General features: G+C 38.9%; 1 long non-coding RNA gene across 2 annotated transcripts; it reads right to left on the bottom strand.

The window, feature by feature from the left end:
* Positions 1-27,003: 27,003 nt before the first annotated feature.
* LOC129151694 (uncharacterized) lies at positions 27,004-46,786 on the bottom strand. 2 transcript variants are annotated; one of them, XR_008558361.1, is made up of 3 exons: positions 46,737-46,786; positions 42,551-42,629; positions 27,004-27,500 (listed from the first exon to the last, which is right to left on the bottom strand). It is a non-coding gene; the product is annotated as an uncharacterized LOC129151694 (long non-coding RNA). The 2 variants fall into 2 exon arrangements; XR_008558360.1 differs by lacking the exon at positions 27,004-27,500 and adding an exon at positions 37,801-37,882.
* Positions 46,787-72,089: the final 25,303 nt, after the last annotated feature.

The raw sequence follows: 72,089 nt of genomic DNA, 5'->3' as shown, positions 1-72,089 counted from the left end.
TGTCATGCCTCCCGCGTCTTTTTAAAACCCTGCTTCTGTGAGAGACATACGATCCGATCCTGTTGTCAGTTCATTAGCGAGCCTAACACAGGGTTCATAGTCTTCTGTCACACCTCACATCCTAACATCCTCCCATGCGACTCCCACACCTGCATGGATATCTCCCTTGACACCCCGGGCTCCTCCTCCGCAGACCTTTGTCTGGACTTCACTTCAGCCATCTGTTCCCTTAGATACACACCGTGCTGTGTCATCATCAAGAACTGCTTTCCTACCAAGTGTAAATTCACATGCTGACCCCCCACCAATTCTTACCTTTCAGCCCTCTTAATGAGTCACTCTTTAGATTTGATGACCCTGCTGAGACTCACAGTACCTTGCACCCCTCCACCAGTCTCACCCAGACTTCAGTTTTTCTTGTCCAGGTGAGACTGCCTGGTTTACGTCTCTGAACTCACTCTTTGCCTGTGATTATTTTAACACTCCAGCCTGACAAAACCCTCACTCAGTCATCCATCTCTCCATTTCCTCTGAATCTACACTGGGCAGTGGAGTCCTGCTGGTCAGCATCACAGAACTATGGGAAATGGTGCCTCTAAAAGGTCGCTATCTCTAGCCTTAACTGGCCCCTCAGTGTTCTTGGCAATCCTATTATATTTTCTAAGGTGCTCTCTCTCACTGGTTCTTTCTAGCAGCTGTTTCAAATTTGCTTTACTTTTCTCAAACCTTCTATCTCCCTCACACAACCTTCCCTGCTGGGATTTTCCCACCTCATATTTCTTTATCACTCTTAGGATGTGTGTACCACTGTTTCCTGCCACACACACACACACACACACACACACACACACACACACACACACACACACAAAACCATTGGATGAGACTTCTCTCAGATTTTTGCCATGGAAATCATAGATTTTTCCCTTCTGCTCCTCCTCTTCCTCCTCCTCCTTTTCCTTTCTTTCCTTCTTCTCCTCCTCTTCTTCCTCTTCTTTTTCATTTTCATTTTTTGATACAGTGGAAAATCGGTCATGTATTTGTTGCATCAGTCTCTCCCTGTCTCCTTCTGGCTGCTTTGGTCATTCTGGGAAGCCTGGTCTGTTCTCTGCCTTCATGCACACTGCAGTGTGAATTAGGTGTCCTGCTCATGTTCTCCCATGGCACCTCCTCGCCTTGCATGAGGACACTGTAACATGGTAGTCACCCACCAGTCCCTAGCCATAAGCGTAAGGGACAAAAGAGATAATAGTTCTGACTAGCTTATAGTTGTAAGTTCATAGTTGTAAGCTCAGTAGGTATTTAAAAAGTATTTGTTGAATAAGTAAATGAAAAAATGAATTGGCTTTGTATACTTTCCCATGCTCCTTAGAGATGACCATCTTTGTTTTTAAGCATTAGATTTCAATAAGACCTGTTAAATATACAGAGATTGTGAGTACCACAGATATGCTTTTTTTAAATGACCCTGAAAGAAATACTAAATTAATCAACTTAGTAAGAAAATGGCCAATTATTGGAAACGGAGCCTCCTTATTTGATGAATTTGAAAGGTTACTTCAATCAGAATGAAGAGATCCTAGGCTCAATTGGTGTTAGACCTCAGGAGGAATTACAGTGTTTCAGCAATGAAATAAGACATTGAATGAAGAAGAAAAGCAACTATTGATAAGCATCAATATTTCATCAGTCCTTTCTCATTGGATTTTTCCTATCAGCCAGGACAAATGAAAATTGATACTAAGGATGTGGGTGCTTTGTTATTCCTTAAGACACAGGTATTTCAAAATATACAATTCATTTCTTTTTAAAAAATATATATATTTTATTGATTTTTTACAGAGAGGAAGGGAGAGGGATAGAGAGTTAGAAACATCGATCAGCTGCCTCCTGCACACCTCCCACTGGGGATGTGCCTGCAACCAAGGTACATGCCCTTGACTGGGAATTGAACCTGGGACCTTTCAGTCCGCAGGCCAATGCTCTATCCACTGAGCCAAACCCGTTAGGGCTCAATTAATTTCTTGACTATCATCTTTTTCATTCTTTGGAAGACATCTCACTAAACAATCCCAATATGTCTACAATTTCTACTTTAAAATTTCAGCAAAAGAATATGGGTTCTTCTACCTTAGGGAGACTATGAATAAAATTTTAGTAATAAGGCATTCAGAGAAATCAGCACATTTTATAATTTTTTTCTCCCATTGAACAAATGCATACATAATTTCACTGAGCAATTTCCATTCCAAATCATCAGTTACAGCCCAATCCAGAAGTTCATTTGGTTGGGTACCCTATGATTTCATTAGCAGTTATAAATCTTACAGTTGATGGTAACTTATGATACCTGAAACATATTATAACGGCCCCCAAATTGCAAAGAGCAAAAGGATCTGGATAAAAGTAAAACACATCAGTATCTAAGACTAAATAAAGAGTCAAAATACATTTAATTACTACAGGGTAATTTTGATATTTGCCTCAATGGGTCTTCCATATGATCAATATGGCATCATTCTTTCTGTGACCCCATAAATCCCTGCCATTAGCTTCTCACTAATTAATACTAATGGTGAGGAAGTGTGTAAAATTCCAGAGAGATAAAGAACTTCAAAGTATTTGATAAAATTACTTAAAAATACTTTTATTTTTATTTACTTATCCATTAAACTATGGATTTTTCCTTTGTTCCTCCTATACTCACCTTCTCTAGCTTCCCATTTTCTATCTACCCCCTTCTAGTTTGGAATAAATAGGAACAAAATCCCATAGTAAGCTCACTTGAAAGACCCACTCAATGAAACCAGGCTGCACTGGGAAAAATACTCAAATGGGAATAAAGTAAGAGCTGATGATATTTCTTGATTTTCTTTAATTTAACCCCATATTGAGAGGTTAAAAAACTTGGCAAATTATACTTATAATAGAGATTTTTTTAAAAGAGAGCAAACATAGATAAAGAAGGCAGAACAGCATGTATCTAACACTTGGGATAAGAAATTTAGCACTGAATTTAGTTCTGAGCTCCCCAGAAACTAGTGCTATAAGCAAACCCAGTGTGTCATATATTTCTAAATATTTGAATTTAAATTTAAAGATGTTTAGGAATTATGGCTACATGACAGTAAATTCTGAAAGAAACATGTCAGGAATCATGAAATGTTACAGAAGGGACATTAACGACAGTGGAAAATGCCTACTCAAAACAATTGAATACCATAATATTCTTTCATTTGTTTATTGGAACTTTTTCTTTCCATTTTGAAGATTTTTAAAAACTGGGCTCGTGCAGAATGAGAAGGAGAAGAAGCATACAGACTTCATACTTAATTCCCCTTTGCTGGACTTTTCTTTCTGCTGCATGGTGGTCCAAAGCAATATAGACATAGCTCTTAATGGAGGTATTGGGGATGCTATTTATCACTTCAACACACTGCTTTAGTCCATAAAATTCCTAGAGACAGAGCTATCTTTATGAGCCATCACACAGCTTTAGTAGGACATTAGAGGTTGGACTAAGTCCATGTTTGGCTGCTTATATTAAATTGTCATTCCAAACTTGGGTGCGTTTCAACAGGGCTGGCATGGAACACACTCATTCTTGCTATCACCAAGCCAATGGACCCAGAGCTGTCTCTGCATTTCCATGTCATACCCACCCCATCGTTCACCCATGGTTAATGGCACTAGAGCTGGCTGGCTCAGTGAAAAAAAAAATGAGTACTTCAAGAGTGTAGTCATGTATTCTAAATTCAAACGTTTTATAAATCAGTGCATATAAATAAGGAAAATCTTTATTCCCCACAGAATACTTTGGATTGGTTTTATCTTTTTTTTTTTTTTTTTGGCTCTGTAGTTTAGGCTGAAATAAGGGTAGAAGTTTCCAGGATATGATGTGAAAGGCCAGGATAAGGATGCTATGATAGCAACCAGAAAATATGTGAAACCTCAAGAGAGAAGCTTTTTCAGCCATATCTCCCCTGATTGTTCAAAGGCTGACATGAGCCAGTCTTAACTCAAGTGACTGATGAAACAATAAATTCTGCTTTATTAAGCATATGACTAGTGGTTGCTCATGACCAGTCAGCCACTAAGCTCTGGCCTGCCACCTCTTTGCAACAGGTCTCTTTTTAAATCCATGTCACACCTCCAGATGGGTTTGCAATTCACAAACTTCCATAGCTGTCCATCTAATTATGCTCAAGTCCAGCAGAGGCCAAAGTCTACCATAGCCATCATGCTCTCCTTTGAGTGAAATGAGTCAGCATCTTCAAAGAGGAGGTAACAGAAACAATTTCATGTAAATATCAGTTGTAACTCCTGCTGATAAGCAACAATGCCTCCCCTACTCACTTTCATTTATCAGCTTATGTATGACTCCAAAATCTAGAATTCCATCTGTTATCCTCTTTCAGCTAAATAGTAGAGAATTTTCCTTCAATGTTCTGCTCTCAGCTTCATATTAACACAACAAAATGCAAACTCATTATTCCTCCTGGAAACCAGCTCTATCTCCTTTCTTTATTTCTTTCAAGACCAAAATCAGATCTGACTGAATCCCCTTTCCAGCCTGCTCTCTGTAAGCAGGAATGTGCATGATCCTACTTCTACCTGCAATTCTAGGGTAAGATGGCCCCTAAATATCACAAAAGGAAACATCTCAGCAACTTCCTGGTTGGAGCAAAGGTTTTCTTGGTATTCTACAGAACCAGATACATACAGGTAGCCTCTCTGACAATGTCATGTTCTGTTTCCCATATAATTAAAAATAAAAACAGTACTGTTTGTAAGGAATCCTACAGTGTTCTGTTTTTTCCTATGATGTTTCCATATATTTTTAAAATTTTAATTTCCACACTTGTTTCTTCCTCTTATTTTTTCACCCTTATTGCTCCTCTAGATCCACAGCTGTTCATCCACACCTAACTATGATCTCTTGCCTGAATCCTTGTCTTCTCTGCTCACCAGGCTCTCCTTGTTTGCTGCTGCGTAGGCTGCTGGTCTGGGTTATGATCTTAGAGTCCATTCTGAATTTCCTGCCCTTGACCATTGGTCTGGGCAGGCTGTACCTTTCCCTTTAGTGACTGAGCTTTCCTGGCCCCTAAATGGGATGCTTTTTTCAAGACACAGATTTACTTATACTTGAAGTGCTCAAGTTCACTTCAGGTCCAGGTTATTCATCTGGACCCTGGCTCATTCCTGACTATGCGCTCCTCGGTCTTCCCAGAATTCTCTGGTCCTGGACCACTGCTTTTCTTCCCAGTGTCTCCTTGATTCTCCTGGATTCAACAGTGGTTCTCATCTCTGACAACCTCCGCTGCTTGTCGTCTGCTGGCATCCTTGCTTTACACCTAGGAGTCACATTTGATATTGTTCCTTCCCTATCCAGAATAATTTGCACAATATTTGGGCTTCTCATATTATTGCTAGAGATCACTGTTCCCATCTGAGGCTCTTGTTTTAATTAATTTTGGCTTAGTCCAGGCCTGTGTTAGTCTCTACTGTTTTCTGTACACTTGGGACACAATTACCAGATTAATCTTTTAGAAAATACCAGTTTAATTGTAAGACTTTACAATTCAAATGCATGTCTTCATTCCTTTTGTTGACAAAATAAATTCCAAACTCCAAACAGGATTTTATAAATAGCCCACACCTGTCTTTTAAACCAATATATTACCTGTCCTATTTACCTTACTCAGTTGGTCAACATGCCACCCCCAAAATACACCTCATACATCTGTACTACTCAGCTTGCTCATACTGCTCTCCTTTCCAAAATAAAATGCCTTTGAGTAAACTAGATAACCCAGTAAGAGCTATAGAGTATTCACTGTAAAATGAGGTTATGAGATAAGATGAACGCTAAAATCCTTTCCAGCTTAGAATTCCATGATTCTGAGGTATCATTCTATCATTCTATTTCTCATTCACATCCTCCAAGTCCTCCAAGTTGTCACTAGGGCCATTTGTGTCTGCTTCAAACCCACAGTGAGCACCTGACTCTATTTTCCCCTTTCTCCCACTATCCATTTGGCCCATAAACACATACATCCTTGTATGACTGTCTAACTTGTCATGTGTCTCTTTTCTCTTTAAATCTTGAATCATGGGATCCAGGGATCTCACCATCACCTTGTAGTTGTGACTGTACAATCATTATCCATTGATAGATGTTGAGTGAATCAAATCATTAGTGAAAGTTGCTGGAAAATAAATTAGAAACATAGGTATCACAAGGGGCCTCGTTAAATGTACTCACACTGGTCTAATTGCATTTAATTAAGTCCCTTGGGAAATAATTGCCCTTAGGCCGTGTCATCCAAGGTCAATGTGACTCATTTTAATCAGAACATCTCCTAGGGGTTATGAAGCAATTGCATAGCATTTGGACTTATATTCATGATTCGGTTGTGGCATTTATTTTAATTTTGTGTCTGAAACATCTGAATTTTAAAGTGTAGGAAGAAGACTTTGTTAACTAGGCCAAAAGTCATTCATTAAGACCTGTTTACACAGTCATCCCAGATTTGCTCGAAGCCTCCATGCAGTGGCTTTCTTGTCAGAGGCCTGGGACTCATGTCAGATGACATAAGGACTCTGGGAAAACTAGTTGTGAGAGGTAACTGAAAGTTGAAGTGATGTAGTGTTTTTAATAAGTATGATTTTGCTTTTTTATATGGAAATGTTAAAGTAAAATAAATTATTGTGTGCTAGCTTTGAGTAACCTTTTATTATATAGGATAGATGTGGGAGAAGATGTGGCATTAGCCTCTGGACATGTTAACCAAGAAGCTAATAAATATAATAGATGAATAGTTAGGTTTTACTTTTTTGGAAACATTTTTTTTAATCATTGCAATTATGGGCTATGTCTTGAATCTATAGACAACTGCTCTTTACTCCCAAGTGGAGTTCATGATCAAAGAAAATGGTTGCAGGCCTGTGGAATAAGTCTTGTCCATTTTGTCCTTCAAGTCTTGGAGAAATGTTTAGGCTGATTTATAGATTTTTCAAAACTATGTGTCATTTACTCAAAAAAAATTTTTTATGTAGAAGTGAACTTTGTTGTAATTGTCTAGAGTTATTGTAAAGAGGCACTAGGCTGGCTACTCATCAATCAACAACATAAAAAAATTCTAAACAATACTGGAAACCAGGGATATTATTTCTTTTTTATTTAGAACTAGAGGCTCAATGCACGACATTCATGTACTTGGTGGGTAGTGGGGGTCCCTCAGCCCGGCCTGTGCCCTCTTGAATCCAGGAGCCCTCAGGGGTTGTCTGACTGACAGCCAGGGAGCTGGCCTAAGCCTGCAATTGCACATCCTTAGTGCTGCCATGGAGGCGGGAGAGACTCGCAACACTGCTGCTGCTCTTGCCAGCTGTGAGCCTGGCTTCTGGCTGTGCTCCTGTGGAAGCACACTGACCACCACAGGGCAGCTCCTGCACTGAGTGTCTGCCCCCTGGTGGTCAGTGCGCATCATAGTGACCAGTAGTTCCACTGTTTGGTCAATTTGCATATTAGCCTTTTATTATATAAGATAACCTTAAACTCATCATTTGATGTCTTTGTACTTTAATTTCTCCAACTATAATATGGTAATAATAACTGTTCTACTTACTTTTATTGAGTTCTTAAAATGATTGAGATAATTTTTAAAATACAAAAAATTACATAGCTATACATGTTGAACCTATTAACAGTACCTTTTTTCCTAGGAGCATTGGGAACTGTCCTTTGAACCATTTGGAAACAGCTTATCTCAACCTCATTTTTATCCACCCAGAATCAAAATCTAGTCTTTTGGCATAAAAGGATAATGATAAGTAGGAGTTCTAACGGCAGTGTGGAATCACCGGCTGGAGATCCCATTATGCTTACTATCAAATAAATATTAAGTTTCTAATATATTCACAACAATTTCAGGGCCTGACATTTCTTCTACTCAAAATGTATCTCTTCAATTTAACAAATTCCGACTTTTGGTATGGTATAAAAATCTTTGTCAAATCCCCTTCTTAAGATAAGAATGATTTCTATTGATTACATTGCTCACATTTGTCTCTTATATTTCACATTAATTTCATATTACTATTTTTAACTCCCATGAGAAAGAAAATTAAAGGTGGCAAAAGAAAACACTCTTCATGTATGTGCATCCAAATCAGAAGTCTGTAATTTCTCATCTTTTTCACTTAAATACTCTAAACATTTTTCCAATCAGCAGTTAAAAGGTTGTCTCTGGCCCAGCCAGCATGGTGATTGAGCATCGACCTATGAACCAGGAGGTCACAGCTCGATTCCTGGTCAGGGCACATGCCCCGGTTGTGGGCTCGATCCCCAGTAAGGGGCGTGCAGGGGCAGCTGATCAATGATTTTCTCTCATGGATTTTCTATCTCTCTCTTCCTCTCTGAAATCAATAAAAGTATATTTAAAAAAAAAGATTGTCTGTGAGCCTGACCAACTTTTTGAATACATTTTTGCATTTTGTTTATGTTTCTGCTATTTTTCCAATTTCTAAAAAATATAACTTGGAGTTCTTAAAGAGTCATTGCATTTGTTTTTTCAAGTCTGAATATCTTTTACACATTTGTTGATTAGAAACATGTTCCATAGACTAGCTCCTTGCTGCATGCATTTTATTTATTTTTATTTAAAAAAAATTTTATTTTACTTTTTTATCACCATTTATCCCCTCTTTGACCTCTTCCACCTCCACCACAAACACACCCTTGCCATCCTCACACTGTTGTCCATGTCCATGATTCTCTCTCTCTCTCTCTCTCTCTCTTTCTCTCTCTCTTTTTCTCAATCTCTCCACTCTCCCCAACTCAACACTCCCACCCCCATACGCACACACCAGAGCTATCTGCCTGCTCTCTATCTATGTGTCCATCTCTATTTTGCTGCATGCATTTTAAACTGTGTTTCTCTACCACTAGGGAAGGATAAGGCATATCAATAGTGCTTCTGGCCTATACATTTATGTTTCCATGACAATTGGTAAGGCATAGTGGGCAGTGGACTATTCCAAGAAACCATTTCTAGGCTCAGACAGTAGCACTAATTTAATCATACCTGGAGTTGACTGCATCTCACATAAATATATTGACTAAATCCAATAAATGTCTCCCAGATTGAAATTTCACTTACCTAGAATCTAAAAATTCTTGTGGCCACTCCAAACCCATCCAACAAAGGGGAAAACCAGAATAGAATGAGACAATAGTCTTAACCAATTACAGTTAAAATATCTTTCCTCTCCAATGTTAAAAAATATATATATAAGCATGTGAACATATTGCTAAGAATTTTTCTAGGGATGGCGCCCATGCAAGTGAGGGGTCTTGACACTTCAGTGTTATAAGCATGAGCTCAAGTGGGTGGCAGACTATGTCCATTGAGAGATTTTATCTATAAAATAGACAGTCTTTACCCTTAGTTCTCAAGCAGTTAAAATATTTTTAGTATAAGTTGACTATATGTGCACCACAGTCTCTATGCCAAATATTTTCAAGTACAGCTTACTATCTCCATGTAATTTCCACCTTTAATACATGATGAACCACGTTTTTTTATTTTAAAGCATTTACTTTTTTGTTTGTTTTTCAGTTACTATTCATTTTCAATATTATTTTGTATTAGTTTCAGGTGTACAACACAGCTGTTAGACAATCATATACTTTACACAGCGTTCCCCTTGATATTTCTAGTACCCACCAGGCACCATACATAGTTATTACAATATTACTAACTATATTCCCTATGCCATACTTTACATCGCTATGACTATTTTATAACTGCCAATTTGTATTTCTTAATCCCTTCACCTTTTTCACTCACTCCCCAACCCCTCTCCCTTATGACAACCACTTGTCCACTCTCTGTCTCTATGAGCCTATTTCAATTTTGTTTATTCACTTATATTATTCTTTAGATTCTACATATAAGTGAGATCATACACTATTTGTCTTTCACCTACTGATGTATTTTACAGAGCATAATACCCGCTAGGTCAATCCATGCTGTTGAAATGGTAAGATTTTGCTCTTTTTATGGGTGAGTAATATTCCATTGTATATAAGTACCACATCTTCTTTATCAAATAATCTATTTTTTAAAATATATTTTTATTTGATTTCAGAGAGGAAGGGAGAGGGAGAGAGAGACTGAAACATCAGTGATGAGAAAGAATAATTGATGAGCTATATCCTGCACGCCCCACACTGGGGATCGAGCCTGCAACCTGACCGGGAATCAAACCGTGACCTCCTGGTTCATAGGTTGATGCTCAAATCGACTATTAATGGGCACTTGGGTTGCTTCCACATCTTGACTATTGTCAACAACACTGCAATGAACATAGGGGTGTATATATTATTTTGGGTTTCTTTGGATATATACCTAGAAGAGGGATCACTTGGTCATAAGGCAGTTCCATTTGTAATTTTTTTGAGGTAACTCCATAATATTCTCCACAGTGGCTATACCAGTCTGCATTCCACCAACAGTGCACAAGGGTTCCCTTTCCTCCACATCCATGCCAACACTTGCCATTTGTGGATTTATTGATGGTAGCCATTCTGACAGGTGTGAGGTAATACCTCATTGTGGTTTTAATTTGCATTTCTCTGATGATTAGTGATGTTGAGCATCTTTTCAGCAGTCACTTTAAAATTTGGATTCTCTAATACATCTTTGGAGTCTCATTCATCAAATGTCTATAACATCAGTCATAGTTGACACAAAGGGTTACAGCTTTATAAAATTATTCCCACAATTTAACTGCTATTACTTACCAAAAACTCATTATTGTGCAACAATGTGAAAATGCTTCCCCTTGGCCAGGTTAATTTAAAATAGTGTTGTGGTTTGGGGGAAAACAAAAAGTTTCCATGAGATTTTCCTTATCTCTGTTTCCCATCTGGCTTGCTGTTATAAACATTTAATCCAGTGTTTGCTGCCAATGTTTCCCAGAAAGCCTTATAATTGCTTGGAATTTGTATGAACAGTTCCAGTCTGGTGCACAATTAGGGATGCACTATAAAATTTTCATTGCTCGATTTACTTGAAATTATAGCATGGATGGGGACTATAAAAATGACTACTAGAAATTTGCAAATAATAATAACAATAGAGAAATTTTTTATTTGTAGTTATAAGGCCCAAATGAAGATATTTCAATCCAAGCATAGACCTAGAATATTTAATGAGACACTTTATATATTTAAAAAAGTAACTTGAAGCTTGAAAATTCACAGGGTTCAGGAGGAAAAAAAGAAAAGAAGGACTCACCACTCTGTGCTTTCTCAAATAAAAAGGCTTTAATACAAATACTCATTGACTCTGATAAGAAGCAATACTTTTTTGTTGTTGTTGTTGTTTGTTTTTTGTCCTCCATACCTAAGGAAACAGAGAGGTAAGTAAATAGTGACAAAAAGCAATTGGTATCAATGACCTGCCAAGATCTGGCAAATTAGTCCAATTGGCTTTTTTCATTTCTGCAATAAGCTAATTGTGCAAAACCTTTCTGAAGGACTTCTTGTCATGCTGTGGACTGTAATTTCCACTGCTGCTACATTTCTTGAGGCTCCAAAATTGCCCCACCATTGGCCATGCCATTAGAGTATACCCATTAAGCTCAGTGAATGGTAGTTGGTCTGTGCCAGTTAGTGTCTGGGAGTGTTTGTATGTGCCAACATCTAATTGAAAAGTATTCAGTCCCACGCTTGCACTTCAAATGTTTCAGCTCCGTGGGCATATAAAATTAAAAGAATAACACTGCTGGGCTCTTGGACTAAAAATGCATTTGAATGGAGAAGCCAGGTGAAATGTAGATAATTCAAATAGTGGTAAATTAGGACTTTTGCAACCTTTTTGCTATGGAAGGCTTGCTGTGAGAGGACCAATACAGAGTGAGAAAATGCATCCATTGGTCAGAGTCTATTAGAGCAATAAAAACAATATTACAGCAACTCAATATCAGATCCAGAAGTAGTGTGATCTATCTATCTATCTATCTATCTATCTATCTATCTATCACCTAGCTACCTATTTACCTGACCTACCTATCTATCTACCCACAGTTTTAATATATAGGAAAGTATTTAATGGCTCTACATCTACCAGCCCATCTCCAGTGAGAGGACACAGGGGAGAAAAACTGACCTGTCAAGGAAATGGAGAGTTCCAGCGTGAGGTGACTCTAAAACTGTAATGGAACCTGGAGGAATTTAGTAGTCACATTTCGACTCAAGAAGTCATCCAAACTCTGAATTTCCAAAACCTTAAGGATTGATAATGCAGCAAATGTTTTCTGAATTCTGTGCAAAGTTTTTTTTAAAAAAATCTTTATTGTTGAAAGTATTACATATGTCCCCCTTTTTTACCCATTGACCTATTCTAGCCCACCCTCACCCCCCACCCCAGGCCTTTATCGCCCTATTGTCTGTGTCCATGGGTTATGCATATAAACATTCAAGTTCTTTGGTTGATCTCAAATGCTACTATTTACAGATTTTGATACTTCTGACTCATCAAGTGTGATTCCATTGCTTGGTTTTCCATGGATATTTGTGCACCTTCCAGACCCACCACCTGTGCACATCAACATGGAAAGTTCGTACCATCTTTCTGTTGGAGTACTAGGGTACAATCAAGAACAATTCTGCCCTAATTTTAGGAACTATGTCCCAAATGGCATGATTTTCTCTTAGTGAATTTAAATAATTAAGAAAGGCAGGTTCCCACAGTTCTGACTCTGCTATCGAGCATACGGTTAATATTAAACAATTCACAGGCAACAGTTTGCAATCTTGTGAGCCTCACAGTCCTCATAAAAAATTTGGGCCTAATAGCTCTTGGTATGTATTCTTGACTTTGTATTCAAGAATACAAATTTGGGCCTAATAGCTCTTGGTATGTATTCTTGACTTTGAATCCATATCATATAGATTATGCTGACAGTGAAATTAGATAATGCTTTTTTTCCTAGTCCTTTTCTCTCTCCAAATGAGTTGTACAAAGCCATATATAAATAGTAACTTGCATCTTTTGTTTTTGTTTGTTTTAAATTTGACCATGTGCTTTGATGTCAGATAATTCTGTCAGCAATGTATAACTGTGAGACATTGAATATCTTAGAATCTCCTTTTCCTCATAAGTAAAACAAGAATAATAGTAATTATATTGAAGGGTTGTTAGAATCATTAAATAAGGTTTTCTCTGTATACCTGTATGCTTTACATATATACATATATATACATACATATATACTTTATACAGTTAGGCAGTATGTGCTTAATAAATAGTAACTATTGCTATTTAGTTATATGAATAATACTAGCGTTCCCGTTGCAGGAAAAATCCTGCAATAGGATTTCCTGCTGCACTCTACCCCGCCTCCCCTCTGCCCTTGTCACCCGCCCCGCCTTCTCCTCCAGCCCGCCTGCTTTTCCCTTCGCCCCCGGCCCCGCCTCTGCTCCGCCCTTGTCACCCGCCCCGCCTTCTCCGCCAGCCCGCCTGCTTTTCCCTTCACCCCGGCCCTGACTTCGCTCCTCCCTTCTCCTCGCCCCCCCTCCCGGCTTGCTTGCTTCTTCAAAGCTTTACTCCCTTCTGCAGCTCTTGGCTTCTTTCGATGCTGTCTTGATATGCAAATTAGCCGCCATCTTTGTCGGGGGTAATTTGCATACTCGTCCTGATTGGCTGGTGGGCATGGCTTAGGTGTAGCGAAGGTGCGGTCAATTTGCATATTTGTCTATTATTAGATTAGATTATAAACATTCAAGGTAGCAATGTGTTTAAAGAAAATATATGTTCTTTAATGGTTCAGGAAATAAAATATTTATCTTTGGAAAGAAGGTTATGACTTACCATATATTATTCAGAAAACTTGTAGCTATAAGGATACATCAAAAAGTAGAACTCTTAGCCCAGCTGGCATAGCTCAATGGTTGAACATCGACCTATGAACCAAGAGGTCATGGTTCGATTTCCAGTCAGGCACATGGCCAGATTGCAGGCTTACACCAGTGTGGGGCATGCAGGAGCCAACCAATGATGATTCTTTCTCATCATTGATGTTTTTATCTCTGTCTCCCTCTCCCTTCCTCTCTGAAATCAATAAAAATATATATATTTTTAAAAAGTTAACACTCTTAGAAAATAGTGTCACCTACATGCAAGCAATTGGATCAGAAATCTGGAGATAATTTTAGTCATCTTTCCATCCTGGAAAACAGATTCAAAAAGCCTCAAGTTCTACTCCTGGTGAGGCAAGCGTGGTCCCCATCAGAAATATGAGCCTCCCCTATGAGAGTAACTGCACACTTCCAATTTTCCTTTCCATTTCCTCCCCTCCTTGTGAACCCATTGGACTGCCAGTTAGTAAGAAAGCTCAAGTATAAGAATCCACAAAAAATGGCTCAAATCCCTTCACATAAAGCTCTCGAGATTTACTTGGAGATGAAGATAACCACAGAATGAGGACAACATTTTCAAGTTTCTCAAGCCAAAACTGTCCACAGAAAGGACTGATTGTGAAGGTATTCTAAACGTCCCCTCTCAAGTTTCCTCTTTGAAGGAAAAGAAACTATATCTAGGCTGTGGCTTCAGAAAGCCCAAGAGTTTTCTTGCATTGCAAAACCTTCTCCAAGAAGCACGTCTGAGCCGTGGCTGTCTGTATGGCAAGGTGGTGCCTCTGACTTTAAATGCGGAGTGTATCCAGTGTTGGATGAATTTCATCATTAATTCTGCCCCTTTGAAATGTAGGAGAAGTCTAAAGTAACAGCATCGTATATGTCCCCTAGAGAAAGAACCCTGCCTGTACAATTGCCTCATAGAAGCTTTCTATTGGCACTTGCGCATTTGCTGCCCTGGGGAATAACACAGAGAAATCACTGAAAGGATTTTGTAGTGAGACTGCCTAAGTATCCTGGGAATTACTGCTGGGTCCCCTCCATTCTGCACTTGATCTCTATTACCAATTTCTGACCTTGAGCAAGCCACTTAACCTTTCTGTAATTCAGCTTTCTCAACTGTAGAAAAGGCCTCGTAATATTTGTAACTTAACTCCCCCAATGGAATGTTGTAGAGACGAATGAAGCAATGTTTCCGAGCTGCTTGGAGGTCTGGGGTGAAAGCGTGCTGAAGCATGGAGCACAAAGCTAAGACCTGATCTGCCTTGTGCATAACTGAGCATGGATACTTGCTTTGTGATGTGGACCCACTGCAGACAGCATTGGAACAACAGCGTATTCCAGCCTCTAAAGACTGTGTGTAGGCTCACCAAGCAGTTCCAATGCACTGGGTTACTGCAACTCGCTACTTGAGTCTGCGCTCTTCCTTCCTAGCCTAAGTTGGCTCAGACTACTCTTACCATCCCTGCATCCCTCTGCCAGACATTGTCCCTCACTTTTAAAATACCAAACACCCTTCTCCTTTCATTCTTTGCTTTTGACACCATTTTATTATACAGATGTCCCCTGATATTAAAAACAAAAGATTAAGTGCTGTTAAGTATATGCACCTTTAAATGTCATTTAAAAATGTAAACTAAGAAGCAAGAATGAGGGAAATCAATGGGATTAAATAGTATTAAAGGTCAATGCTATTTAACCCACATTATGTTAGTTTGATCCTCAGAAAAAATGTTGATGACAATCACTAGATCAAGTTAGGAAGTTATTTTAATGCTAATGCCTGTTTATAGGCTTTTAGGATAAAGGTATTAGTATACTTGTTGGCTTCCTGTCTTAGTAACTTCCTGGGATAGTCGTATTTGAAATCTTGTTAATCAACAGTAACCATAGTATCTAGCTCTCTTTCTTTAGCACACACCGTATCCTGCTTGTGCCCCAACATAAGCACACAGACATGCTCATGGAAATAGTTATTATCCAAGGTCAGGTTATTGAAATTGAACATATAGTGGTACATGTCAAGATGTAGATGCCAGGCCCTGGCCAACATGCACAGTGGAGCATCGGCCTATGCACTGAAGGGTCACAGGTCACAGATTCAATCCCCAGCCTTGGTTGGGCACATGCGAGAGGCAACCAATTGATGTGTCTCTCTCACCTCTCTCTCTCTCTCTCTCTCTCTCTCTCTCTGTCTGTCCCTCCCTCCCTCCTTCCATCCATCTCTCCCTCCCTTCCACTCTCTCTAAAAATCAATGGGAAAAAATATCCTCAGGTGAGGATTAACAAAAGAAAAAAAAAATGTAGATGCCAAGAAGTATCATTGCTGGTAGGCCCTCCCTTACTGGCTTTCTCGCTGTCCCTAAAATTCCCAGATAACTCATTTCCTTAGGTAAGAACTTGAAGATTGTCAAGATGCAAATATTTATAAATTTGTCTATATGTGTAAATATTTCAGACGTCAAAGGAAGCAAAATGATACAGGCCAGCTTTGATAAAGGGAAGCAGGAGACATGTGCCTGTTGATTGGGATGACACTAAGCTGGGGATGTCAGAGGGTGCATATGTGTAGAAGAGGGGCTCTGGACAATAACAAGACAGCACTGGGTATACAAAAAGGATGATGGAAGCCCAAAGGCACGCTGGGGAGTTCTAACACCATGGTGATAGGGTTCAATATTATGTCACATGTGCAGGTTAAGGAAATAAAAATGTTCTATATGTTAAAGAGATGACTCAGAGGATCTTAATAACTTATTTCAAACTAGAGGCCGAGGGACATCACTGGTGCAGGCCAGGGAGGGACTGCAGGAGGGCACCAGGGCGTGTCCGGCCCATCTCGCTCAGTCCCGATCAGCCAGACCCCGGCAGCAAGCTAACCTACCAGTCGGAGTGTCTGCCCCCTGGTGGTCAGTTGAGGGACCTTAGCATATCATTAACATATTATGCTTTGATTGGTTGAATGGACGACTGGATGACCGGACATTTAGTATATTAGGCTTTTATTATATATGATAGCTGGAGGAATTCTTTGGATGGGGTATTAGCATTATTCCATGAGATCACAGGAAGCAGAGCCAGGATCAATAGTTGAGCCTTATGATCATCAATTTCTTCCCACATCAGAATTTTTTAATTTAAAAATTGCCTTTTTATTTAAGCAGATATTTGTTAATTAAATTTGGTTTGTCTTTATAAGCTTATTCTAAGTGCAGTTTTTGCTAAATAAATCAATGCAAGTATCTGTTAGGACTTAAGTTTGTTAACAGCACAGGTTTCAAAGTAGATTCATGTTTGTTCCATGTCAGACTTTCAAAACTTTGGCTATTCAAATACCACCTTCATGATTTTTGTCCTATACCAAAAAAAAAAAAAAAAAAAAAATCACTTACTGAAAGTAAAAAGTTGCCCTGGCCAGTGTCTCAGTGGTTAGATCATCAGCCCACTGAATGAAGGCTCATGGTTTTAATTCTTGGTCAAGGGCAAGTACCTTGGTTGCAGGTTCAATCCCCCGGTCCTGGTCAGGGCATGTGGGAGGCAACCAATCTCTCTCTCTCTCTCTCTCTCTCCTCCTCCTCCTCGTCCTCCTCCTCCTCCTCCTTCTTACTTCTCCCCCGATCCTTCCCTTCCATTCTCTCAAAAAAAAAAAAAAAAGGAAAAAATATCCTCACTCCTTGGGTGAGGATTAAAAAAAATTAACCACACATATAATTGTAATAAAAATAAACCAAATATATGTTTTGTGTGCTAGAATTTTGAACATTAGACTGCTCTCTTTTTGTTAAAATGGGCAATTAGCAGATATTAGAGAATTAATAAAGACCTCATTATCCTGTCTGGGTGCCAACTTAAATGACCTCAGTAATACCAGTGTTTTAAAAATGTCATTTGAGAGCATTTAACTTTGCTTTCTAAATTGGTTCCTGTCATGGTTGTGTGTCGATACCCTAGGCTGCCTCAACTTTATCTTAGAGTGCATGGTTTTTATTCAGCAATTACCCTGACTAATATGCAAGGTTCCCACTACGTTCAGTTTCTAGTTCTGTGTGTGTCATCTGCTATAAAGTAACTCAAATCTGGTTCTTTTTCTTCTGATGAAACTTCTAAAATAAATTCAAACTATGAAAAATATCACCTTATTTATGAGAAATCACTATATTCTTTCCATTGGCAGCTATTGTCATTGTTTTAGCCAAGCGGGCTTGCCCATACAGCCTCGAAGGAAAAGCCTCGAAGGCTTTAGTAGTCTAGGGGTCACTAGGAACAAGTCCTGCTTATCTACTCTAGCTCCTTGTTATTCCAAGTGTGGTCCAGGGGCTGGCAGCATCACCCAGGACCTTGTTAGAAACTGCAGATGCTCAGTCACCACCTCAGTCATACTGAGTCAGAATATGCATTTTAACAAGACACACCCAGGTGATGCTCGCATTTGTTGAAGCTTGAGCAGCACCCGTCAGTATGCTCTCTTCCTCTCTTCATCTTGGTTTCTCATCTACCCCCATCCCCAGAGTCTTCCTCACCCTTGGACTCCTCCACCTCTTAACCCAATGGTTCTCAGCCCTGCATGCACACTAGAATCATCTTGGGAGTTTTATTTATTCTGTATTTGTGATTTCTAGTCCCAGCCCCAAAGGTTTTTGGGTTTATTTTCTAATTTATTGGGAGTAGTATCCGAGAATCTGTTTTAATTGACCCAGGTGATTCTAATGTGCAGCTAATGTTGAAAACCCCTGAAACACTTTCAGTGGATGATTGGTTTGGCTTTGGCCTTCCAGCTTCACAAAATCATTCTAGTGGTAAGGTGTGTCCTATCCAATAAAACACAGTAGGTTCAGTTGAGCCTCCTTGTCCTGTATATCAGTTGTCCTGCATCAAGGGAATGTAGCTGATCAGTTTTCCCCTCCAAACAACCTAAGGAAGAAAACCCACATAATGGATGCAGCATCAGCAGCAACATGACACCTTTTGTTCAATACCATCAAAATCAACCATATGTAACATTATGAATATATCAGTTTGTATTAACAGATTTAAAATTTATCTAGAGCTACTGGCCCATTTTCTATTTTTAAAATAATTTTAGAGACATAAGCTTTCATAAAAAACTGTAACTCAATCCACAAAGAGAAAGTTTTGTCATTGTGGAATTTCAGACATAACCATAATGGGGGGGGGGGGGGGGCGGGAAACACAACTGCTTGGGAACAAATAAAGTTCATTTTGGAAAGATTTGCCTCATGTAAATCTCATGTCAATAACTGCCTACTATCCCATTTACATATTTGTCCCCACCAGATGGAGTGGATCTGCCTATGCTCTCAGTTGACTTTGGTTTTCATTGGAAGTCTATATAAAATGTGTCCCCAAGGGCAGTTGGGTCACCACCAAGTGTCATACTCACTGCTCCTGCCTCCCTGTACTCCCTCCCCCAGAGTCTGTTACTCATGCCTCCAGCTAAATCCCAACATCTAGTTTTGGCCTTGTGGTCTTCATCAGTTCCTGCCTCGTCCTTCTTCTGGATTCCTGAGCCTTTGTTCCACAGACTCATAGGCTGGGTCCCTAGAGTAACAAAGATCTCTACTTGCTAGATGCTGCTAAGAAAACACCAAATATCCAAACATCATCCCATCTTTTTTTCATAATAGCCTTATCCTGATGTTACAGATGAGGAACCTGAGACATAGAGGTTTATGTAACTTGTTCTATTAGTCAGTTTTGGCCTGGTTATGCGGTGGTGACAAATTTGAGTAGCTAACAGCACAGATTCATGATAAATATCAGCTGAGGTCTGTGATTTGGCTCTGGCTTTTCCTACAAGTCTTCTTCATTCTGGAATCCAGGCTGAAGGAACAGACCCCATCTACAAAACACCTCCTCATGGCAGAGTAAAAAGAAGAATTTTTAAAAATGTAATGGATCTTAAATCCTCCATTTGGACGTGATTTTCATTATGTCTGCTTATATTTTATTATCCAAGTGAGTCACATAGTCAACCTTGATATCAATTTAGGGGGGATTCCTTCCACAGGAAGGGCTCTGAAGGGAGGACCCAGTTGAGAGGGGCAGCTAATATTTTAAGCAAATAATATAACCACAGTTGTCCGAAGTCACAGAGGCAGAAAAAGGCAGAGCTGGGGTCTGAATCCTGCTGTGTTTGACTCTCAGCCATTGAGCAATCACTCTTCCATTTTCCTTTCTCTTTTTGCTGTTTTCAAGTATTTCATCTCTAGCTTGTCTGGCTCCACAGTTCTTGCCTGCCCCTCCCTGAGTTTGCTGTTCTCTCCGGATATAATTTCTGGTCTAAGTAAAATAGGTCTTCAATTTAGCTGAACTACAGGTCCCTGCCCTCTAATCAGCTTGGTTCTCCTGCTGCCCAAGATCAGAACACATTTGAGTCTGTTTCCCTAGCTTTTAACTCCACAGACCAAATACAGGCACTCCCATCCTCGGTATGGTGGATATAGACATCTTCCTTTCTGCTGTAAGAAAATTCACAAGGACCAAACTTTAGTAGCATCATGGCCTTAAAGCCTGAAGAACTATAATAAACTTGAAGAAGAAACTTTTTAGGATGATTTCCTGTCAGAAAAAATATCCATTCTCATGGTGGTTAAACATGCTCCATGGGAAGTCTTGTTTATTGCCGGTGTCAGGGCAGTGAGTTAATGAAATTCTGTCAACGCACTCAGATCTTTTTGAGGTAGTCCCTCCATAACCTATCCACTCATGTCATCTTTCACCACTCATAAAGCGAGGCCATGGAGTTAGCCTCTCTTTTGTCAATGTGAATACAGTGGAAACTTACATGCTTTATTTCCAAACAGAAAAAATATATTTGCCATTACAAGATCCAGTGTCAATCATGTTTCACCCATCATTTAATTAACCAAAAATGAGGGCTGAATTCCTCTTTTGTGGGTACCAATTTGGGCCTGCTTTTTTTTTTAATTTTTAATATATTTTATTGATTTTTTACAGAGGGGAAGGGAGAGGGATAGAGAGCCAGAAACATTGATGAGAGAGAAACATCGACCAGCTGCCTCCTGCACACCTCCTACTGGGGATGTGCCTGCAACCAGGGTACATGCCCTTGACTGGAATCGAACCCGGGACCCTTCAGTCTACAGGCCGATGCTCTATCCACTGAGCCAAACCGGTTAGGGCTGGGCCTGCTTTTTATATCAGTATTTGAGAAAATCATCTTCTAACTTAAAAATTGAGTTCATTTTTTTAAAGGATGCTATTGAAAAAGAAAATAAAACAGTAGGCTAAAACTGTCTTTGTCATCATCTCTCTTCAGAATATGACCTCACTTCAGTATTCTTTAAGGAACTGTGTTTACTTTCTCTATTATACAGATCCAACTGTTCCCTAAGGGGTCATCTCTATAGTTATCAATACACTAAACCTCACATCCTTTAGAGGCAATGAGAGTAAGACAGAATTATGTTCTTAAAGCATCATTTTCAGAGTTTCAAACTCAAAACAAAGCTTCTTTCCTGAGGAGCAGTTATTTCCATATTAACTTGCCTCCCAATGAGCTCTTATTCACATGTTAGGACTGGATATCTTAGAAACTATCTCCTCAACACATTTTTTTTAATTTGATGGTTGTTATATATGAAATCATAATGAAGCATAAAAATATCATATTTAATGTTTTTCAATGGCCTTTTTAAAACTCTTGCCTTTTAAAAAAAATGATATATCAGAGGCCCCAAAACTAAAATAAAACTTTTCTTTAAATGCATGAATCATAATTAGATGTTCTCTGTATGTGACTTCTATGATTTTCATTATGTACATTTATGTAAATAAATGAGAGGAAATGAAGATTAGGAAATGGGGTTATGACCAAAGAATGGTTCTCTTTCTTCAATTTCCTCCAAATTTAAGGATGTGGTAGTCATCCTTACCCAACACATAACAAAGAAGCAGTGCCCATTTAGGCTTGACATTAGACCTGGCAATTCTGGTACACTCCTGCTGCAGCTTTATAATTTTCTGTATAAGTGGCCATCATTGCAGTAGTTTTGATTAAATGATTACCCATAGGCCTGCTCTTGAATGAAATGACAAATGTTCTCTTGAAAAATTCAAGTAGACATTGTAAACTTGAAAACTTTCTAGGACATGAGTATGCTCCAAATAGCATTATGTATTAGCAACAGCAATGATCTATGACTCAAACATAATAATCCACTTCCTATAGAGAGGAGAAACTAGCTTCACTGACTAAAAATTATGGAGAAAAAAAGGAAAAAAATGTTTTTAAATATATAGAAAGAGTGAAGTTCAAAACTTTCTTGTGGAAAGTATGGTGGGTATGTAGGCTAATATGGTTTACCTGTGCCAGAAAGGAACACCTGGGAAGGTGATTTAAAAGGCCGGGGAACTTTGTCTTGTTCCTTTTCAGCCCCTACTACCCATTATATGTATTTGCTGTATAAACAAGAACTTGTTTTCTTTGAAAGAGGAAAAACGGCTTAGAAATTCAGATAAGGAAAAATTCACAAATCTTATTTTTAATTATTATGATCTAATTGCTTCACCAACTGCATAATACTCTGTGTTTTAACTATATTGTCCTCATTTCAGTTTTTCATCTTTATAAGAGAAGACACCAGCAGAGCTGAAAGATTCAAAGCATAAAGAAGTTACAGCCTATTTCCAAGAATATCCACAATGTAAAATTTTTAAAAATTAACTCTTGCAATTACTAGGTTTTAAAGTCATAATCAATGTTGTGCTGGGAAAATAAAATAATCAAATACCTAAGTATTAGGTTGTTCTAGTGACTTTTGATCTTAGCAAATCCTAAAATGGTACAGATTGTAGGTTATGAGATCAAAGGCACATAGTGAAGGGACATTAAATTGTACCACTGATATTGCAACAAATTATTTGCCTGTTAAATTTGGGGGCTTTTATAAATACAAAGATAAAATATATGGGTTGTTACTTTATTTGTGTACCATGGGATAAACATTTTTGGTTAGATGTAAAAATATATCTTTCTTCATTTAACCATAATCACACTGGAAATTTACATGATGATTTTCTACTAAAAAAATCTAACCAATTAACTAACTAACCAACTAAGTAAGTAAACAAACACATAAGCCCAACAGGTTTTATGAAAAAAGCACTTGGGGACCAGGTTTTTATTCTGGCTTTACCATTAACTAGCTTTGTGATTAGTTTGTTGATTTCATGTAAACTAACCTATGTGTTTTAGTTTTCTTTCCCATTATAATGGAAAGGGGGGGGGGCTTAAAATTAGGACTTCCCATTGTTCATCCTAGCTCTAATTTGAATTTTGTCACTCTAAGCCTTCTGTAGGAATATTGCATTGTTAGTGTTTGAACAGAGGCCTAAAATCTCCATGAAAATAGAAAGTGTTAGATTGGTTAAGTAAAAATAAATGTAAAATTTTAAGTAAATTTGCCCTTAATAGCAACAAGGAAGGCAAGATCAACAGCATCCTATATAATAAAAGGCTAATATGCAAATAGACCAAATGGTGGAATGACCGGTTGCTATGACGAGCACTGACGACCAGGGGGCAGACGCTCAATGCAGGAGCACTGCTCAGCCAGAAGCTGGGCTCATGGTTGGCGAATGTAGCTGCAGTGGTGGGAGCCCTACCTCCACAGCAGCGCTAAGGATGTCAGACTGACAGCTTAGGCCCGCTCCCTGCCATCAGTCGGACATCCCCCAAGGGCTCCCGGACTATGAGAGGGCACAGGCCAGACTGAGGAGACTCCCTTCCCCCCGAGTGCCTGAATTCTGTGCACTGGGCCTCTTAGTAGGAGATAAGAGTAGGATTAGCAAGGATCTGACCAAGAGTGGAGTTAAAAGAGGAAACCATTTCCCAATGATTCTTAAAGGAATATCAGAAGAAAGACTCCTTGAAGTCAATGGCCTTTCTTTCCTAACATTGGTGATGACTATTGCCTCTTGAGAGTGGACAGTCTGAATGTGTGTGAGATCCAGCAGAGGAAAATGAGAGATAGAATTTTATAACTCTGCTACTTCTTACTGACATAACCCTTGCAGTCTACAAAGCATGTCCCCCATATCAGCCTCCTGTTTCTTCCCAATAACCATACGGCATGGAAAGAATACAGTGGTTAAGCATATAGGCTTTAGAGTCAGACAGTCCTGGCTTCCACCCTTGTTGAATGAGTTGACTTTGGACAGTTCATTGTTTTAACAAATATGTGTGGAATCTGTTATGCTGGGAATTGAGAATATAGGAGACAAGCAATAAAATAAATGATTATTTTAGATTGTGGTAGCATTCTGAGAAAAATAAAACAGGGTACTGAAATAGACAGCAGTGGGTCTGAAGCTAAATGGGATTGAGTTTTAGGAAAAAGTACTCCAAGGAAGTGGCATTTGAGCAAAGACTTGAATTGAAGGAGGCAGCTATGTAAAGATCCAGAGGAAGGGTGCTCCCAACAGAAGAAACAGCAGATGCAAAGTCCCTGTGGTGGATAGAGCTCACCTATTCTAAGGCAAGCAATTTAATCAGTGTCCCTGATTGTTCTTAAAGAGGGAAAAAGCCGTGCATGATGACATACATCAACATTAAAGAGGTAATTAGATGCCCGATTGCATGTGAGGCTGACAAGACATAAGAGGATATTGAGGTTTATTTTCTAAATGCAGTTAACCCTTTGCACTCGCTTGCTTTTTTCTCGATTCCTGCTACCGATGCTAACCGTGTCGAGTCACACTCAACATCCGAGTGCAAAAGGTTAAGCTACTGGATGGCTGTTAGTTTGTTTGCTTGCTTGTTTGTTTGTTTTTGCAAAGGGTATACCATTATTTGAAGATCAACCTTAATACTCTAACAAAGAGGATTGAAGAGCATTGAGAGTGAAAACAGGGATTCTAGTTATGAAATTATTTAGTTGTCTAGTCTCAGATTCTTATTTGTAAAATGGGACTAATACAGGTGCCTTACAGAGTAATTTTAAGAACTAAGTGAGAAAACTCCAACAGTGAGCATTCAATACATAGGGATTGCCATTGTCCTCCATTTGCACACTAAAAAACTGTCTCTTTTAGAGGTTAAATGACTTGGTCATGGTCAGACTACCAATATCCATGGCTGGCCTGAGCTTAAATGCAAGTTTTAGAATTCCCAAATCAGTGTAAGTCTATATCCACATGATCAGAAAAAAGACAACTTGAACTTACATTTCAATTCAATAAATATTTCTAAGACATATCATGTGCCAGGTACTGTGCTAGGACTTGAGAAAAGCAATGCCCCTTCCAAGAAGCTTAAAGCTTAGTAGGAGTGACAGAGAAAAACATAGACAATTTTGAACTAAAATGACATTTACAACATCAAATATGTGTCACTCACAGAGCAGGTGTATAATATACCTGAGCTGGGTTTTGAGGTACAGTGAATTATCACCAGACAGATGGAAAGCAGCAAGAACAGCATCTGAGGGTCACAGAATGAGACGCAGCTTATCATGCGTGGTATACTGAGTGATTTCAAATTATTGGGTAAACAATATGTGGGAAAGAAAGAGGAATTGAGGTTGGTCAAAAATGGGCCAGGGATGCAATGACAATAGGATTGTAAGTGGAAACCACCACTTCCATACATTTGAAGTGAGCAGTATATATGGACTCCCAGGAAGGATGGGGCAATGATGACATTAATAGCAATACATGACACTTAAATGTATTGCTTGCCCTATCCTGCCTCCTATGAGCCTTATAGCACTGTGAGTATTCAGAGCACAGAGTGCACATATGTAGAGATGGAAGCTCAGCTGGGTTAAGTGCCTTGCCAAAGGTTACTCAGATGGCAAAATGAAGAATTAGGAGGAGAACCTAGATTGCTTACCTTTGGTTCAAGTTTCATCTATCAACTACATTACTTGTCTATGTGGTCCATGTAATAGTGAAGGCTGTTGAGAAAGAACCAGAGGCAAAGCATAGCAGAAGAGTTGGATGATAAAGACATGGAGAGCATGAGGGAAGATTTAAAGAGAAGGTGGGGCAGAGAAATTAACATCTACCTGGATCTAAATATAGGTTAACTTTTGGGGAATCCAGAGAAAATGACATAGTGTCTGGAGGAAAGCAGGGACTCAAAGACTTTTGAGAGTAAGAAAAGAAGGGAGGGAGGAAAGGTGGCAGAGAAATAAGAAAAGAGAAAGAGGGAGCAGGAGAGGGAAAGAAGAGGAAGCCAGAAGGAGAAGGAAAGATAAGATGGCAAACAGGCTGTGGGGAAATTGTGGCTAGAGTATGCAGATGACTGTGCCAGGGGAACATGTTCCTGTGAATGAAAGAACGTGGTTTGGAGCTAGAAAAGATTGGAGGAAATTGTCCCTCCCCATTGTTTCAATATCTCTGTCCTTTCTCAACATGATCATATTTTCTGAACCTCAAAAATAGACACATAACCTGATACAGGAATTTTCTGCCACTCCCAAGTCAAAAAGATAGTCTAAAAAATGTAGTTATTTGGCATTTTTAAGATTTTTGTATGATGGATGACTGCAGTAAGGGAGAATATTTGAAACTGGGATATCTCAGAAATTCCAGAATATGTAATAATAAAAGTGAATCCTTTTTGAGTGCCAAGCATTGTTCTAAGGGCTTAAGTCATTTAATTTTCTCAACAAGGGTATGAAGTAGATCCTCTTATTATCTCCACTTCACAGATATGCACAGTGGGGTTGAGTAACTTCTCAAGGTCACACAAATAGCAAAGGGCAGAACTGGCTCTGAGCTTTGTTGCTCCCAGCTACTATGTGAAATTCCCAAAGGGTTTGATTACATTTCTTTTTGTTCTCTTTGAAGGTGATGATGTTATCTCAAAGGGTTTTGGAACAGAAAGGTTATGAGTTTTACAGGTTCTATTAATGTTCATCAACAAATTTAATTCACCATTTAAAATATTCGTCTATAGGTAAATAAAACATTATGAACCAGTGAATAATTTAGGCAAAATGCTTTGAGAACCTCATAGGAAGCTGACATGAATTGTTTTCTCTCTTTCAAAATGAAAAATATCTTGCCAAATAAAGGTGAAAAGTCCCAAGCCAAACACTAAAGTAGGTAGTAATTCTTTCTCTGTTGCTTTGTGAAATATTGGCAGCCAGACATATTTCTCAACCTTAGAAGACATAAATCTTTCAGAGGGAAACCGAATTTCTTTGGTTTGGCTGCCAAACTATGACTTCAGCCTTGAATCTCATCTCAGAAAACTGTAAACACCCTTTTCCTCCCCTGTGTTTAATTTTAAGCATATCTTCCCTTCCTGAAGACCATCTTTCTTCCTTTGGGGTGACTGCCTCTTATCCTTCATGCCAACCTGTTGAGAGAGAGAGGCTGCGGGCCTATTGCAAGCCCTCCGCATTCTCACCTCCTGCTCACGCCCCTCTGTCCTTCTTTCCTCTACTTTCATCTTCTTTTTACTAACAGTTCTTGGCTTTCAAGCCGAATTCCACTGAAAGTTGATGATTTTGCTTGGAGGTTTTTTTCCGTGGACCTGCTGCTGTGTCCCTTATCACGATGACCCCTGGCTTATACTTTGTTCCTACGGGGCAAAAGGATTCAGAGGTTTATTTAAAATTTGTTTTAGCTCATTTTTCTAGTAACCCAAGACTAATGGAGTAGGTCAACCCATGAGCAATTAAGTCTACATAAATCTGCAAACATATCTCAATCTACGTGTGCATCAGTGTGAAAGGAATGGATGTGCCTGGGAGTGGGGAGGGGATGGTGTTCATTCTCCAGAAATTCAGATCTTCTGGGTGTTCACATGAGGGAGATGGCAGGGTGTAGAGGGATGAGCACTGGACTGGGAGACAATAGAGTATGTCAGGTAATTGTCCAAGTTCTTACATAAGACAAACCAACAGTGGGACACTGGAAAGTCACTACTCTGGGTATCAGTTTTTTCATACTTAAAGCCCTCTGGACTAAATAGATTGTAATTCTGTATAAGCCTTGGAATCACTTGGAAATTTTCAGAAGAAAAGTAGATATTAGGGCTTCCACACAGAGATGCTTAATTAGAATCCTCAGGAGGGCAGCCCTCGAATCTATGATTTGATGTAGCCACTCCAGCCTAGATTTGAGGGCCAGCATTAGGTGACCCTTTGATGCATTAAAGCCTTACTTCCAAATTCTATCAGCACTTCCCAGGCAAGGTAACACCCACTGCTATCTACTAGAAGATGCTTCAGAGGGAAAAGTGCATCCCATTAACCAAAGCAAGTCATGTGACTCGAAGTCAAGTGGTGAGAAAATACACTCTGCTTTCATGGTGGGGCTTGCTGTACTTTTGCTATGGGAAAATCCTTTGCCATGTAGCTGTTGCCTCTCCCTTACCTGAGCCCCAGAAGAAACAGGTAGAGCCCACCTTTGCCACCTGACCCACAGAGCCACACATTTGGGCCCAGCTTAGATCAGCTGATCTTCAGCCTGTCTACAGATGCCTGAAGAAATAAAGGAATATGATTTCAAGCCACAGAGTTTTGGAGTGATTTGCTACACTGCAATAGCTGACTAATTCAATATGTCATTTAATATGTCTTGCCTTACTCTAGTCAATGGGTGGCATGTGACCCAATCTAGACCAATCTGATCTTCTCCTCAGGATCACAAACCACTGAAGAAGTGTTAGAACGGCCTCAGCCCCAGCAATCAGCTGTTCCCTAAACACTCTTTATTAGCTTCTGATGCACAGATCTTCCCTGGTACCTGTCCTTTCCTGGTTGGTTGACCAGACTTCCCTCCTGTTTTGCCAGTTCTTTATATTCTTTTAATGGGGTTTTCTTATTATGACTTCCTTTTTGCTATCCTTTTTGTTTATATTCTAATCAGTAATTTTTATTAAAGTTAGGGTATTTTCTATTGCTTGTAAGCAAAAAATCTAAGCTGTTAGTGAGGAAATGAGAGGGTGCCTTGACCAAACTCACAATGCAGTGGGAGGAGGAGGTTATTAGCTATGTTTTATTAGGCTCTGTCTCACATTAAATCTACATTTGACATGTAAAAGAGAAATTCCAAAATGTTTTTTATTATTTTTAATTGTTAGTAATGAATAGATATGAGATAAAATTTTTCTGAATTTGTATACAGAATTCAGAAAAAGGAAATTTCAGTTGTCTACTTAGACTATTATTTTAAAAATAAATGACTATCCTACAATAACCCCACAGCTAGACATGGACAGGTATGTCCTATCTTGAAGTCCTGCTGCCTGCTTGAGATGAGGAAGATTGTGAACGTCACCTGAAATCATGCTCCATCTTTGTTGCTATTAGAAAAAAAAAAAACCTATTATTCCTTCGAGTTATAATTTCCCTTTTTTGCAACAGCCTCATATTAAAGAAGTAACATTGGCATCATTTAAAATAATCATACCTATAGGGCAGAGGTTAACTTCAATCTTCTGGTACATTTAAATTTTACTTGTGAATGGACCAGTCAATAAGCACTGATAATTTAGAGATTTCTAAATTACACAACTTTTTTTAGAATGCCCAAAATGTGTAGCAACATAAGTTCTGACAGATGTTAAATACCCTTTTTCACCAGAACCATGAATTTTTGTTTCCATGAATCTTGAAAAAAAAGATTGCTTAAGGTCTTTGAAATGAATCTACACCAGAAAATAAATCCATCACAGACAAAAGGTGACTCAAAGGAAACAAGCTTCCAGAAGGGGAAAACATAAAAGCAGCTGCCAGACTCCATGCCACGCCCATAAATTGTTGCACAGCTGTTACCACCTCCAGTGATGATGTTTTGCCAAAACAAAGACCAAGGTATTCCTGGACTGATATGCTAAGTTCCTCACCCAGGCTTCTGTATATCTTATGCATTCCAAAAGCAAAGGAAATTGGTTCCTCTCCAAGGACAAAGAGTTGGTGGAAAAGGGACATTTTTAGGGCATGTGTCTCCTGCAGGGTTCTAGACAGAGGTAGTATCCCTGAGCATTCTTTCCCTTCCAAAACACTCTCTGGGATTGTGTTGACAGCTTATCTTCAGAACACAAAGAAAGTGTCCAGGAACACAAACACAGTGCTTTAAGAAACCATCACTCCAATGAGAACGTGGAAAATGTGGTAACAGAATGAAGGAAGTTTGTTCAGAATCTTGAAGTTTGCTCTTACTCTACAGACTGTTTAAAAATATGTTAAGTTATGTTGTCAAGCAACCACTAGGACATTTCTTTTAGCTTTTTGATTTTTTATGTGCTGGTTGTTAATTTCTGATCCAGTAGATACCACTGAGCTCCCACAATTTGCATCATGGCTCTTTAATGAATATTCTTATCACCTTGTGAAGCTTGCTATGAGAGGCCATCTAGTAGTTACTTACAAACAAGAGTTCAGAATGGATGGACTAAATAGTAACCCTGGAACCATGGCAATTCAAGCTACCTCACTGAACAAATCTTTATTAAAGTTGTTATCTATGATGAGCCAGGCTCTGTGCTAGGTCATGGAGACCAGTAAATGAATAAAATCTCTTCCCTGCCTCAAGGATCTCATAGCCTAATGAGAAGAAATTCCAAAGTTTAAGCTTAATAAATAAATGGATTGTTTTCAATTCTATACTGGAGATGCAGAGAAGGCTTCTGACTCCTATATCCAACTGCTTTCTTAGAAGTCTGATATGATGGTTATGAGCAGAGTTTCATGATTAACAATGAATTGGACTCCCATTCACAAACTGGGTGATTTGACATCATAGGTGATTTCTGTGAACTTCAATTTTATGTACCTTAAAATGGGGACAAAAATCATCATTACCTCATAGGTTTTTGTGAAATTTACATCATACATGTAAGAAACCTAGCACAGTGCCTGGCACAGAATAAGCTTACATCATAAATTATTACTAAGTTCCAGGCACTGTGCTACACTCATGAACATGTTGAAATGAATAATTTACTGTTACTGCCATGAATTTTTTTTTTCTTTATTCTCAATCCTTCCACCGCCACCCCCTGCTCCACCCCACATCTATCAGCCTGCTCTCTGTGTATGGGTTTGTCTCTATTTTGCTTGATAGTTCATTTTGTTCATTAGATTCCACATGTAAGTGAAATCATATGGTACCTGTCTTTATATATGATTCTTTTGAGAATTTTCTTTAAGCACAACTATGTCATTTACAAATAATGACAATTTTATTTATACATTTCTGTTTGTTATATCTTTTTGTTGCTTTTTCTTATTGCACTGGGTAAATACTGAATAGAAGTATATACTAAATGGAAGGCGTAAAAGTGGGACATGCTATGTGATTTCCATGAGGAAAGCTTTAGTTATTTAGTTAAATATTATTTTTTTGTAGATTTTTGGGTATATATTCTTTTTCAGGTTAAAAAACCAAAGGTTTTTTTTTATCATGAAAGGTTGTTAAATTTTACTAAAAATTTTTTCTAATGTGTTGTGATGGTCACCTTGAAGTTTTCCTTTTTATTCTTAGTGTGGTGAATAATATTGATTTATTTGTCTATTGTGAAACCAATTTTGAATTACTATAATAAAGCCTCCTTGGATATGTTATTACTCTTTTTTATATTTCTGGGTAGAATTTACTAAAATTTTTTTTGGAAAAAATTTAATGAGAGAAGTTGGCCATTAATGAGAGAAGTTGGCCATTAGAACACAGAAATTCTTATAATGTCTTCTGGTGTTAAAGTTATGTGGGCCACATAAAATGATTTAAAGCAATTATTGAGGGAAATTTATAGGTAAAAATGAATACATTAGGGAAAAACCTGAGAACCAAAGTCGTAAGCAATAACCTAAGAAGCTATAAAATAAACAGCAATTTAAAGTCAAATAAATAGAAGAAATAAAACATTTAAGAGATATAGCCAATGAAATAAAAAATAAAATACAATAAAGAAAAATAACCAAAGCCCCAAGTTTAGTCTTTAAAAGTATTCATAAAAATTGAAAACCACCTAGGAAAAATGTTAGAAAAAAATAGAAAAAAAATCATAAATTATCAGTAGCATGCAAATAAAAGAGGATATTCATTCAAAGTACACTTTAAAAAAACACTGAGTATATGATTTTAAATTTATTCTAATAATTTTAAAATTTAAAAGAAATGAAAAAATTCTTTTAAAAAATTAACTATCAAATTGACAGAAAGAAAATGTAAGTTTTCTAATATCTATAATGAATTAAATATGTATTTAAAAGTATCTCACAAAGAGTATTTCCTGCCTTGATAGATCCTTTAGTGAATTTTTGCAAACATTTAGGAAAAAAAATCACACTATTGAAAATTTAACCATCATTTTAATGTTCTTTTGAAGGTAACATGCCTTTTTATCCTACAGACACTTTTAGGATTTGCTTTTTGTCTTTGTCTTTCAGCAGATTTAGTATGATGTGTCTAGGTGTGATGTTCTTTGATTTTTCCCTGCTTTTGATTTATAGATATTCTTGAATCAGTAGGCCTTTCAACAGTTTTGGATAATTCTAGGCCCTGATCTTTTAAAAAAGCTGGTCTTCTACTTTGTCTCACTTCTCTTTCTGGATTACAATTACGTATAAGTTCAGTCTTTTCACTGTGTCCTTATGGGTTTTAAAGCATGCTTTCTTCTCTCTCCTTGTTTCAATCTAGTTATTTCTACTAACCTGTCTTCTAGTTTATTAATCCTATTTATTTGTCTAATGTGCTATTAAATGCATTAATTACAATAATTTATATTTCATTATTTTTATAGTTTCTTAATTTGCTGTGAAATTATCTACCCTTCCCCATCCCAATTTTTAAAAATACTAGTAAAGCACTTTTGATGTTTCTCTTGAAATTATTGTGTTTTCTTTGATTAAAAAATCCGCCATTATTAACCAGTACACCTAGTATAGTCAATGTTAATGGTTGACCTTGATCAACCCATAATTTTGTGCATTTGGGATTCTCAAAATAAATCCACTTATCATCACCAGTCACAATTCGATGCAAAAAAGACTTTCATGTCGTTGAAGCAACATTTTACTGATGACTTTTGGGTTTTCCATTTGTCTTTCGTTCAGTTGATATGGCACCCATTTTCCTTCCTTTAAAATCTTTCCCATTGCTTGTACAAAATTGGAAATTGTTTGCTGAGCAACATTTAATCTTTCTGCAAGTTGTTATTGAGTTTGACATGCATCTTCATCCAATAATGCTTGTAACTGTTGGCCTTCAAACTTTTTCGGTTGACCTGGATGTTCTTTGTCTTTCACATCAAAATCATCACTTTTAAAGTGTTTAAACCAGCGTTCACAAGTATCTTGAGATGGAGCATGTTCACCATAAGCTTTCTGAAGTATACGATAACTTTCAGCAGCACTTTTCTTCAAAATGAAGTAATGAATTAAAACTTCCTGCAAATGCTCTTTTTTTTTGGCATGAAATTGAACATTTTTAAGCGTAAAAATATCTATGATGTTAACACCTTCAGCAAATTTGTCATATGAAGTTTTGAAGCCTGCTGTCAATACAACAAAATAGCATGCATATCAAATTGCATTTATATCAACATAAGTGTAACTCCATTTTGAAAAAAATCCGCATTATTAACTGGTCCACCTAGTACTAAACTGTCCTTTTGCAACATTATACATCATTGAAATGCTAGCATCTGTTTGGAGATTCTCAAAAAATTTGAGATATTTTTATTGTACTTTGAACCAAAAATTATGGAGAGAATTGTCTGGAAATAGCATTCAGTTCTCTTACTCCCAGCTGGCGGGCCATATGCCTCTTTTAATAAACTAGGTATGCAGCCCGCTGGCCGCGAGTTTGACATGCGTGTCTTACACCAATGAGGTCAGGGAGCAGAATGTAAATGGAAGCTGAAGGCTTCAAAGTTTCAAGTCACAAGACACAGTAAATAAATTACTACCGTTACCCTTTAGTAATAGTAACATCTGGAAAGTATTTGTTTATATTCTGTTTGTTATTTGAGTGTAATTTTCAAATGAAGTCCATTAATCATTAAATTATTTCTCTAACAAATGAAGCAAAATATCAAGTATTGAGAAAATATCAAAACAGCAGACTTTGTCTGTGTAACATAGATCAGTTTTTGTGATAAACATTAGAATGCCATAATAATTAATATTAAAAGTTATGACATTCCAGCTTTAAAATAATAGTTTCAAGCTATTTGACAATATATTGAATCATATCACTTGAATGAATCATTTCAAATAATAGAGAAGATTTTTACTATTATTACCAATTTTATGAAGATATTTTTATTTCATTTATAATTTCAAAGATTCATCTACATAATTCCCACATTGAAATGTAAATTAAAGCAAATGATGTTATTCTACCAATTTACAGCTTGGGCAAGTGTGAAAGTCTAACAATACCAAGTGTTGAAGATATGGAGCAGAACTCTCATATACTGCTGATGTGCCTGAAAATTGGTTCAACCTCTTTAGAGATGTATTGTCCTTATCAGTACATATTGTGACAAAACAATATCTTGTGATCAAACAATATCAAACAATTGCATTCCTGGGTATACACCTAGAGAAATGCATTCAAATGTGTGTCAGAAAATATGTTTGAGCAAGCTCATGGCAATAATTTTTGCAAAGTTGAAAACAACTCTAACACCCATCAGGAAGCAAGATGTTAAAATAGATTAATAAATTGTGGTTGTTAATATCATGGAAGTTATGTCTGATTACATATCATTTTTAAAATTATGTACAATGAACGTTATACATTGCTCTAGTTTAACTGTGGAATTTTGTACTACAATTAAACTAGAGCTATGTACAGCAAATTAATTAAATTTTACAAACATTGTTTATTGAAAAAAGTTAATTATGCATTTATACAAAGTTTAAAACCAGTCAATATTAGCCATCTTATTTAGGGCTATATAAAAAGCAATAAAAGTACAGAGAATATCAAGGAAGAAAAGATCATACATATTAATATAGCATTTTTTTAAATCTTAAAGGAATAAAGGAAATGTAATTGAGAAGGGATACCCAGGGCTAGAGGCTGGTTTTTCAGTGTAGACAAGATTCTATTTCCTTACTTAAGTAGTGGTTAAAGGGTGCTCACTTTCTATTGCTTCATTATATTGTACATTTTGGTGCTATGCACCTTTCTGTATGTGTGTTATATTTCATGATTTTAAAAGTTAGAAAAGAAAAACTTCCTCTTGGAAGCCAACATACTTCAGTGTGAAAAAGAATAATCTTATTTCCCAGATTATGCACAAAAGACATGTATTGCTATGTGATTATATCCACAAATTTCTATTTTTTTTTTTTTTTTACACAGAACCAAGATTCAGAGGCATATTGTTGATTGCCAGCCATTCTGTACAAATAGCAAAGTGTGTACACTGATGGTCTGTCACTATCTTTTCTTGTGTAGCAATCCTTCTCCTTACTGGGTACACACCTGATGCCTTGTTAGTAACAGTACCAATACTCTTTTCTCAATATATACTACTAGTGGCCCAGTGCATGAAATTCATGCACAGTGGGGGGGGGGTGGGCGGGGAGGGTTTCCCTCAGCCCAGCCTGCACCCTCTCCATTTGGAGACCCCTTGGGGGATGTCCAACTGCCAGTTTAGGCCCAATCCCACAGGGTGCTTGCACTTTAGGATGCTAACTGCTCACCTGCCTGCCTGCCTGATCGCCCCTAACTGCCCTCCCTTGCTGGCCTGATCTCGCCACCAACTACCCTCCCCTGCAGGCTTGGTTGCCCCCAACTGCCCTCCCCTGCCAGCCTGATCTCACCCAGTCTCTGTCTCTCTTTGTTTTTCTCAGCAGTCCTTCAGGCCTCCCTGCCTCCCTGTCTCCCTCTTCCTCTTTGCCGGCTGGGAGGGGGCAGGGCCAGTGGGGGCCACTCCACCCTCTGCCCACCCTCCCTTCCATCCAGGCCGCTTCAGGCCCAGTCTGTTTTGTTCCATCTCTCTATCCCAGTCTCTCCCAGTCTCTCTCTCTCTTTGTTTTTCTCAGCAGTCCTCCAGGCCTCCCTGTCTCCCTCTTCCTCTTTGCCGGCTGGGAGGAGGCGGGTCCAGTTGGGGCCGCTCCACCCTCTGCCCACCCTCCCTTCCATCCAGGCCACTTCAGGCCCAGTCTGTTTTGTTTCCTCTTTCTGAGAGAGGCTCTGATAGTGAGCTGGGAGGGAGGAAAAGAAAGGAGAAAAGGCTGTGAGCTGGTGGGTGCTATGTGTGTCTGTGCGTATATGCAGTTGTGAGTGAGTGTGAGTGCCAGCCCGCCTCCTCTATCCCCATCTCTGCTGCGACAAGTCCCCACCCACCAGAGCCTGCTGTGAGTGCAGCCTGGGCATTAGGTCGAGCCTCTAGTCGTTGTGGATGTGACAGACCCAGGGTTTTTATATATTAGGATGCTTCAGAAAAACAGGGACAGACTGGTAATTATTTCTAGCATAGATTTTGAAGGGTTAATAGAACAAAAAAATCAGAAGCCCATCTTCTCCATGCACATGCCACATGTCAGCCAAAACCTTTTTCATACCTTACTCAACAGTGGTTTTGCCAACAGAAAAGCAAAATATCTCCTAGACCACACATGTTATAGGTCATTCATGCTCCATGATATACCATTGTCGAATGATGGGGAAATTTTGCCAATACTTATTAAGCTTTCATTTAGAGCTCATTATTTGTTATTAACTTTGCAGCTAGTATTACCAGCTACCTTGGAAAACTCTGACTTGCACCTCCACCTGTTTTTGCTACAAGGAATGTAACTTATGAGTTACGCCTCTGTAGTTTCGATATCCCCACTTGATTTAGCAATAAAATCCAGCAATTTAAAACTGGAAAATATTTCTATAGGAAAAAAAATAATTTATTAAACCAGAGAGGTATGTAATGTAATACTTTGATGCCTTCATTCCATGACTTAACCAAGTTTTATAAAAAGCAATTTGCTACACATCAAGGTTAAAATAATTGGTAGTCTTCTTAAGTACAATTTTCCATTGTTTGTTTTTGGATTTTGGATTTTCACTTTCTATATCTGCTTTTAGATATATCTCTGTCACTACTTTTATAACTATCCTTATGTTTGTGTAAACTACTTCTGTATGTGACACTTCTTTAATAAATTAAAAATCTAGTAAGAAACATGAACAGTAACAATTGTTTTTAGAAAGCAAATGTAACTAGTGCAAACAGTGACATGCTAATGATATAAATATCAATTAACCTCAATGCATTAGATCTAATTCTTTGACTAGGACCTGATTCCTGATCATCAGAGTGCTTGCACTTTAGGATGCTAATGACTATTAAGAGCACAGCAGACAGTCAGAATCACATTCAGTTTTATATTTTAAATGTGTTAAATATTTGTGAAGAAAATTTTCTTAATCTCTTTTCCTCTGAAATTTATAAACTATTTTCTGAAAAGGACACAAATTATTTATGGACTACACTTAAAGAAACACTGTTCTATGCTATGCTCTGATCTTCAAAACCAAAACCCAGACTTCTAAAACCAAAATAGCCAATTTTAGGACCCATGGAAGTCTAATGCCTAACAATTCAGTTCAAAGTGCCTCCTTTCATAGTTTGCTCTGTGACAAATTAAAAAAATAAAAGTATTGTGACTCTGTTTGCCGAAAACAATTATGAAGGTTATAGTAGCATTTTCTAAGACTGAAATTTAGATCTCAGAGCTCCACCTTTTCTACTGCAGTCTTGCGTTTACAACTGGACAAAGGATGTTAGCAAAGGGAGTTAGTGAAGTGAACCAGCTTGCCTTAAGGATCCCTTCTCCACAAGGCAGAGCCTTAGGGAGAGACCATATGTGCAAAGTCAGAGCACTTACTTCAAGAGCAAAGCCATGAGCTGGGCAGACCTGCCTATGGGTTGAGATCCAGACACCAAATCTTGTTTTCCCCCAAGTGTTGGAATTTTATTTTTCAATTTTATCACATTGCCTGAAGTGAACAAATTAAAGATTATGTGGGATTAATTTGCATGCTTTTTGAAAATGCAAATAGCCTGAGATGATTTTGATGTTATTCATACCTCAGAGCAAATCATTTTGATCACTAGGCATTCCTTCTGATGATACCAAGGGATTTAGATTAAGGCCAGTGAAGGGCTGCATATAATTGTTTCTACACTTAAGACAACGGGAAGGGAGGGCTTCATAATAATAATTTAAAAATCTAGAGAAACATGAAACTATTAGGACCTGAAAGATGATTGTGAGAGAAAAATTATAGATGAGTTTCTCGAGAGGGTGCCAAATAAGTTTTGTCTCTTCCAAAATGTTGCTTGGACAACCCTACCAGTAGTGCAATAACAAATTCTTCTCCTTCTTATTCCTTAACTCTTGTCTCAAGGCTCTTATCTAAATGGGAGATTGCTCTGCACCTTAGAACTAGAAGATTTTTTATCCTAATGTAATACTTTTACATAAATTACAGGTTTCATTATGGGCTAGAAGGTCTTTGTGAGAGCCCATTTCCCATCAATAACATTCCTTCTACAAGAAAGCACAGACTGAATTCCAAACAACTAAATTATAGGTACACATTTGAAACACAATCCTCTTTTAAATAAAATATTCTCTATTTGCCAAAGTGATGGGCATCTCATTGCATCTCTTGTCTTCCCTCTCTTCCCTGAGAACATCTGGATGATACATGGAAATGGGGTAATCATACATTGCTTGGGGGTGGGAGTCATATAATGGAAAAGGATTACCAAAAGAATGAAGCTGGGTTTTTTGTTGTTTTTTTTTTTTTCTAATTGGAAAAACCCTAGTGACCTCATTCCCTAGGGACATCTTTTTAGGGAACTATGAACAGATTTTGAAACTGTATCCCAGTCAAGGGAATAAAACAACCACCAACCAGTGGAGTGAATGAGGATACGGTTTCAAGATTTCACAAGAAACAATAGTCAAATAAATCAAGGAGAATAGCTCAATTAAGGAGAATGGAATGAACCAGCCTGGGAGGACTTGTTTGCTCATCATTAGCTCACAGAAGTTTTTGGCACTCATTTTCTGTTTCTTTAGTTTCAGCCACAACTTCAGCGCATACTGGGCATCTCTGCTCATGTCAGTGGTGCAGTATGGGAATTAGAGAAGCTGGCACAGTGGTTTTGTGGTTGTGACTGAGACCAGTTAAAACAGGTAATGTCTTGCCTCAGATTTATTACTTCCTGAAAGGTGTACTGCAGAATGCGCCCCTTCCTCGCCCCCCCCCCCCCGCCCCTTTGCTGCCAGAAGGAAATTTTGGAAAAGAAAAGAGAAAGAAAACTTTTTGTAAGTTTTTTAGCTTCTTGGAAAAGTGTGTGTGTGTGTGTGTGTGTGTGTGTACATTTTGCCTATCTTTGGTGATTTATTGGACTTTTATGGTTCATTCTAAAATCTTCGTTAAAAGTGTAGGTAGGGACACAGGTTGGGGAGACTGACCTCTCAATTTAGTTAACAAATTCCTTCTGAATGTGCTTGCATTCTAGGCAGCTGGATATGTTAGGAATAAACATCACTGCCAGCAACTTGAACAATAACCTGGCATAGTATCTGCTGGACTAGCTGAGATCCAAATGACACAAAGGAAACTCGGCTGAAGTACGGGCTTTGCTATACAAAAGCAAATTCTGCCAGATGAAAACAAAAGGGGCACGTTAAAATCTTCGGAACAGCCAGGATTTCTATGAGGACAGGGTAAAATCACACTTATTAGTTAAAAGATTTTTACCCCCCTGACAGGAAGGAAATGGTCTGCTGTCCCTTTGTGTGAGGCTTACAATGAGCATAGTGGGAAAAGCATGGGCTCTCTGTGATGAATTACACTAACCAACCTCAATCAAGTTAGGAAACCACAAATGAGAGGAATTAACTTATATCTGAGAGGGTCCCCCCTTTATGTAAAGAAATGATCTCTTAGACCAAGGTCTCGGTTTGGAAGACTCATTCATACAGAAAGCAGGGCCCACACTGTGGGTACCGTTTTGTTTGACTGATGTAAATGCAGTCATAGAAGTACAATGTCATAACTTTCCCTCTAGACAAACAGGTTCTTTATGCCACTGTTTCAGGGGAGGGAGCCAAATAATACCTTTTTTTATTGCATTATTTTTAGACATTGGATACATCTGGAAAAATATTCAAGCAGATAATTAGATTGCATTAGCAATGTGTCTGTTGTGGTTTCCCTGATCCCAGAGAAGGCAGCCCTTTATGAAGCACTTGGCCGCAGTCTCCGCGAAATCTACTGTGTAAATTGGCCCACACTAAAGCATGTGGAAAACATTTTTTGACTGAAACTCAAAACCATTCATGTGGCTTTGAGACTGGGAAGCTCCGGCTGCCAACATCAATAGAACTTTGTACTACAAACCCAAATGGTCATTTAGACATGTGTACTGCTATGCTCACAAACGCACTGAGGTCAAATATTTTTTAATCTTGGGAATTTTCCCTCTTTATACAGCCTCATATTTCATGCAGGAAATGAGACTGAGTACAACAAACACAAATCATTGAGACTGACAGAGCATATTGGGTTCAAAACCCAAGCCTTGACTCTAATTGCTCTCCAAAGGCCCCTGGCTCAAGGTAACTGTTGATTTAGCTCAGCTGTTTTCAATCAGCACTGGAAGGTCTCACTAAGACAAACTGGTGAGGCCGCCTTCCTACATTTCTACCCAGGATCCCTTGGGTATAAGTATAACACAGTTAGCATTTTAAAAGATTGCGTTTGTCTGTACGCTGCAGGCAGTAATTACAAGCAGGCAAATCTTTTGTGAAAGATGGTGTGACCTTCCTTATGGTGAAAGAGTGATGATGGCTTCTAGTGGAGGGAAAATAATGTTTCCATTCAGAGTTCAGAAAGCAGGCCCTCCTCTTTTCAAAGGGTTGCCAAACTTGACAGCCAGTTTGTTGTTGTGTTGTGGTGAATATCAAAGTAATTTATTGCCCGAGGTTGCCAATTTCTTGGTATTACTTAACTGTTGAAGGACTTTCAAAAGCATACAGTTCTGGACTCACAGAGAAGTGATTGCTAAACTACATTGAAATGCTCATCAGGTACCTTTAGTTCATCTATCCTTCGTGTGTGTGTGTGTGTGTGTGTGTGTGTGTGTTTTAATGCAGCCTACCAGTAGTGTAGTTTAAAGATCCAAACGTGCATTTTTCTGCTTGGAATAATGTTTTCAATCTGTTCTTAACTTTGAAGTTGCAGAGTGGACTTTAAAATTAATATATTGGATTATCTGGCTACAGGCCTGAATTTGCTTATGGGAATCAAGTGTAAATGTCTGGTCTACACGAAAAGATTGAGATTAAAGATAGATTGTGTTGCTTATAGTGCCCAGGAGAGCTCAGTTCCATGTGTAGTTAATTCCTTCCCAAGGACCAAGAGACTGCTGGAAGACCAAGAAATTTTTATTATTTCAATAAGTTTTGGGTTCTAAATATACACCTTAATTCTATGTGTATCTATCTATCTATTTACACACACACACACACACACACACACACACACACACACACACTTCTCCAGTACCTGGCAGAGTACTAGGTGCACAGTAGGTGCTAAATAAATATTCATTGAGTGACTAACGTGAATGTCATACATGTACACATTTAAAATATGGATGATTTGAGAAGAGTAAACATGCACTTCTATTTTGTAAATCATATAAATTGCTCAAGAACCTTTAACTTAAAAAAGTGATTTGTCAATTACACCTCAATGTTAAAAAATATAACAAATAAAATTTTAAAAAATTTAAGTGAAACAAAAGAGAGAGCAACAGTAAATTAAAGAAAGAAAAAAGTACTTAAATTAATATTGGCTCAAGTTAATTAAAATGAATTTCAATAAAAATATAATTTACAGTAAATTTTTCAGAACTATTCTTTGATGAAAGGTGTATATGTATGCATATATATGCATATGTATGTATATACTTACATATGCATGTGTTTATGCCTGTGATAATGTGTGAATATATTTATCTGGGGATATTTTATACCTATTACTTTTTTGGAGTTCGAATGACTCCTCCAAGTGCATACATGAATGTGGGTATGTGTATATATTCACACATTTGTATGCCTATATATATTATGATATGATCAGTTTTCAACAATTATTTGGACTTTCCATTGTAAGTCTCTTTATGGCAATTAAATTTTTCAGAATTCTGTTACTCATTGAGGCATATACTCCCTGTAATTAACCTATGCCTTCATGATAATCAGGACACTTTTACGAAGTTACATTTAACTCTTTTAACCATAAGAGTAATAAATATCAGTTTAAATTAATTTTCCAAGAACACTTATTATATTTTCCAAATATCTATACACTAAGAAGAATATTACATATTGCAAGAATCTGGCACATTGAAATATATATATTTATATCTTTTTCTAGGTGAGAAATAATAATAACCCTTCACATACAATGCCTTGAACAACCTCAGTGTTAGGTTCCAAAGTAAACTGGCTAAAAATCACATAAGTAACTTGGCTCTAAAGGAAACCTCTTGAAAGTGGTGGTTACTAGCTAAATTGCAGAAGCCACGATCATTTTCTCTAATGCATCCAAAAAGTCTGAATGTGATTGTAGAACTCTCACCTGCATTGCTTTCAGGAGCAGCCATTACAGAAACGACATCTAAGAACACTCTTTCAAGTGTGAAGTCATGGGATCCTGTCTTAGAAGAGAAGATTAGGAATGAAGACTTTGTATCCCCTCAATCTTGAGCTAATCCTCAGGCAGGTATGGGTTTTAATTCTGGTGCTATCACTGACCAGTTACATAACTTTGAGCAAGTCATTTTCTTCAATGAGGATCCTTATGAATATTAAGCAAGATGATATGCAAAGGCCTTGGAACCTGGGGAGCACTTACTATGCTGTATTTCCCATAGCCTATGATACTCATTTATCTTACTTTAATATTTCTGAAAGCAGGGGTTATCTTACAATTTATATGCTTTAAATACTTTATGTATTTCTTTTCTTTAAGAAGTGATTATATCATAGATATGTCCTAAAATGGAGGAATTATATTAGTTCCATCCCTCTTTCTCGATCCCTCCCCTCCCACTTGCCTTTAGTGTTGGTTCTTAATGGACAGCACAGCACCTTGGTCAAGAGCTCAGGCTTTAGAACAAGTGATCTCTGTTTGAGTCCCTGCTCCACCACTCACTAGCTGTTGATGTTGGGCAATTTATTTAACCTTTTAAAGCTGCAGGTTCCTCATTGACAAAAGGAGGCTAGTGTTATGAAACTCAAAATGTTATCCTAAGAAATTTAAAGTGTTAGCACTGTATGTGGAACACGAAAAACATGTAATACAGGTTTGTTGGCAGTTTTCATCATCAGGGCTGGCTTGTAACAACAACAGATGACAATGTTTGGTGGGGTATTTCGAATACTTGCTTGACTCCTGGATCATGTCAGGAGGATATTTGCCAATCAGATTACAAACTTCACTGATTTGGCTCTAATTGAAGTTTTATTTCCATTTATACTCAAATTTAATTAAGAACTTGTACATTGCCTACCAGTCCTTTCTGAGAATCCCATTGCTGCTTTCTTGATATTCAAAATCAGGGCCTTCATGTCCTTTGGCTCATATCCTCTGTTTCTGCTCTCACTGTCCCCAGGACTCTGTAAACTGCAATTCCAAAGGTCCTGTGATAGGACTACCACTCTGCTGGGTATAGAGGTCCTTTAAGAGTGTCTGTTTCTGCTACTATCACTCTACTTTGGCGGGGAGAGGTGGGTGTGCACACCTCCATTTAACTTTGCTATTCCATGCAAGAAGCAAGCTCTTTTCCTAATCCTCCCCAGTGTCTTTAAGACAAGATTGTAATATTTTGAGTGATTTAATTAAACAACAAGGATGATGGGAAGGACATATTCTGGTTCATCCAAAGGTTCACTTCCTTTCTAGCCTATAAATTTTTCCCACCCTGTAGAGATCAGTTGACCCATTTCACCAGGAATATGAGTACCTAGGCTTTGGAGTTCAAGACCATTCATGGCAGGATCCAGGGAGGAGAGGAGCATTTTTCTCAAAGATAAAGATTTATTCTAGGCCATATTCCTGGCCCAGTAATAATCTATTCCAAATTGATCAACAGTAGGAATAGCCATTCTCATGATGTAAAATTCCACCTGTGCCAATTGAAATGTAGTCTTGCTTTATAGCTCCACTAAGACATTTACAGAGACCAACAGAGTTCAACACCAAATTCTTCTGGATTACTTAATTTTGAATACCACAGGAGCAACCCAATCCAGGCTGGAAGGAGCCAGGTCCTTTAAACAGTCAGCCCTCCAAGCATCAGTAGCATCTTCCTCCAGTACTTACCTGTCTCATCTTCTGTAATTATCTGCTAAGCCAAGAACAAAACTAAATTCACAAAAACTAGCACTATAAATTTATAAGAGAGACAAGAGATGGTTCTGCACACTAGCCACTCCTTATCACATCCCCTCCTTTCCCTTTCCCTGTCACATCCCCTCCTTTGACCCCAAATAGCAAGGGCATTTCATAGCCTGGACTCTAGCTCAGCCATACCCAACAATTTGTATCACCAAATGAAGTACATAATTTCCCAGTTAACATCTCATGTGTCCTTGCCTCTATTTGTGCTTCATTTGCAAACGTAGTCATTTTCACAATCACTAAGGATCCACAATAATACCTTGGGGTGGTCGACAGTCCATAAAATTACCTTCTATTGCTCTCCCCCTCCCCCTCCCCCTGCATTTTCTTTTTCCTTTCTCTCTTTGTTTCTTTTTTCTTTTCTTTTTTTTAGATGCTTCTGCTCCTTTGAGTCCAAAATCATGCTTTTTGCCTTCTAGTTTACACTCTATCTTCATTTTGAGGAACTATTATTAAGTCTCCCTAGAATATAGGAGATGCACAATACAAGTCTGCAAAAGGAAGGAAGGAATGAGGAAAAATTGGGTCACAAGAATAAAAAGTAGAAGGAAAAGGGGGTCAGGAGAGGGGCTGGATGGGAAGAAGTGATAAATGACAATTTATCTCTTGCAAACCCTAGGCCTCCAACTTTTTGTACCCTTAAATATTGTCTATGACAGAGCACTTCAGAATTACCTTTCCACTACTTAAAAAATATTGCTTTTATTTTGGAATTCCTTTCTAAATGGGCCCAAGGTAATGTTTTAGATGTTGCCATGGGGAATAATATTTTTCTTTTTCTGAAAGGCTGAAAGGGGAAGACAATGACCTAATGAGAGAATGAAAGGCTGTACAACTGGGTAGCTTCCTGATTATTCCAGGACCTCCCATGTCCACACTCTGACTGCAATGTGAAGCCTGCTCTTTGTAAAGACACATTTGACTATGTCAGAAAGAACAGCTCAGCAGTAGAATCAGTGGTCTATCTCCACAAATCGTGTATCTTAAATTGATAACTCTCCTCTGAAAATAATGTCTATTATGTCCAATGTATCCAGAATAAAGACTTATTCATTTATGGCCTGTGGTTGGCTAGCCATGTTCTCATTAAATTGGGTTGCTTTGCATTCAGTATGCATGGGAAGGACAGGTCTAAGTGGTAAAGAGTACTTTTTATCACTAAAGAACATATTCTAGAGGAACAGAGGTGCTGGTGGCCAGGAAAATTTGATTCCAGAAGACTTTCATCCAAGGAGAAAATAATCTTGAAGGCGAACAAAATATTGAACATGCATGACAAGCAGCTTTCTGTGTTTCCCATGTGCATGACAGGGACAGGATCAAAGAGAGTCCTAGGTTATGGTGCATTTGAGCAAGGACCCTGAATTGTATGCATCAGGTTACCGGAGGTGTCCATTAGCTCAGGCTGGTCCATGGAGGATGGAGGAACAGGTCACTTTGATGGCAGTGCAGAATAATGACTAAGAGCACAGAGTTTGAGGTCAAACATTTATGTGTTAGAATTCTTTCTCCACCTCTTACTAATTGAGTTGAGAGAGAGAGAGAGAGAGAGAGAGAGAAGAGAGAGAGAGAGAGAGACTGAGCTGAGCTAAAGTAAGAAAGGCTTCCTTCTTAATGGTAGTAAACTTAATATCACCTTGGGAAATGTTCTTTATATCAGAGGCAAACACCTGTGATTATTATTAAATTCCTGGTCACTACTGAGAACTATGTGGAAAGTAAGTTATAGTTCATAAGAACTATATATGAACGTATAGTTCATAGGATGCTGACTATTCAATAACCAAAGTATATAGTCTACTGAGAAAAACACTCAGCAAATCATATATAGCAACAGCAGATGATGCCCACAGGAGGAAGTTTCTGTAAATTATCTGACCATCTAAGAGACATCTAGTAGCATAATCACAAGAATATTGTTTCACAAAAGCATGGCTCCTGAATGCTTTACCCTGGGTAAATTCTCTCTTGTTTTATAAAATGTTTTCCTTGAATTTATGTGAGACACTGCCAAGAATTTTGGATTAGAAAGACATGAGTTCTGATCCAAACTCTTCCTGGCAGGGTTGATATTGACAAAATTCCTGCCCTAGCCAAGTGGGTAGAACATTGGCCTGCAGACTGAAGGGTCATGGGTTTGATTCCAGTTAAGGGCATTTACCTTGGTTGCAGGCTCGATCCCTGGCCCTGGGTTGGGGCACAGTCCAGAGGCAACCGATTGATGTGTCTCTCTCTCATTGATATTTCTCCCTCTCTGCTTCTCCCTCTCCCTTCCACTCTCTAAAAACCAATGGGAAAATGTCCTTGGGTGAGGATTAACAAACAACAACAAAACAACAACAAAAAAGAAAAAGTTCCTTACTTTTTGTGTTCTTCAACTTGGAGTTCTCTTCCCCCAAGTGGACAGAGTTGGTTTTGAAGGCGCCTTTCAAGCTCCAAGAGTCTTCCTGATTTGTGGTAAGATTTTTCACTCCTGAAAGGTTATGTTTGTTTTTGAAAGCAAATATCACAGTTACTTACAAGAATTTGCAAGGTTCACAGATGAACAATAACATTAACAGAGTGGCAGGTGATTGTTAACCTTGTCTAGACCTAATTATGAAGTCAGTTAGAGTTCATAATTGTTGGAGAGTTTGTGAAGCTGAAAATCCCAAATTTAAGCTTCATACACTGTTTCATAATAGATGGCAAGTTAAGGTTATATCATAATAAAAAACCATTCACCTTTGAAGGAACTAATATAGTAGAGAATTATTGCTGACATAACCCAGAAACATGATAGCTCATTCTTTAAGGTTTTCCCCAACTATTTCTAGTTAACATTTTAAAAAAGAGTGTACATTTAAATGCAAAGATGTCATCTTCTATTAAATATTCAATCATCATTTTCCAGTAATCAAATCTTCATGCTCAAATAACCTTTATTAAGTATAAATGTGTGTAGTGTGGTATGTTAGATACTATATAGAGTAAAAAAAGTCTGGCATAAACATAGATGTTCATACAAATAGATAGACAGGCAAGCATAAAATTCTTCAACAAAGAGAAACATGTTAATGCCAGGCAAGAACTCAAGCTAATAAATGAATAAAAATTACAGTACACATGTTTAACAAGTTCCTACTTATAAAGGTTTCTTGCATGACACATGCATGGTTTTAGGTTATATACATGGGCACATTTTATTTCTTCTTAGAATGTTCTCTCTGTTAAGAATTTTTAGCAGCTACTTTTTACTCAAGACCTTGAGAGGGTTTTACTGCACTTTCATTACACATAAACTTTAGTGCTCAGGTTTTTATGGTGCTGGGTATATAGGTAACTCTTTGAGAATAATGGTCATATATGCTTTCTTTCAAAACAACTGACTTTTTGTTATCTGACTGTTTTATAATTATTTTGAATCCCTTTAATTAATGCAATTATCACATCATGTATTTATGTATTCATGCATAAATTCATTCCTTCATTCTTACATTTACTCAATAAATAATCTGTCCTAGTTGTCAAAGCTCCACCTTAGGAAACACTTGTTCTCTGTCTTCAAGAAGCTTAGTCTTGGGGGAAAGGTGTATATCTAAGAGGCAACAGTGTGTGAACTGTGCTTAATGGTGATGTGGACAGGGTGCTATTAGAGCAAAGAGGAAAGGCACTTCATATGTTCTCAAAACTGCTGTTTTTCTACTACCCCAGCCTGTTCTCAGCTGACCTTAGGGACTTTATCAGTCCAATAGAGTTCCTACATGAGGTCATATGGTGGAGCGGTATCAATCATCGGGAAGGAGGGGGTCACTTGTCAAAATTACAAAACCATAAACTTTCTTGCTGGATATTCTAATGTAGTGGGTGTAGAATGAGGCTTAGGAATCCATATTGTTAATTTCCAGGTTCCCAGGTAATTTCAAATATTAGCAGATTTGGGCAAACAGTCCTAAATAAATTTAGAAGTTATAGCAATCTATCTATCTATCTATCTATCTATCTATCTATCTATCTATTTATAATAAAAGCATAATATGCTAATTAGACCGGACAGCCAAATGACCTTCCAGATGTCCTTCCGGACAAAGCTGGGGCTGCAAGGGCTGAGGCAAGCCACCATGGCTGTGAGGGCTGAGCCCCTTGCACAAATATCGTGCACCGGACCTATAGTATATATATACACTGAGTGGCAAGATTATTATGATCTCTGAACACATAATAATCTGGCCACTCAGTGTGTGTATGTGTGTGTGTGTGTGTGTGTGTGTGTGTGTGTGTGTGTATTAGAGGCCCAGTGCATGAATTCGTGTATGGGTGGGGTCCGGCCAGCCTGGCCAGGGGGAGGGGACATGGGCAGTTGGCCGGCCTGCCTACTGGTCAAACTCCTGGTCGAGGGGACAATTTGCATATTAGCCTTTTATTATATAGGATATATGCTGAGTGGCCAGATTATTATGTGTTCAGAGATCATAATAATCTGGCCACTCAGTGTATATTAGAGGCCTGGTGCACGAAAATTTGTGCACAGGGGAGGGGGGGGTCCCTCAGCCCAGCCTGCCTCCCTTTACAGTCTGGGAGCCCTCAAAGGATGTCCTACTGCCTAAGCCGCAGTCTGGCCTCCCTCTGAGGGAGGCGACCAGCTGATCAGGTATATAGATACTTTCTGGAGGCAGCACAGACACCTTCCTTATTTCTTTCCTCTGTGGTTGGAGAACAGGGGACTAAAAGGTGGAGACAGAACTGTGGCTGGGCCTGGGGCTTTTGTAGGCAGTGGAAAGAGGGAAAGGGCTGAGGAAAGTCTAGACACATTTCCTTTGATTGTCCTCCCTTCCTCCGGGCCCCTCCCTCCATTTTTTCCTTCTAGTGGTGGACGCTCGGGCCTTGGACCAACCAGAGCCCAGCAATGGTGCTGTTCAGCCCCCTCACTTCTCAGCTGAACATACAGCCACCTCGCATTCCAAGCAGGGCTGTTTTCAAGTGACTAAAGCACTGGGAATCCACAGCTCCTGGCCTCTCCCCTCTTGGTTTCCTCCTTGGGTTGGTTGCAAAGTTCACCAAGACACCGAAGCAGCTCCGCACTGCGGAAGGGGGGGGGGGGGGAGACGCACACAGGCAGCGCCAAGTCCCAGGTCAGGGACACAGGCAGACAGTGTCACGTCCCTGGCCAGGGATGCAGGCAGGCAGCTTTACCTCAGCGCTGGGTGGGACATTAGCGCTGGGCAGGCCTGGGCATGCCTCCACTGGGGGTGGAAGTCCCTGCCCCCATCCCCACCCCCCAGCTCCTGTGCGTGCACAACCTGTTGATTGGTCATGACTCAGACACCGTAATGGACAAATTAGCATATTACCTCTTTATTATATAGGATATGCCATGAAAAGGGAAGCGGGATATATAATCCCCGCTTTAACGCACAGTGCTTTTTCAGTTTAATTCAAAAGGCTGAAGGCCTTAAATTAAGGTTATGGGGAATAACCTTTAAACACTATGGAAAAGAGAAGACATTCTATTTTATAATATTCACTAGAGACACAGTGCACTGATTCATTCACTGGAAGGGTCCCTTGGCCTGGCCTGCACCCTCTCACAATCAGGGACCTCTTGGGGAGTGTCAGACTGCTGGTTTCAGCCCGATCCCTGCAGGTCAGGCTGAGGGACCCCACCAGTGCACAAATCTGTGCACCGAGCCTCTAGTATGCATATAAGATCTTTGGTTAATCTCTTCCCACACCCTCCCCCCTCCCCCCTTCCCTCTGAGATTCATCAGTCTGTTCCATGTTTCTATGCCTGTGTGTTGAGCATCTGCCTCCTGGTGGTCAGTGCGCATCATAGCTACCGGTCGAACGGTCGAACAGTCGGATGGTCACTAAGGCTTTTATATATATAGATATTTCATCTAATCCAAAGTATCTCCTCTTTCCTAAACTAGGTTTCCACTTTAAAATAATTCCACTGGGAGCCTTTGAACTATTTTACACTGGTAATTAAATATTAACTGGAATAATTTATTTGAGGTGGACACTAATGTGTACCAAGATACGTGCCACTGGTTTATAGTGCAGGCACCCCTCAACATTTGGCCTAATAGGTCAAGTCTCTGCAAGCCCCATTCCCACATCACACCTGATGCTTTAGTGGGAGGGCCTCATCTTAAAGCTGGTCAGGTGGGGCTTTATGCCCAAGTCCTATGGACTGGACTTTCCTGTTCTGGATTGGCCTGATAGATGCTGATATAGTGGTATGCTACTGAACAGTCCTCTAATATAACTCAAGTACTTCTTAGAAGCTCCTCAACTCTGTAAAACTCACTAAAGTAGCAATAGTACCTCTGGGTTAAGTCTCACCCTGTTTCAGAGGCCATTCTACCATAGAGGGGACTTAACATGAGCTCTCTCATCTTCCCTTTCTTACAGTGCTAAAGGCCACCTTTCCTTGGACCCTCAAAAATGAATGCCTCAGGTAGATTCCACAATATCCCATCACTTTCAGTTATTGATATTCAATGCTAACAACTCTTAAGCCTTCTCTTCCCTTTGTGCCCCACTTCTGGGCTAGCTGATAAGAAAGCCAGGTGCTCCCTCCTTTGGCACTGGGGAGGAGATCCAAATCACACAAGGCCTGACCTGCACACATGTGGGCAAACTCTCACCTGGCCCCACCTCAACCATAGTATAAACCCAGGCCAGTCCCCTTTCTGGCTCTTTCAAACAATTTTGAACCTGCTTAAAGGACCTGCCCTGTTCTCTCCAGAGACCTCAATTATATAAGTAATCAATCTTTGCATAACTTCTTGGAATTTGTGTGTGTGTGGTGTCATCACTCTACACACAACCAAATGTTTGGGGGAGGGGGAGCCCATCTGCCTCTTCATGTGACCGAGACAAGAAGCCTGTCAAGTCCAGTTTAAAATTCCAATCTCATACCTGGTTTAAAGTGTTCTTTCCCCATTGCCAATGAGGACACTAAGGTGTGTGTGTGTGTGTGTGTGTGTGTGTGTGTGTGTGTGTGGGCGTGCGCGCTCGTGCGCGCGCGTGCTCATTTGCTCTTTCTCCCTACCCCTATCTTGGAGTTAAGTTTGGTTGGAAAATGGTTTTATTTTGGGGTTAGTTGTTCTCCTTCCTTTACAAAGCTTGACTTCAGGGATCAAGAGAAGGAAGAAGGGAGCAAAACACAAGGACCTGTTAGTCAACCAGGTATATGATTGCAATTCTTTCCTGCTATTTGCCCCTGCTTTTCTAACACAGACTGGCCTCAAAACCACCTGTATGGTAGGTGTTCAAATGCTGACTCCCTCATGAGACACATCCATTAGTTCTAGGAGGTCCTCCCCATTGCATGGTTCCATTTTCACCCCCTTTAGCCCCCACCCTAGCAGTAATTCATGGCCTTCTTGCTTCTGGGGTCATCTTGTCTGGTGGGCTTCTCTCTGGGGATGGTTACAGGGTTAGTTGTCAGCTCATTGAGGCATCAGAAAAGCAACAAGAGCACACCTTTAGTTTAATATACAGTCAAGTGTGGCTTAACAATGGGAATCATTCTGAGAAATGCTTTCTTAGGTGATTTTGTCCTTTTGCAAACATCATAGGGTACACCTCACAAACTTAGATGGTGTAGACTACCACCCAGGCATATGGTATAGCCTATTGCTCCTAGGCTACAAACCTGTACAGCATGCTACTTACTGTACTCAATACTTAGGCATTTATAACACAATGGTAAGTATTTGTTTATCTAAACATAGAAAGGATACAGTAAAAATATGGTATCAAAGGTTAAAAATTGGTTTACCAGTATAGTGTACTTACCATGAATGAAGCTTGAAGGACTAGAAGTTGCTCTGAGTTTGTCAGTGAGTGAGTGGTGAGTGAATATGTAGGCCTAGGACATTACTGTACACAACTGTAGACTTTATAAACACTGTACACTTAGGCTGCATGAAATTTGTAAAAAAAAAAATTATTTTCTCAATAATAAATCACCCTTAGCTGACTGTAATGTTTTTACTTTATAAACTGTAAATTTTTTAAACATTTCAACTCTTGTAACAACACTTAGCTTAAAACACATTTCACAGTTGTACAAAAATATTTTCCTTATATCCTTATTCTATAATCATTTTTCTATTTTCATATTTATTTAATTTTCTACTTTTTACACTTTTTGTTAAAAAATTAAGACACATTAGCCTAGGCCTACACAGGGTCAGGATCATCAATATCACTGTCTTTCCCCTCCACATCTTATCTTAGCATATTGGCATACAAATGGAGATACTGTCCTTTATATGCAGGGACACAATACAAAGTTATCATTTTACAATTAAAATTTTAGTTAGTGACACTTCATTTCTAAGATATGGAGTGTTCAGTAGTCCTCTTTATCTGCAAGAGATATATTCCAAGACCCCTGGCGGATGCCTGAAATTGCTGATAGTACCAAATCATATATGTACTATGTTTTTTCCTATGCATACATACACTTTATGGCTTTTCTTTGGCATATCTGAATTGCCAATATCATTACTCTTGTGATCTAGGGCCATCTATAATAATAAAACGGTAATATGCTAATTAGACTGGACGTCTTCTGGACATCCTTCCTGATGAAGCCCTGGCCGGAGGGAAGCCAGCCCAGGTCCCTGGTGCCTGCAGGAAGCCCGGGGAAAGCCAGCCTGGTCCTGGGTGCCTGCCAGTGGCCCGAGGAGGGGAGCCCAGGTCCTGGGTTCCAGAGGGAAGCTGATGTTGGCAGCCGGAGGAAGAAAGGCCTACTCTTGCACGAGTTTTCGTGCATCAGGCCTCTTGTTATTAAATAAAATAAGTGTTGCCGAAACCGGTTTGGCTCAGTGGATAGAGCATCAGCCTGCGGACTGAAAGGTCCCAGGTTTGATTCCGGTCAAGGGCATGTACCTTGGTTGTGGGCACATCCCCAGTAGGGGGTGTGCAGGAGGCAGCTGGTTGATGTTTCTAGCTCTCTGTCCCTCTCCCTCCTCTCTGTAAAAAATCAATAAAATACATTTAAAAATAAATAAATAAATAAATAAATAAATAAATAAATAAATAAAATAAGTGTTACTTGAACACAAGCACTGTGATACTATAAGAGTTGATCTGATAACTGAGATGACTACTGAATGATCAACAGTTGGGTGGCATACACCTGGATACCCTGGGCTAAGGGACGATTCATGTCCTGGGTAGGACAGAACAAGACTGCACGAGATTCCTTCATGCTACTCAGAACAACATGCAAATGAAAACTTACGGATTATTTATTTCTGGGAGTTTTCATTTAATATTTTCAGACTGCAGTTAACTGAAACCATGGAAAGCAAAACTGGGAGTAAGGCAGGGGACTACTGTATATACAATATCTCATTTAACCATCACAGCCTACCTATAAGGTTATTATTATCAACACTTTCCTGATGAGAAAACTGAAATGCAGAGAGATTCTTTTCCCATAATGGGTAGAGCTGGGGTTCCAATAGTTGTTTTCTTAACTGCAAAACACTGTGTGTGGATCTCAAGCTTTAGTGTACTAAAATTTATGTAGGGGATTTAGAGAAAATTCAAATTTTTACATCTTGTTCTTAGATAACCAACAAGTCTAAGGTAGGCTCTGGACTCTGTGTCTTTAATGATCACCAGGTGACTTAGATGCAGGTGGTGCACAGGCCACACTTTGAGAAGCACTGCTCTATACGATGAGGTGCCAAATGAACATTGTGGTTATTTTTAATCTAAAGTCGTTGATTCAACACAATTCCCACTTGTGGATATCCAGTTGTTTCTGTATTATTTATTGTTATGACCATTCTTTCCCCAAGTTTTGTGGTTTCATTTTTGTCATACATCAGGTGGCCTACGTTCTTAACATGAGTTATCTTTTATTTTTTAAAATAATTCTCATAGTCATCCATTATAAACACTCTTTGAGAAAATCTACTCAGACCAAAGGGCAAGAAACCTTGGAAAACCCCATGGGTCATTTTGTGACTGGACATAATTATTTGTAAAATTTAGATATGGCTATTTACAAAGCAATGCCCAGAATTTACTGGAATCCTCTTTTAAATACAGCTAATTGGCCGACCCAGTACAACTTCTGTTATTTTTAGAAATCCATCTACAGTTCAGTAACTTTCAGAAATTACTCTTTTTCCTTCTTCATTTCCATAGCTCTCCTTCCCTAAAACCTCTTTTACCCAATCAGCAGTACAACATTTTAGAAAATGAGTCATCTTTTATTAAGAGCATCTTATCTTACATTCAAATGTCATTAGGAAAAAAGGTAAAATATAGACATAGTGGTATTTACTTCTCAGGTGTCCTGCTTTTGAACAAACCTTTCCATTCCCAGCAATATGCTATTGCCTCAAAGTGCCTATTGCTTCATTCAATACGATTTAAAAATGAGAAAAATTATGGATTATACATATTTGCTCACTGGAATAAAAGGCTTCCATTGTAATATGGTTTCATACCAACAAGTGATTTTGATATCTTGTCAAGCAAACTCCTAAAAATGTTTTATTTTTATATTATTACATGATACATGTTTATCTATCCTATCTAATAAAGAGGGAATATGCTAATTGACCATCACACCCTCACAAAGATGGCAGCGCCCATAGTCAATAAGGAGGGAATATGCTAATTGATTGCCACACCCTCAAAGATAGACGTGCCCACAGCCACAAGATGGTGGCGCCCAGTCCCCTCAGCCCCACTGGGGTGGCAGGTGTGCAGCACAGCTAGGCTCACCCTCAGGTGGGTCCCGCCGCTCTGCATGCCTGCCTCCGAGTCCCCCAGTCCCCTTAGCTCCCCAGCCATCCAGGGCCAGCCCGAGGCGCAGACAAGCCTCGGATGGCAGCTGCCCAGCTGCCCAGGGCCAGCCTGAGGCACAGGTAACCAGAGCTGGGCTGAGGCTTGCACTGCCTGCAGTGGCAACAGCAGAGGTGTGAGGGGGGTGTTGCCTTCCCCTGATTGCCAGGTCGCCTCCCACCCCAGACGGCTCCTGGACTGTGAGAGGGGGCAGGCCAGGCTGAGGGACCTCCTCTCTACTGCATGAATTTTCATGCACTGGGCCTCTAGTATACATATAAAAGCCTAAGCGACTGAATGACTGGTTGCTATGATGTGCACTGACCATCAGGGTACAGATTCTCAACACAGGAGCTTCCCCCTGGTGGTAGTGTATTCCCACAGCCAACCTCCTGTGGTCCCTCCCCTGTGGCTGGCCCCGATCAGTTCCAATCAGGACTGGGCGAGATGGCCCCGATCAGCCCTGATCACCGGCCAGGCAGAGGGACCCCACCCATGCACGAATTCGTGCACCAGGCCTCTAGTATTATTATATGATAGGTTAAAAATTAGCATCCATGATGAATCACAGGTGAGAAAGCTGAGGCACAGATATATGAAACTATTTTGCTAAAACTATGAAGGAAATTATATTCACAATTCAATGCTTTTCAATCAATTTGGAGTTTGGAGGCAGTTACTCAGCTGGATTCCCAAGAAGGGCAAAAGCTTCTGTTACCAATGGTTCAGACTTGCAACAACCCAGTTTCCATTTATATCTGCAGTCATGGATAGTCAAGCGGTGACCCAGCTCATCATAGAAAGTGTGCAGGCTAAATGAAGAGTTGCTCTCCAAATGATTACAGTCTGAGCAACTCAAATTCTGAACAGTAATACCTCAATAGCACAGGAAGTTTGTTTTTTTCCCCCCAGTACAAAGAGTGTGGTAAATTCCAACACAGGGTTGTGTTATGTAGGATGTTTTTAATTCATGCTTATAAATTTGTATAGTGTATTTTAATTGTATTACATAAAAGTTCTGATTTTACAGAAATTATTGGTTGAAAAATGGTAAATTTATTTAAGTAAGACATTTGTATTTTTTTAAATTGTTACATAAATATTGGATACAAGATGGTGTATGGATATGGTGAGTGTGTGAAAGTTGTACTGACATAACCAAGATCAGAGAATGGAAGGCAACGAAGATTTGCTCTACTCCTGTAACAAGGAAATATCATAAGAAAATGGGGTTTTGAAAGATTAATGCTGTTGCCCTGAACAAAGGCCTTGAACAAAAAAAAAAAATTCAACAAATAATGTAAAAATTTACTCTTGCTGTAATAATTTGTTTTCTAAGGAGGCTATCATTTTGCCACATTTTCCGAATGTAATTTTCCCAGTATGCTGTTATTGTTGTTTTTAATTGTTAATGGTACTTTTTTTTTCATAAGTAGAATTTTTACATTTTATGTAATATGATCAGTTGGTTTTACTTTATGATTTCTTAAAAAGAATGTTAAGCTTAGGAAGTCCTTAGTTTTACACTCACAGATCTAATAACTTGTTTGAGTGGGCATGTGGAAAGGCTCTTTTAAAACTATTTAAATCTTTAGCCCTGGCAGGTGTGGAACAGTGGTTAGAGAATCAGCCTGTGCATTGAAGGGTTTCAGGTTAGATTCCGTAAAGGGCAGATACCTTGGTTGTGGAATTGCTCCCCGCCCCTAGTTGAGGCATGTGTGGGAGGCAACCAGGGATATGTCCCTCTACATGGGTGTTTCTCTCCCTCTGTTTCTCCCTCTCCCCCCTCCCCTTCCTAAAAAGCAATGGAAAAATATTCTCAGGTCAGGATTCAAATAAATAAATAAAAATTAAAATATTTAACCTTTTAAATGTGTCTTGGATTCATGTTGTTCTACCCTATGAAAGCTTGGATCTAAATTAATTTTATTTCCCTGAAATTCCTATCCAGCTATTCCTGCAAAAGTTAATAAATAGCTCTTCCTTTCTGGTGATGTTGCTTTTATTTTCTAGCAAATTTTTATATGCAACAAAAAATTTCTGCACTGTCTAGTCTGTTTTCTATATCTATATATTTTTCTTCTTTCAGTAGTGTCTTATTTAAATTATATATTTGTAATATATTAAAATATCTAGTGTGGCTAGCCCCATCTCAGATTCTTCATTTGAATTTTCTTTGATAAATTTATTTATTCTGAGAACATAAGAATATAGTTATTCTCCAAAATTATCATAGACTGTTAATTAGATTTTGTGTAAATTATTGTAAGTGGTTTAGTAAGTTTATGTATAATTCATTTATGTATGAATTTATGTATATTTTCAATCAACTTTTGAAGTTTTGTACATAGTATAGATAAGACTACAGTCAATGCATTAGTCTAAAATAATAACTAATACATTTCTCTCAGTTGCCTCCTTCACTTGTGCAAATTATGTATAAATAGCCAAACTGAATGTAATCCTTTTTTTAATTTTGCATCTAAATATCTGATGAAGATATGATCCAATAATCAGGGATCCAGTGACTGGCCTCAGAGAGCAGAATAATAAAAGACAATGATAAACATTGCCAGTGAATGGATTTAGAAACTCTGATTTTAACTTTCATTTTAATTCCTTAATATTTCAAATAGAAATCCATGGCTTCTTTCTGCAAAGATCTTCACCTTGGGTGCTTAAATTTTTTTTTCTCATTTCCTTTGCCCTCTTCATGCTGGTGGTATCTGATCTCCTTGCCCTGATTACTTTTTGATACTCTGGAATCCCTCTAAACAGCAGAAAGCAGTGATCAGACAAGGTGAATGATTCAGTGGAAACAATCTGATCTCATTTTAATCTCTTGTAAGAGACAACCTGCTGTGAACTAGAATTATAATGCTGGGAATTATCTGACTCCTGCAGGCCTCTCTTCCTTTTTTTGTCCTGGTGAATGACTACTAAAGGAATTTAAACCATGTAAAGCATGATAAACATTGATTTGTTGGCCTGGCCATTTACCTGTACATCTTGCCTTCTTGCAGGTAGAGCTTATGAAGGGTATCACAGATTCTAGCTTTTACTTACAAGGGTAAATGTTTAAGTGTCTTTATATAAGTTGCCAACCCATGTAGTGATGTATTATTTTCCTTTAAACTAGACTTCCAGTTTTGAACACAGATGTAAAATCAAAATAAAACAATCAAATCGAAGGAATTTTTATAGATAGGACACTCTAGCTGCAAAGGCTGACAAGAATAGAGCTGACATGATGTGATTTGCAGTTGTCTGAACTGAAGGAAAGGAACCTTCCATTTGTAGCTGGCTAAGAAGCTCCACTTACACTGCAGAAAAGCTCAGAAATGGAAGAATAAAGTGAAGAAACAAACAGGAGAAGTGAGAGAAACTGACGCAAGAAAAGTGAAAAGAACAGAAGAAACAGCGACCTTTTGAGTTGGTGATGCCAATGTTGAGGGATATTATGGTAATGCTGTTACATTGCTGGCCTCCAATGATCCACCTCTGTGTTTTCCTTAGTGTAGTCCTTTCCCTTTAAACCTAGTTGGAATGTGACTTATTTTAACTAACCACAAGTGGCAAGGTGATGCTGTTAAGAGTTCCTGGTCTAAGCTTTAAGTTCTGCCTTTATGGTCTAGGAGCCATAATCAGCATTATAAGAATTTTGTTACCATGATGGAGCTATAAGAGGTCATAGGAAACCACATACGAGAGAGGGGCCCTGAGAGAAAAGCCCACTCATCCCAGTGTTCCAACTAAGCCCAGACTCCTGCTGACCTACCAACTGGATGAATCCACATGGGTGACTATTGGCAAGATCAAGGGAAGGATCAATGAGCTACGTAAGCCCAGCTAAGACTACAGAATTGTAGGCAAAAAATGTTCAGTTTTAAGCCAGTAAGTTGTGGAGTGGCATTTCACACAGTAAAAGATAGCTGCTGTATGATAGTGGAGTAGAAGAGTCAGCGATCAAGACCCAATGACTGTTCTCTGGAATAGCATTGTATAGAGTGAAATGTAGGCCTGGGTGTCCGGAGCCAAGAGTTGATTAAAGGGTTAACTCTGACCTTACTTTAGCAAGTTATCTAAACAGAAACTCACAGAAACCAGGCCCACCTCCTCTCTCTGAGAACAAAGCATTCTTTCCTTAGTTACCCTTTAACTGCCAAATTCTTTATCTAGTCACCTCCCTTTACAACCTTAGTTAATTGCCTAAGTCCACATGATCCCTTCAGCCCCCATCTCCCCTAAGACATCCCCCCTTCTAGAAACCACATATAAGGAACGCTGTAAAAATAAAATTTCGAGGCTTGATCAGAAACCCGTTTGTCTTGCCTCCTTTCTCTGCGTCCCTTGTCTGTTTTCATTCCCTTAGGTGCGCTGCCTCGGTACCCCCGTTAGAAGACCCCGCAGGTCGGGGAAATATTGGCGCCCAAGACGTGGGGCACGAGAGTCGGCTCTCCGGGGAACATCTGCACATCGGTCCGGCCGGACACCCTCTTGAGTCGCCGCGGAACGCCGCGAGGGAAGACTCTGTCACTTGATCGCCGCGGAGCTGCCCGTCCGTGAGTATGATCTGATTGTAGTTGAGTTTTGCAGATGATCTTTTCAGACAAGATTTCAGAGAGAGTGAATTCCTTGTGAGAATGAGTTTTTGTGCCCTTTGACGGATTTCCTACACTTTGAGCTTCTCGATTCAACCTCCAGTCCGCTAATAAGCACTCGTCTCGCCGATCCGGGAAGGGTTAAAGGTACCGAGATCTGGCCGAGCGAGATCTCTGAATCACCCTGAGGAGTAATTTGTCTCTGGTTGGTTCCTCGTCACGTCTCTCGCAAACCCTGAGCTCACTCTGTCTTAGTGGTCGCTAACCTGGCATGGGGCTTATACATCCCGACCTATGATACGCGAGCAGGGGCCTTTGGGCAAACAGAGATTGTTGACGAGACAACTGTCCTAGGCAACGGAAACTCAGGGCTGACCTGGCACGGGGTTTATACGTCCCAGAGGCTTACGCGGAGGAGGCAAAAAATTGAGAAGCTCCCACATCAACATGGGCACCTCTCTGTTCTCACAAGGTATTCCTCGGTGGGCTCAAGGAGTCCCCTCAGGACGCAAGGAGTAAGGGTAAAAAGAAAGGCATGTCCCTGGTTTCCACTAGTGGGCACCATCGATTCAAAGCGATGGAAAAGAGTGGGCGACGCCCTTCAGGATTATTATGAGACTTTTGGCCCAGAGAAAATTCCCATACCCGCCCTCGGCTTGTCCGTCGGTCGCGGTAAATATGCCAGAAAACCCACCTCAAAAGGATCTTATGGAAGAAATCAAAGAAACTCATCCTACCCCTAGCACTAAGGTCCCCGGTATCTATCCCTCACTTAAAGGTTTAAATAAGATCCCCTTAGATGATAAACTCTCCCCGGAAGATCAGCAACTGCCAATCTTTTTCTTTCCTTAATAATAAATAAAGAAATAAAAATAAAAATTGAAAAATAAATAAAATAAAAACAGATGCCAGACCATTACTGAATCTTCCCCCTAAGAAGGAGGTGGGGGAAGGGAGACACGTGGCGATCCAATATGGACGCCACTCCCCAAGAAAGCCACTTTGAAAGGCCTCATCTTCGCCATCTTTATTTATTTTCCAGCTAATGGCTTAAAGCTTTTACAAATTCATAAATGCATCCGGGATTTCTGTGCACATGTAGAGGGAAAAGGCCAGTTTAAAAACGAGTGCGCATAGTTTTGAGCTGAACTTAACTCTTTGCTGTGTACAGAATAAAAACCCGAGACTGTTTTGGCCTTGAGAATGGCGGAGATGAACCGGAGAAAGAAATACAGACTAGTTCCCCAAGGCCATCTAAGATAGCTCTTTTGAAGTTTCCCGCCCGAGGCAGGTAACCAGCAAGTAAATAGTCAAGTTTACATATGAATGGCTGAGAATTTGCTTCTTGACTTCCCCAGCAGGAAAATTGTGACCTTTTGAAATTTAGTGGCTGGGCCAAGCCTATAGGCTGGAAATTTAAAAGAACTTGGAAGTTTACTAAAGCAAATGATAAATTTAAATTAAATGTATTGAAATTAATAATACTGAAATGTTGATCTAAGTATGCTTAGTATGAAGTCTAGATGTTATAAGTTAATCTATTAATTGAATATGCCTTATATTTTATGTGAAATGTATCCTTAACAATGTAAAAGTATTATTGATTTGAGAAATGCTAAGTATTTAATTTTGCTAAGATTTAAAGCTCTGAAAGTTTAAGGTCTCTTTTTTCTTCATTACAAGGTTTTAAAGCTACACCCCTTTTTTATGGAGGGAGGGATGGACACGCCCTTCCCCTAGCATGCAGGTAGGCTGGTTCCCGCCAGCGGCCATTTTTAAAGAATGTTCATTTGCATTTCAATGGCTACACCTTTTGCTAGCTGACCTTCCCAGAAAAGGTCAAATGGTTTTTCCTGAAAAGGTGGCTCATTTAAAATCAGCTTTCCACCAGTAGTCATTTTTAATACTTATAAGTTTGCTTCTCAGTTTCCCTAGGCAGAAATAACATGGTTTAAAGTTGACTATTAGATTTTAAAATTTATTCTTAAAGCTATAAAGGTGTTATTAATCTAAGAACTGCAAATATTTGACTTGCAAGCTCTGAAAGTTTAAGATTCAGATTGAATTGTGAGAAATTATAGAATTGTGGTAACTAAATGCCTAGAGTATTGCAACTTAATTTTTGAGAAAATAAAATGTTTTCTCTTAAATAATTAGAAATTCAAAATATGTTACTTCTTGGTCTGATTTTAAAAAGGAAATTCTGTGATATAGTTTAAATTTAATTGACATTCTTTAAGATAATTTAAGTATATAATCTTTAAATCATATATATTATATATTTGATCTTTCCAGGTGTATTTCAAGGTTTTGAGAATGGCTTTTGAGACATTTCACTGGGCCCTTGAGGTGTATTTCAAAAGTCTATTCTCTCTTAAAATAAATATTTTTTTAATTAAACCGATTGATACTTGAAGTTGCATGGAAAGCTTTATCAAATAAAAATTAATTAATATATTTTACTTACATAGACATATATTAAATGTTATGGAAGTTTTTACCTGTAAGAAGGGTAAAAACAATATATTTCTTAAATATAGCCAAAATTTTCAAAAGCAGTAGAATTTCATAGAAAGACAAAAGCCTCAAGTAGCCTGCATTTTTGTATGGGCTGGAGGTGGGACACTGCTTATGCTTTTGGATCAGACCAATAAAGTATCAAATAAGTTTGATGAATAAGTTTCTTTGCCTTTTTAAATTAAAGATACCTACTTAAGTTACCTTATAAATTGGATTTTTAAAATATAATCAATGTCGCATATAAATTAAATTACATGAGAAGCCAATGTTTTTATAAGTAGTTGAATCCTGACTCGTAGTAGCCTGCATTCTTAATTAAGCTAGAGGAGGAGCAACATTTGCGGCTCGTGAGGCAGCCGCCATCTTGCCTACCCCTCTGGCCACGTGGTTACTGCCCGCCATCTTGAAATAACAAAGGCCAACCCCTTTCTTTAAGACAATATCTTTGTAAGCAATTTAAATAAATCTTTTAAGAAAGTTACTGAAGCCTTCCCATGATCCCTCTGTATATGCAAATAAGCTTAAGAGGATACTTTAAAAATATAATTATAAATTTAATAAAAATAAGAAATTAAAAATTTTAAATTCTCTTTCACTAGTATTTCCAGTGTAAACTAAGATTATTGTTAAAATGTTAAATCTGAAAATAAATTAGTAGTCAGCCTTACTGTAAGAATAGCTAGCTAGTCACTTGAGGCTTACCTTTTAAGCTATAACATACAGATTGCTTGTTATAAAAAAAAAAAAAAGACAAAGATTCTTAGGTGAAACTCTGTAGCCTGAAAATTATTTTGGAAGGAAATAAAGAGAGGTTTTCTTCAAATATCATAGAGATTGTAATTGATAACCAATGCATTAGGCCTCAGAAGGTGTAGATAAGAAAAGATTAAATGACTTTTAGAAATTATTAGGAGACTTTAACTGGTTAAAACCTTTTCTATACAAAAAGAAATTGATAGCCAGTTTGAGATTGAATTGCCATGGCCTAGAACAAAGAATATTCTTACATGATATTTTACAATTTCATTATAATTTTTGATATTTTACAACAGCATATTGTACAATTATCCCAAACTTACAAATTAATTCTTTGAATGTTTGGCAGCAATTTATAAGGATATGAAAGGATTTAATCCCTTCCACTGTGTGGAAGGCCCCCTAGGAAAGCATTTGAGCATTCTATATTGGCCCTTCTTGCTCCTTTTGCCAAGAGGACCCTCTTCTCACAATCCAATTGCCCACAGCTGTTGCCTGAGTTTTCAGTTCATGCTGAGGTTGAAGCCTCATAGTGGCTGGTACCATGGATCTGTCTCTTGCACAATGGCGTGAGCTGGGTACCCCAAGATCTGTGATCAATGCCGGGGCCCCACCAGCAGGCAAGGGGATCCCAAGGCAGGTGCTGGGCATGGAGGCCATAGGGGCATAGGATACCAAGGAGACAAAACTGAACCTCACATCACCCTGCTTGGCCCCGGAGGATGGCTGGTTAGTCAAAGACGGGTAAGATTCCTCAAGGGAGGAACAACCTAAGACAGGCACAGTCGCAGAGGGGCCATCAGGAGAGAACTTGGGGGTCAACAGAGGTGGGGCACAGAACCTCACCCCCCAACATTGCAGAGGCTTGAACACTCGCCCCTTCTGAGGGAGTTCTCCTGCCCCATGGCTGCTTCGCGCTTCCCATGCCCAGCTCAGATCGGGACCCAGGGAACATACAGAGACTTGGCCCAGCTCAGATCTGGAAGAGACCCAGATAACAAGAGACTTGGCCTAGCTTGGATTGGGACCCAGGCAACAGAGAGTTGGCCAATGGCAGCTACCCGATGTCTAAATCTAGCCTAGCACCAGAAATGCTCAGGGCTTTCTCAAGGATGCAAAATAATCTTTTCCATTAATTACAGGGTAAACTAAGATTTTTGTTAAGAGTATTAAATTTGACAGTAAAATAGTCAAGTTTTCAGATTAATTTAAATTGGCTAATTGAAAATAAGTAAATATTCAAGAAAATGTAATTGTACAAAAGCTGTTCCTAAAGTATTAACTAAAATTTCTATTGATAGTTCATTTCATGGTAAAATTACTTAACATGCAATGAACCTAAAGCAGTCACATTTTTGTGCAAAAAATTAAAATTTAAAGTTATCAAGACTGCATTATAAAAATCTTCCAAAGCCTCCTAATAATTAAATAAAAATAAGGGAGGATAGTGGAGTAATATTCTGTAAGGAAAAATATCCTGAAAGTAAATTACATCTAGAAATTTTTTACTTTGAAAATTAATTTTTATTTGTAATGCAAACAGCAAGACACCCATTAAAAACACACATGGTGTCAAAAATATACCAAAGGAAAATTGTTTGGGCAAAAATCAAAGTCTAATTTATAGAAAAGAATTCTTTATTAACCTTTGGTCGAGAATATGTTTATATTTCCAGAAAACTCCAAAGCCCATATGGATTCCTGCAACAACAGATCTCAGAGAGGACCTGATAGGACTACTGCAGCCACAGAATAAGCAGTGGCCCCTGAAAATAGGAGAAATAATCCAGAAATAAAAATAGTGAAGATGCCTTGCCATGCTAGCAGTCAGCACCTGTGCATTGCTGCAGGTTGACCAAGGGCAAGGAAGGTCAGTGTGCATGCTTACAGACCATGTGTGCACACCCTTCTGCATATAAGTCGATGTTTGATGTTTTGTGTTTTTACCAGGACCCCTGACTTGAGGGTCTTGCTTTATTTCTAACACAGGGAATAGTATTAACTGCCACATTAAAAGAAATTGTTATACCTCAGGCATTAACCATTTTTATAGATGGATCCAGTTCTGAAGGGCTGGGTCTACTGCAGCTGGAGAGCAAAGATCCTTCAAACTTTTTATATTTCAGTAGAAATACAAGCTCTTATTTGTGCCTTAACAGATTTTGCTACAGAGCCCATCAACCTATAGTAACAGTGCTTATGTGGTAAGTATGACCAAATCTATTGAAACAGCTACTATAGGGCACACTAATTCAGAGGAACTTTTCATTTAATTTTCAGCCTTTAAAATGTTATTAGAGAAGGACAATGTCCATGTTTTATTGGAAGCAATGTCCTCAATGTGTTTATCCACCTCTCTGTGCCAACTTTAGGACTTAAACCTAATCAAATTGACAAAATAGATGTTACTCAATTGTGGAAAGAGCCAATCGTACTCTTAAAATCATTTATTAAAACAAAAAGGGGGAGATAGGTGTTATGTGTCACCTCTAAAGAGGCTCAGTCAAACCTTTTATACTTAAAAAAAAAAAAAATTTTTTTTTTAATGCAAAGGATTGTAAAGCAGGTGAAAGGCATCAGGCCTCCTGTACAATAGCCTCCACTGAGTCAGCTAGGTGAAAGGAATCATAAACCAGATAAGAGTTTTATCAGATTCAGTAATAATGTGGGGAAGAGGTTGTGTTTTATATCTTTTCAGAAGGAGCAATGCAGCCAATTCGGGTGCCAGAGCATTATGTCTGTCACCACAATGGACCCAGAGAAGCCCCTATGTCCTGCCCCCAGGAACGATGCTGCTTCTACACCAACAAGTCTGGCATCGTCCGAGACAAGCTACAAGAAGACCTTGTCAAGAGACGAAAAGAGCTATTTGAGAACCCGCTCTGGAGTGGACTTAATGGACTCCTTCCCTACCTCCTCCCCATCCTTGGTCGCCTTGTTGGTTTTCTCCTTATTCTTACATTTGGCCCTTGGGCATTTAGAAAAATAACTGACCTCGTAAAACAGCAAATAGATTCAGCTTTAGCAAAACCCATTCAGATTCATTATCAACGCCTGGAAATGGCCGATAGGTGGGACTCGGATTGCCAAGAGCACGAGCACCTCCGGACCCAGACTCGCTCCTTCCCTACGGGGACAGCATCTTAACCAGAGGGATGCTTACCTACGCTCTAGCCAGAGCCAGAGGTATGGGTATCGAACCGGGTGCAGAGCAAAGCATTGCAAGGGAAGGTTGGAATATTTTCCAACCTCCTCTGGATTTCCCTGAGAGTATACCTGGTTTGCATAGAGGTTGACATCGATAAAATAATGGCTCTGCCTCTCCTCCCCAAAAAGGTGTCAAGAGCCACACACAGTGGGTATGCAAAGCCCACGGGAGGAACCAGGTCAATATCTCCTCGGTCGATTAATGCCCACTCCCGTTTCTTAAACAGAGAGGGAGGAGATGTCCGGAGCCAAGAGTTGATTAAAGGGTTAACTCTGACCTTACTTTAGCAAGTTATCTAAACAGAAACTCACAGAAACCAGGCCCACCTCCTCTCTCTGAGAACAAAGCATTCTTTCCTTAGTTACCCTTTAACTGCCAAATTCTTTATCTAGTCACCTCCCTTTACAACCTTAGTTAATTGCCTAAGTCCACATGATCCCTTCAGCCCCCATCTCCCCTAAGACATCCCCCCTTCTAGAAACCACATATAAGGAACGCTGTAAAAATAAAATTTCGAGGCTTGATCAGAAACCCGTTTGTCTTGCCTCCTTTCTCTGCGTCCCTTGTCTGTTTTCATTCCCTTAGGTGCGCTGCCTCGGTACCCCCGTTAGAAGACCCCGCAGGTCGGGGAAACCTGGGACCACAGCAAGCTTAGTCCAAACCTTCACTGTGTTGCTTAAAAAAAGTTTTTATTGATTTGAGAGAGAGAGAGAGAGAAAGAGAGAGAGAGAGAGAGAGAGAGAAAGAGAGAGACATTGATGACCCCTTACCAGGGATTGAGCCAGCAACCCTGGACATGTGCCCTGACCGGGAGTTGAACAGGTGACCTTTTAGTGCATAGGACTATGCTCAACCACTGAGCCACACAGGCAAGGGCTACTGTGTTGATTTTTTTTTTTTTACCTCTGTGGTCAAGAACCAGTTTACTTCATCTTCCATGTCCCCCATCCACTGTGGACTGGCATTGTGTAAAATTGAATAAAAAAGAATCACTGGGAAAATGACACACAAAACAAAAACAGATAAAATACAAACCTCAATTTTTTATTATTACTTTGTCAAATTGCAATAAAAGTTTCTAAACATCCTCAATTTCTATACACTTAGCTTGTTGCTGATACTAACAGAAATGTGAGGACAGGCATTGGTCCACGGACCACACTTTGAGTAGCAGTGATATAGACTTGGCTAATAGTAATCTCTGGTACTCAGTAATTATTTCAAAGATGTTCTTATGACTGACTTGGTTTCATTCAGTGGAATACGGGGACTTTAGTTGAGAACACTGGGACAACAATTCTGCTTTTCCTGTCAGGATGCCATCTTGGGACCATAAACAAAGTGGATTAGGAATGAGTCAACACCGAAGAAGCAGAACCAAGGGATGGTGAGCCAGAAGCTCAATCTACTCCCTGTATTGTGGAGAAATATATGCCAATAAAGCATAATGTTGGCTGAAGCCAGAATTCATCTGGTTTTCTATCATCTGCAAGAGAAAGAGTCCTATGTGACACAGTGATTAATTTGCTACTCTCATTCTTAGGTTTTTACCTCATCTTTTATTGTGACCAGTTGTGACCAGGCATGTCCTTTTACATATGTTATAGGTTTGCTCATGTTCTTTTGGGTTGCATTGCACTTCCTTTACCCATACCTTTTTCTGACTTTCTAAGACTAGAACCTTGAAGTGATAGGGTGTTCACTATTTTTAAATGCTAAACATCACACATCACTATCATTCCTGCTGATTCAGTAACTGTTTTTGAGAGTGTGGACAGAAGGGAAAATTGGTGACCCAGATATTGGATAAAAACTGCATTTAGACCCTGAAGATCTCATTTCCTAGACAGTCTAATGGTCATACCACCTGTATTTCAGAAAATAAGCTTTGACAAAGTAGGACTTTAAATTAGTGCAAAAATAAATAAGCAAGAAATAAAAACATACATCCTCACCAAAACATGTACACAAATGTTCATATCAGCTTTATTCAAATAGGCAAAGGTATAAACACTCAATTGTTCACCTGATTAATCTTTAAACAGATTTTGATATAGCTATACAATAAAATATTTTCTATAAAAAGAAATGAAGTAATGACACTATATGCTACAACATAAACAAACCTTAAAAACATGCTATCTGAAAAGCCAGATACAAAAAGAAAAACATATTATATAATTCCATTTCCAGGAAATGTTTGCAATTAACACCTCTACAGAGAAAGTAGAACAGTGGTAACCTCGGGCTGGGGAAATAAGAAGACTGAGGGGTAAAGGCTAAATGGAGCAGAGTGTCTTTATAGTGATGAAAATGTTTTAAATTTGGTTGTGATAATAGATACACAATTTTGTGTATATACCAAAATCCATTGAATTGTTCACTTTTAATGTGAATTATATGGTATGTGAATTATGCCTCAATAAAGTAAACTAAAAGAAGACCAAGTTTGTAGCTGCCAAATCTGGCAATCAACTAACATGTCCAAGGACAGTGGATAAATGGACTGTTTTTTATTCAGACACTGGAATATTATTTAATGTTAAAAAGCAATGAGCTTTTTAAAAATGTATATTTTTATTTATTACACAGAGGAATGATTAGAGAGTATCATTGATCAGCTGCCTCCTGCACGCTCCACACTGGGGATCAAGCCCGCAACCCAGATATATGTCCTGACCAGAAATCAAACCATGACCTCCTGATTCATAGGTAGACACTTAACCACTGAGCCATGCCAGGTGGGCAGCAATGAGCTTTTGAGCAATGGAAAGACATGGAGGAATCTTAAATGCATATTACTAAGTGAAAGAAGCCAATCTGAAAAGGCTACACACTGTATGAGCCTACCTAGATAAAACTCTGGAATGGCAAAACTCAAAAATGGTAAAAAGGTCAGTGGTTGCCAGATGTTAGGGCAGAGAATGAAATGAACAGGCAGTTCACGCAAGTTTTTTAGGCCAATGACACTACTCTGTATAATGCTAACATGGTGAATACATGTCATTATACATTGAACCAAATCCAAAGAATGTATGACACATGACACCAAGAGTGAACCACAATGTAAACTATGGAGGTGGGGTGGTAATGATGGGTCTACATAGGTTCATTAATTGTAACAAATATCCTACTTCTGTTGCTGAATATAGACATATACACGGGCGGCGGCGGGGGGGGGGAGATGGTGTATTTGTGGTAGTGTCAGAGGGCACACAAGAAATTTGCACCATCTGCTGTATTTGCTGTGAACCTAAAACTGTGCTAAAAATAACATTTAAAAAATGAAGAGGAGGAAGAAAACAACCAGGACAAGGAGGGATGGTAAGATATTACAATGACCATCTCAGTTGGCACCAACTGAGGTTTTCCCTCACGCTTCTCTCCTCTCCCTCCCTGCACAACACTTACTTGTTTTTTTTTTTTTTATCTGTGTTTTGGACTCTTATTCCTAATTCTTTTCTAATTTGTATTAGACTTAATTATAGTTATAGGCAGGTCTCACTTCACTAAGACCTGACTGAGGGCAGAGGCAAGGCCTTATAATATTAATATTTCTACTAGAAATACTACATAGTAGAATTCAATAAATGTTTCTTGTGTGAATAATGAACATCTTATAGTTGTTTTAAATGCAGTTTTAAAGGATTTGGCCTCTGAATTTTTCTTCAGCATTTATGGTATCGTGAAATGTCCACCCCGTGGCTCATCCCAGGGAGAGTGATCAGGATAGGAGTGAGAAAGCACTGAGGACTGTCCCTAGAAAATTGAGACCTTATGAGAATCCTAAACTAATGACTTATCTCTAATGTGTCTCCTTAAATAGCAGCACATTACTCTAGTAGAGCTTTTAGAAAATACTCCTTCTTGATGACAAAATGACCAAGTGCAGTCTGAAATCTGGGACCAGACTTCTGTGTGCTAATGTACGCCAATAGGAAAGATGTCATGGGCTGCCTGAAATGTTCTAGGGAGAGCTTTATTACAAAACCTATGATTAGATATAGGTAAAACACGTGAGATATATTCTGGTGAGGAATAATATTTAAACTTTTATTATTCATTTATAACTTACTGAAACAATTAAAATTTGATATTCACCATTCACAAAACTAAGTCTCAAATAACTTTAAAGTTCTTTATCTAGATTACTGCACAGCAAAAAAATTCCATAGGAGATATATATTGAAGATATACATGTTCGTTAGTATAAATTTCTGGGTATAAGCAAAAATCCCTGTATTTCATACTGTCAAGGGAGTGGACATGATGAGACCAAAATCAAGGTCTCCAAACATGAAGGTAAGTAGATGCTCTAATAAAAGGCCATTGGGAAATAGGATAGCAGAGTAAGGCAAAGTGACCTAAGAGCCCAAGATAAGTGAAGAGATTTTCTGAGATGATGTGTGGAGGGAGGGACTGTTGACACATCCTCTTGAAAGTATGCCCTCCCACAACCTCAAAACACTTTGGGACTCTTCAATATTCTATGATGCAGGCCTGGCAATAAAGGCAAAAGTCTACATTCTCAGAGCTCAGTTTCCTCAGGCAGCAATGTGATTCTGAAAATGGAGTCAATAAAATGGGATGTTTCCTATTTCTGAATGGCCTTACTAAACTGTGTCTGACTTCCACTCAACATCGTTAAATATTGACCCCAACCTAACTTGCACGTGTAGGCTGTGGCTATTCCTACTGTTACTGTGCTACCTTGTCCGGGGACGGGGGGGGGGGGCGGTGTTCCATCATCCCCAGCTTTCTGGAAACACTTATGAACCCCTACAGAGATTATTTGCTATTGTTTTCATTTCTAGTCCCTCACCGGAGGTTTCTGGCTAAAATCCATGTGGAGTGACTCTCTAGATAAAGTATTTAGAGACTTTGGGATCTCTGCTGGACATCAGAGTCAACCAGCATTTCATCATGAGTCAAATTTCCATGTCAGGCATCACCAGACCAAGCCTTTGTGTTGGGTTAATCAGGAGAGTAGTGCTGAGCCACTGAGAGCTCTGTGGAGGCTAGCCCCTGAGCTCTGTCCAGGTTACAGGTTGTTTCTATCTGAGGGAACAGATATGCCACTGTAGGGCTCCAATTACATGCCCTCATTGAGAGCATGAAGTGTGCACCTCATAGACAAAAGTCCCTCTTTGAGTTTTTCCCAAGAAGGAAAAATATAAATACTTAAAAACATTGTAAAAATAATAAAGAGAAGGAACAAAGTTTTAGTAATTAAATAGCATCATATGATTCTTGGATGATGAATGTCTGTGTTTCCTAGAAAGAGGAGTGACAGATACGATTTTCTTTTTTTCAGCGTCATGACAGAGCCAAGAAGAGAAGGAAAGGTGGGACACTGGAAAGGTAAGGCTCTGCCTATTCCATCTGAGCTCCCCAAGGGTGACCCTTTCTTGCTCCTTCCCGGGAGTACTGGGTTCATGATTTCTATGTCAGTTGCTAGCCACAGTTCTTCAATAAAAAAGAACTCTCAGAGGAGAGGCTCATGGAAAGAAAGTCACAATTTGAGACACTTCTCAGATTCCCTGCTCTGCTGTCCCTGGGCCTGGGCAATGGGTGTTGCCCAGTAGGAGTCAAGAGTAGAACTTCTGTCTCCTGACCTTGTGAAAGTACTTTGACTTCAGGGTGATTAGATTCCTCTTTGTTGTAACCACTGACTTGTTTGCTTCAGAGTGGTTTTGAGCATCAAATAAGATAATGTGAAAGTACTTTATAAATGCAACACACATGGGAACTTTATTAATATGATCATTGACATATGACATCATCTAGTGACTCATGGGGCTTTCAGAGTCCAATATGCCAATGGTCT

Source organism: Eptesicus fuscus, chromosome 15 (assembly GCF_027574615.1).
Source record: "Eptesicus fuscus isolate TK198812 chromosome 15, DD_ASM_mEF_20220401, whole genome shotgun sequence".
NCBI classification, from domain to species: domain Eukaryota; kingdom Metazoa; phylum Chordata; class Mammalia; order Chiroptera; family Vespertilionidae; genus Eptesicus; species Eptesicus fuscus.
The sequence above is the reverse complement of the archived record's forward strand: the minus strand, read 5'-3'. Positions and strand labels throughout refer to the sequence as shown.